This window comes from Arachis hypogaea, chromosome 2 (genome assembly GCF_003086295.3).
Source record: "Arachis hypogaea cultivar Tifrunner chromosome 2, arahy.Tifrunner.gnm2.J5K5, whole genome shotgun sequence".
Lineage (NCBI taxonomy): Eukaryota > Viridiplantae > Streptophyta > Magnoliopsida > Fabales > Fabaceae > Arachis > Arachis hypogaea.
This window is the reverse complement of record NC_092037.1, coordinates 66789203-66861291: the sequence shown is the minus strand read 5'-3', so window position 1 is coordinate 66861291 and position 72089 is coordinate 66789203. Positions and strand designations below refer to the sequence as shown.

The window sequence follows — 72089 nt, the reverse complement described above, 5'->3', positions numbered from 1 at the left end:
ATAATATTGCATCAACACGTCCCTTAAGCCCTTTGGTAATGTATCGTAGTAAGTCTTAAACGGTTCATCAGGTTCAGGTAATCGTGAGTACTGGCATTGTAGTTAATTCCTTTCTCTCAAGTTTCGAAAGCTTCAGCCGCATTCAGGCATCCATATAATCGGTGTATCCTTATGGTCCAATATACAGAAACTAAACTTCACAAGTCCCCATGATTCTGCACATGCTCAAGCTTCATGTTCTGTGTCCACCAATTGTGTTCTAAAGAACTAACGCTCCGAGGATTATATCTAAGAATTGAGTGCGATACAAAATCAAGCTCAAGTTGATATTTGAAAAGATTTCAGCTCAGAGAACAAACGAACAACCCAAACGGTGTTTGTAAGATATTAGAAGGATGCCTTGTGTTCTTATTAAATAAAGTTATAGAAAATTTTATGAAATACACAGGATAAGAATTAAGATGTATCTCATGGAGGGAAGCCAAATCAAACACTCTGATTAGAAAAAAGCAAGGCATATTGAATTAAGTAAGTCTCCGTCAATTTTTGAAGAAACACAAGTTCACAGAGAAAAGCAATTCGATTGCTAGTTTTCAAGGATTCAAGAATCGCTTGGTTGTTTCAAAACAAAACTAGGCTCGTCTCGGAGAGTACAAAGTTCATGCACGATTACGTGTGAGTAAGAAATAGAATTAGGGAGATAATTAAATCTTTTGCAAACAAAGAATCCGAAATAAAACCTTGAGCAAGTTATAAGGGAAAAATAATCGATCAAGTCACAAAGGTTCCATAGATACTAAGTATATCGCCCAATCAATCTTTCTCCATTATAGCTCACCGTCATAGAATTTAAACACTACCTTTCACGACCATCAACTTTTTCAGACCCTTCGGACATAAATCGAATTATATATTCAAAGTAATCTAGCAACACGAGGTATGTTGAAAACCACTCCAATTCTATCAGTGGTAAGCAAGAAGGAACTTCGAGTCTAAGTATTATAAGTTGAGAAATTGGTGTATGCACACTATACTCACAACTAAGTCTTAAAACTTTTAGCTCTAAATCCTCACCTCTGTCACACACTGTGTCTAAACACGGCATTCTCAATATCATATAATGCAATTAGAATTCTATTAACATTTTTCATGATTACCTCCACCTTGTGGTCACGATTGATCAGCGTCCTCAGCCTTTTTGCGGGAGCAATCTCTGAAGATATGACCCGGCGCCCCGCACCTATAACACAGACCTAAACCCTTTCGGCATGGCCTATTCGGATGAAAACTTTTGCACCTTTGGCACCTCACATCCTCTGGGTAAGGCATCACTTGCTTCCCTTTATCACTCCTCTGGCGACTGCCACTCCTCTTGAATTCTTGGCCCCTTGGTGCAAAATTCTGGTTGTAGTCCCTTCAGTGGAACTCCCGGCTTTCACCCCCTGCCATAACAGCCTTCTTTAAACATTCTTCCACGACCCTACTCTTGTTTAACAGATGCAAGAAAACTCTGATTTCCATCGGGCCCACAGGACTCAATATATCACTTTGAAGTCCTTCTTCGTATTTGATGCACTTTCACTCCTCAAAGTCTCCTAGAGTTTCCTGACAAATCCTAGAGAATCGGCACAATTCCTCAAACTTGTTTGTGTATTCAGCGACCGACATCTGACCCTATTTCAATTGCAGCAGTTTAAGCTCCTTAGTCATTCTGACCTAGTTAGAAAAGTATTTCTTGTAAAACTCAGTTCGGAATGCATCCCAGGGTATAGCAACATCACCCTGTTGCAGAAGGCGCGTGTCCCTTGCCACCAATACTGGGCTTCACCCGCTAACTGGTAAGTTGCAAACTCAACACGTTGATCTTCAGGGACTTGCTATGCATGTAAAGCTCGCTCGATCACTTGAAACTAGTTGTCGGCCTCAGTGGCGTTCGTGGTTCCTCCAAAGATCAGTGGATGTATCTTTAGAAAAGTTGCAACCGTCATTGGTCTGTTATCCCTATTAGCACCGTTCCCATTTCAGCTTGATTCCCTATCGCTTCGGTTGTCGCCTGCATAGCTGCAGCCATATTTTCCAGGAAAGCCATAAAGTTCACAGGGTCATTTCCCGTCGTTTCAAGGTTCGTGGTACCTATTCTACCTCTGCCTCACCCGCGACCACGTCCACGAGTCGCCATCTGGTTCCTGTTCACACAAAAAAAGTGATATCAAGGTGATCAATCTCAATATCACAAGTCTTGTGTTTCAAAGTTCCAAATGCATGCTCATGAACATTAATGCCATATTTATCAGTTAGATAACCTAGTTTGGCATGTATGACACCCAAATTATGCCCAGAAACATAGTCAGTCCGTCCCTCAGGCTCTACAGGAACAAACTGCTCTAATCCTATAATGTAACACCCTACCCCACAGAGGTTTGCGTTTAAGTCGTAAAACAGAGGTGCTGAGGTATTACAAACTCTAAGAATAAAATATATACGTAAATATAGTTGAAGAAATTTGTAACTAGAAGCCTCGAAGAAAGGCTTAAGCAAAAACTGCGAAAAAAACGCATTACACTCGTAAACGTAAAACCAAAGAACAGATAAGGGTAAGACGTGAGTATACAAAAAGAGTTGAGTACCAAAATACATTATATCAAGCTCCGATACAACCTGCGAAGCTAAGACTGGCCGGAGTATAAATACATATATAAGCATAAATATATATCCCAAGATAACCCAACATGCATAAAGAAAGCACCTAGTTCTCCACAAAGCCTCTAAGAAGTTTAAACATCATTTATCTATATATACACATAGGAGAATCTATAAACAGAAAATACATAACAGACAATTCCAAAATATAACTTTCCAACTTCGCCTTGCTAGAGAAACCTCCAGATGCTCACCGAGGCATATCTCGACCTGCATCTGAAAACAACAACATAGATATGGAATGAGAACCAGAGGTTCTCAGCATGGTAATGGTGCCTACATACATAATATATAAGGTCTCGGAAAAACCAGAGGCGATCCTAGAACTTCGACACTCAGATTTAAATCTTAAAGTTTATAAATGGAAAACCATAAATAAAGTAGGTTATCTAAGGTTCTTATTTCTAATTTCTTTCTAACTTAAGCCCTAATTTCTGATGTCCTCCATTCCTCCAAAACTCAGGTGCACAGACAAGCAATATAGAAGAAGCAGACACAAATAGGATACAGATACAGCAGGTAGCTAATATAGCAAGTAAGCATAGTAATCACATAAGTAAGCCCAAATAATGAACAATTAAATAAAACACACATATGCATATGATGTATGTCTGCCCTATGGCTGATGAGTCTCATCTGTCGGTTATACAGCTAACCCGACATGTCCAGTTGCTAACCCGGGCACCGTTCTCTTGAAAACTAGTGAGCAGTACAGTATCACAATCCTCATTTGGTGGGCGGTAAATCACCTCAATCCCACCATCTGCGGGCGATAAATAACCTCGATCCCCACAGAAGTTTCCAATTGGAAAACAACACACACGTGGACGGTAAATAACCACGATTCCCACAACAATTTCATATCAAATCTGGTGGGCAGTAAATAACCACAATCCCCATAAAATAATTTTCATATCAAATTCATCCTCTTCATCATTCATTTCATTCAAAAATTATCATCATCACACCTCCCATTCCGTTCATTAATAATTCACACTCAAAACATAATTCTCTTCTTAACTAAGTAAAACTCAAAACATAATACTTTTGTTGATCAATTGAAACTCCAACATAATACTTTCTTAATAAATCAAGTTTAAAAAATAATGCATTTCTTTTCTTTATAAATCAAAGACAAATAATATAATTCTTTTATCCATACTTGTTAAATAATACTTCAAACTAAATTTCCGATTTTTATAAAAATTTCGGTAGCATCTCTTTTAAAATTCGGACTTTGCCACCCTTCTCGGGTCCCAACCAAACCACCTTTCAAACCTTTTTCAAATCATTTCCTATAAGCCAAACCAATTCTATTATCAAAATCATTTCCAACTCTTAATTCATTCATTATTCAACAAACACGTATATATGTATATAACTCAACCAATCCTCATTCTTTCATCATCAATACTCACATTAATCAATAATCATTCATAAACTCCCATCAACAACATTAATTAACACAATTCCTACAACCAACTCAACAAAATCATCATTCATCAACTCATTCGCAATATAGTTCCACATTTCCATTAAGGTTACTAGCATTAACATATTCCCACATTTTCAACCTATCCTATGGTCATCTAACCTATGTTTTTACAAAACATTATATATTATTTACGAGAAACCAAAACCATACCTTGGCCGATCCCTCCCTAAGCTCGGAACACCTCAAAAATCTCTCCTTTTACAAGCTCTAAACTTCCAAACGTCAATTCCTCAAGCTTAATCACCCAGATTTTTTTCCAAATCGCCCAATTGAACTCCAAATCAACAAGAACACAATCTAATTCACACAATATCATTATAATCAACATAGAGTTCACTAAATTAGAAATTCATCAAGAAATAGGAGTTCCTTACCTTACTCACAGCTCAAATTAACAAAACCCAATAGTTTTCCTCAAGCTAAGTCAAGCCTAGAACATCAAAATCACATAATTTATCAAACTCAAAACCTTAAATTTCGAAATTAGGGAATAGTGACTGAGGAATAAATTTTGCTAGATTCTTATGAAATTGATATATGGCTTTTGTAAAGAATTTCGAAACGAACGCGTGGCCGCTGACGGCTCGTTAATCGGAGCTTCAAATTGAAAGTTATGGACGATGAAAATTTACGGTGAATACCGTCTTTGTTTCCCCCCAAGTGGTGCTCCCTCTCTTTTTCCCGCTATCGTGTCCGAATGGTTGAGAAGAATAAGGAAAGGGTTTCCTATATAAGTGGACTTTGGGTTCTTGGGTCCGGTTCGGACCCGGTTCAATCAGTTTGATGTGTTGGTCTGATTTTGGGCCAAAATTTTTAAAATTGGTGTCAAAATTCGTATCTTAATTATTTCTTCTATTCTAAACTATTAAATTTAATTTTTAAATTTCTTTAAATAATATTTAACTTATTGATTAATTATTTATTAATTTTGCGGGTTTTACAATTTATGTATGTGTTGGTTTTACTTTCTATTTTTATTATTTTAACTATTATATATTACTAAATTTATAATTAAAATATATCACATATCATTTTTTTCTATAATTAAAATCAATTTTTTCTTTTTAAAATTAAAGAGTTTTCTTCTCTTCTTTCCCGTTTTTTCTATCTCTCTTATTTCTTCACTCACTCACTGTATCTCGCTCTTATATATCATTATTAATGACTAATTACAAATTTGATAATTAAAATATACATAACATTCTCTAATTGTAATTAAAATTGAAATTGAAATATAACTAGCTATATTATATTAATAATTTAACAATCAAAATGTACCACATGATAATCTCATTAAAATTGAGATGAAATATTTTTCTCTAAAATTAATAAACTCTTTTCGTTCATTCTGTTATCTATCTCTCTCTCCTTTTCTATTTCTCTCTATCCTTCCCACTTTATATATAACTTATATTTTATATTATTAATTTGACAAACTAAAATGTGTCATGAGATATTTTTTCATTACAATTAAAATAATTTTTTTTTCAAAATTAAAAAACTTCCTTTTTCTTTCTTCTCCTTTATCTTTCTCTTTTTTCTTTCATTCTTTATTTCTTTCTACTTTTATGTGTTACAAAAAAATAAAATTAATAAAATAATATAATTCAAATAAATTCATAAAATTATAAAGAATACATTAAATTTATAATTAAATATAATTAAAAAGTAATTAAACAATATTATTCACATAAAAATATATTATTATTATTATATGTATTTTTTATTTTTTTATTTAATTTTAAAATTTCACTGTTTATCTTTCTAAACGATATTTTCACTTCTCTTTTTTCAAATATTTATTACATATAATTTATAGAGAATACTAATATTGTGATTAATATTTAGAATAAAGATTCAATTGTTTCAAAAAATTTACTTTCGAGTTTGTTTTATAACTATCAATATAAAATTTTTTATTCTAATATCTAATTATATTTTATATATATAAGGAGAAAAATATTATTTTTAAATAGTAAGTTATAAAAATTAATTATTTTTATTTATGCAATAGACTTAATATCTAATCAAATATAAAAGTATACATATTAAATTCATTCATAATGAATGTTAAAATTAATTATTAGTAAAAAATTAAACTCTTTCACATAAAAATAATAACTAAAAAGTGTATTATTTACTTTTTTTATCTATAGAAATTATATTCTTCTTAATCCACGGAGACTTTTGTAAAACCCGGTTAATTAACGGCTAATTAACCCATAAATGAGAATTTATTCTAGAAAGCCTAAAATGTGATTTTTATGGCTAAATGTGATAGAGGAGACTGAGACGAGAATTTTGGTACCAATTTTATAGAATTCGGACCAAGATTGGACCGAACGGGCCAAACCGGGCCAATTGGACCCAAAATGGGCCCTTGGCCCAACATAACTTAACCAAAACCCTAGTTTTCAGCACTCTCTCTCCTCATTTGTTACACACACAAGCTGAAATGGTGGAGAGGAAGGGAAGAACATTCTCTCAACTTCTCTCTCTCACTTAATCTTCAAACCACCATAACTTTTGATCTAGAGCTCCGATTGCCGCCCCGTTTGTGGCCACGCGTTCACCGCGGAGAGCTCTACAAAACCCATACCATCAATCTTGAGGTAAGCCACACTTTTCTGTTCGAATCTCAGCCCTTATTTTCGAGTTTCAATGGGTGAAATGTTGAGATTTTGGGTTCTTTGATGTTATAGGACCCAACTCTCTTGAAGGAGAAGGTTAATCTTGTCTCCTTGGACTTTGGGTGTGGTAAGATTCTCAACCCTAGTGTATTTTTGTTGTTTTATGATGTTTGGGTTTTGAGATGTTGTGTATGGGTATGATGGTTGTGGCTTAGGTTGTGTATGTGTGGACATTGGAGCTTGATTGGTGATTTTGAAAAGCTTGGAAAGGGTTTGGTGGTGCAAAATCTGTTCTTGGAAGTGTTGAGGCCTTGAGAGCTTGTGGATAAGTGGTTTAGAAGTGCTCCGGTGGGGCTTGGGAAAATCGGCTGAGGTATGGTTTCGGTTTCCCGTATCTAATATGTAATGTGGTAGGAAATACTTAGGCTAGAGGCCCTAAGATAGGCATTGAATGGTTGATGTTGTTAAATGATTGAGATATATGATGTGGTCATATATGTGATGATGATTAATGATGCCTTGATGGTATGATGTATGAGAAATATGCATGTTGTGATATATGCTTGATGATTGGTTATGGTTGAATTTTGGGTTGAACCATGTTGGTGGTGAGTATGATATTGATTGTGTACAATAATGAATTATTGGGATTGGTGTTGTTGGATTTGGCATGAGGAAGAGTATATGATATGTCAATATGTTTGAGTTTGAGCCACTTGGGTGAAGTGGGCTAAAATGATGAGATAGTGATTTTGTATATTGTGGTTATGTGTCAATGTGTGAGTTGAGGAGGTTTGATGTTGGATTTGATACATTTTGAATTGATTTCAAAGAAAAGGGATGAAATTGGCATGTTTTGATTGATTTTGGAAAGAGTTGAAAATGGTTTGTTTTAAAAATGGCATATTGTGGTTTTGTATGAAAATATGGTTTTTGGGCATACTTTGACGGGACATAACTTGGACTACGGATCCCCGTTTTGTACCAAATCTGTTTAGAAATGAAATTGGATCCGGGATGTTCATGACGTTCGAAGAACGGGTGAAAAACGATTTAAAATGAGGAAGTTATGTCCGTTGGAAGATTGGGGTGAAAATCTGTGAATTCTGCAGCTTTTAACTTAGAAAAATTTTAGCAGAATCACCCCTTGCGCGTGGGCGCACCTGGCGCGTGCGCGCCGATCTTCCGAAAAGTGCCATCCACGCGTACGCGTGATGTGCGCGGGCGCGCCGATTGTGCTGCACCCAATGCCCAGCCATTTTCCAGAGAGTTATGCCAGAACTGTGCCGGTGTTGTGCCTGGGGCACGAGAACACCCGCGCGTACGCGAGGTTGACGCGTGCGCGTCGATGGGCAAGTTTGGAATCCACGCGTTAGCGTGCATGACGCTTACGCGTCGATGAGTTTTTGAGGCCATCCACGCGTGAGCGTGGAGTGCGCGTACGCGCGGCCCTGTTTTCATCCCAAAGTTGATTTTTGAGTTTTAAAAGCCAAATCTCATACTTCTAAGCCTCCGATCTCACCACTTATATCTTGAATCATTATGATATGCCTAGCTATGAGAGAAGGAGCTAGTGGATGTGGTAACTTGCGAGTGAAGCAAGGAAAATGAATAATCAATGAGGATTATTGATGATTATGTGAGATGTGGAGGATGGTGGTGGAAGTGCTTGTTATACCATGGGCCGAAAGGCTATAATTGTTAATGAAATGGCTGGTTATGGATTTAACCGTGAGCCGGAATAGCTGTGTATGCTATGAATATTGGCTGGTTCTGGATTGAACCGTGAGCCGGAATGGCTAATATGGATGTTGATCCATGGATGAGAATTCATGCATGTAGATGCTGAATTATTGATAATTGTGAAATTGCACTTCCACTATCTGAGTACGAGTTTCCTTGGGTAGTAGCAGTGGCTAGCCACCACGTGCTCCAGGTTGAGACTCGAAGCTCTGTTAACCCTATGTTGTAAGTGTGGCCGGGCACTGTGAAAGGCCCGGATGAGCTCGAACCCCCGTAAATATTCACCAGTGAGGGTGATGGATATGGATCATGTTTATGATCAAGTTTATAACGAGTATAACTCGAGTTTGGGGATGCACGACAGAGGGACAGTCCAATGGTTAGCGACCAGGACTTGTCGGGTTGGCTATATAACCGACAAGATGATATCATCAGCCACTAGGGACAGGCATTCATCATATGCATACTATGTGAATTGTTTGAGATTGCCTATTTGACTGCATAATACTTGCTAATTGTCTAAATGTCTTAACTGCTCCTACTTGTATATTCTTTGTCTGATATAACTGTGTTTGCTATAATATACTCCTGCTGGTGGTTGGGAGGTCTGAAGGAATTGGAAAGGGAAGTATTAGTTAGACTGAAGAATCTTTAGTCAGATACCCTTATATGGTTTAGCTTGTTTATAAGCTTTGATATTATTTGGAGGGAGTTCTAGGATTGCCTTCGGCTTTCCTCCATTATTATGTATTATATATGTGGAAGCTGTTACCTGCTGGGAACCTCTGGTTCTCACCCATGCGGATTTTATGGTTTTCAGATGCAGGACGTGAGGTTTCCCGCTGAGGCATGCTGGAGACTTCTTGATTGCGAAGATTCCTTGTTCTTGGGGACCATGTTTTTGGTTTACATGTTTTGTTTAGATACTTATATCTCCATTAAATAATACAAACTGTGATGACCCCTCTTATGGGAGATTTTGGAGAATAGGTTTTCTGTATTTGTGTCCCTTTGGGTTTCCTTTGGGGTTTTCCTTATTTTATCATATGTATATATTGTTATGCTCGGACCGGTTATCTTCGCATCCGGATCTTGAGTCTTGATATTCCTGTTTTTGACACTCTTTTGTACATATATAATCACGCGTTGGATTATCCTTGTTCGTTATGTTATCGATCGGAGTGTTGCGCTTTAAGGTTGCGGTTTTTGTTTGCCCCTTTTTCTACAAAGGCTCCTAGTTATAATCAATTATTCATATTACTATACGTACTAATTTTTGTTTTAGAGGTCGTAATACCTTGCCATCTCTGAATTATGACTTAAGCATAAGACTCTGTATGGTAGGGTGTTACATTATGGTATCAGAGCAGTTCGTTCCTGTAGAGCCTGAGGGATGGACTGATTATGCTTCTGTGCATTCTCTGTATGTGTGTGCTATGTGCTATTAGTATATCTGCTTGATATAATTGGCATAAACGTTCATGAGCATGCATTTGGGACTTTGAAGTACTGGACTTCCGATATTGAGACTGATCAACTTAATATCGATTGTTTGGTATGTATAGGAACCAGATGGCGCCTCGTGGACGCAGTAGAGGTAGTGCGAGAGGTCGTACGAACGCTCGTGCGCCGGAGAATAACCCTAATGACCCGGTGAACTTTATGACTGCATTGGAGAACATGGCTGCTGCTATGCAAGCCACTGCTGAGGCTCTTGGTCAACAGATGAACAACCATGGTAATGATGGAGGTGGAGTTCAGGGCCCGATGACCTTGGCAAACTTTTTGAAGGTGAATCCGCCTAAGTTCAAGGGAACTACTAGTCCGACTGAGGCTGATACATGGTTTCAAGCTATAGAGCGAGCGCTGCAAGCGCAAGTGGTGCCTGAAGGACAGCGTGTTGAGTTTGCTACCTATATGCTTGTCGGTGAAGCGTCACATTGGTGGCAAGGTATCCGACGTCTTCTGCAGCAAGGCGATGACTATATCACTTGGAATGTTTTCCAAGAGGAGTTCTATAAGAAGTACTTTCCGACTTCTGCTAGGACGGCTAAAGAACTTGAATTGTTACAGCTGAAGCAGGGTACTATGTCCATATCAGAGTATACTGACAAGTTTGAGGAGCTGTTCAGGTTCTCTCGTATGTGCCAAGGGACTCCGGTGGACTATGAGGAATGGAAGTGTGTTAAGTATGAAGGAGGACTCCGGAGTGATATTTTCAGTTCAGTGGGACCAATGGAGATTAGGACTTTCTCCGAATTGGTGAACAAGTGTAGGGTTGCTGAAGAGTGTGTGAAAAGGGCAACCGCTGAAAAAGGGAGTCACAAAGGTTCATTTCCACAGAACCGAGGGAAGAGCTTTGCACCTAGAGGTCCGTCTTTCAAGAGGGGAGGCTCTTTCAGGAGGCCCAACAACAACAACTCCCAAGGAAAGAAGTTTGGGAAGCAGACTCAGAATGATCAAGCTTGCACTAGGTGTGGGAGTCACCATCCGGGAGCACCATGCAAGGCCGGATGGGGTTTGTGCTACAATTGTGGAAAAGCGGGGCATAAAGCCGCCAATTGTTTGGAGAGGCAGAAACAAGGTGCTGGAAAGGCACAACAGACTGGTCGGGTGTTCACCACTTCAGCTGTAGGAGCTGAGGGATCAGAGACACTCATTCGAGGTAACTGTGAAATAGCTGGTCAAACTTTAGATGCTTTATTTGATTCGGGAGCATCACATTCATTCATTGCATTTGAGAAAGCCCATGAGTTAGGCTTGAAGATTGTAACTTTAAGTTATGACCTAAGAGTGTACAATGCTACCCATGAAGCCATGGTAACTAGGCTAGGATGTCCGGAAGTTCCCTTTAGGTTCAAGCAGCGTGATTTTGTTCATAATTTAATCTGCCTGCCGATGATTGGTCTTGATCTTATCTTGGGATTGGACTGGTTATCTAAGAACCATGTTCTGCTAGATTGTTCTACAAAGTCGGTGTACTTTATGCCGGAAGATACTGAAGGACCGGTCGTGGTGAATAATTATTACTTGAATTCGATGATGGTGAATTGTTCCGGAACCGAATGTCAGGGTATCATGTTGTTAGCCGCGGGCGTTTCAGGTGATGATCAAAGGTTGGAACAGATTCCGGTTGTGTGTGAGTTTCCGGAAGTGTTTCCTGATGATATTGATGAGTTTCCACCTAACCGAGAGGTTGAGTTCTCTATTGAATTGGTGCCCGGAGCGGGACCAATCTCAAGTGCTCCTTATAGGATGTCACCGTTAGAGATGAACGAGCTAAAGTCTCAGTTAGAGGATTTGTTGGGAAAGAATTTTATACGCCCAAGTGTCTCTCCGTGGGGTGCTCCAGTGTTACTGGTGAAGAAGAAAGATGGGAGTATGCGGCTCTGTGTGGATTACAGGCAGCTGAACAAGGTTACAATAAAGAATAAGTACCCATTGCCGAGGATTGATGATCTTATGGATCAGTTACAAGGAGCTGGAGTTTTTTCCAAGATCGATTTGCGATCCGGTTATCACCAGATAAGGGTGAGGGGTGAGGATATCCCTAAGACCGCTTTCAGGACTCGTTATGGTCATTACGAGTACACTGTAATGTCTTTTGGGTTGACGAATGCTCCTGCAGTGTTTATGGATTACATGAATAGAGTTTTCCGTCCGTTTTTGGATAAATTCGTTGTTGTCTTCATTGATGACATACTGATTTATTCCAAGACTGAAGAAGAGCATGCGGAACACTTGAGGACCGTGTTGCAGATTCTAAAGGAGAAGAAACTCTATGCAAAACTGTCTAAGTGCGAGTTTTGGAAGAGTGAGGTGAAGTTTTTGGGCCATGTGGTGAGTAAGAAGGGAATAGCCGTAGATCCAACTAAGGTGGAGGCCGTGATGGATTGGAAACAACCAACCACCATAACAGAGATAAGGAGTTTTCTGGGTTTAGCTGGCTATTACCGAAGGTTTATCAAAGGCTTTTCACAGATAGCTTTGCCAATGACAAAGTTAACCCGCAAAGACACTCCATTTGTTTGGACTCCTGAGTGCGAGGAGAGCTTTCAGACATTGAAGAAAAAGTTGACCACTGCACCTGTGTTAGTGTTACCCGAGCCGAATGAGCCATTTGAGGTGTATTGTGATGCCTCATTGAAGGGTCTAGGATGCGTGCTGATGCAGCATCGTAATGTGGTGGCGTATGCCTCACGACAGTTGAGACCTCATGAAGTTAGTTACCCTACGCACGATTTGGAACTCGCTGCGGTTGTGTTTGCCTTGAAGGTGTGGAGGCATTACCTCTATGGGGTTAAGTTCCAAGTTTTCTCCGATCATAAGAGCTTGAAGTATCTCTTTGATCAGAAAGAGCTTAATATGAGGCAGAGAAGGTGGATGGAATTGTTGAAAGACTACGACTTTGAGTTGCATTACCATCCGGGAAAGGCGAACGTAGTGGCGGATGCGTTGAGTCGAAAGTCACTATATGCGGCTTGGATGATGCTTCAAGAGGAGAAGTTGCTCAAGGGATTCGAGAGTCTGAAAATCGGTGCCCGAGAAATATCCGGAACCTTGTGTTTGAGCCGATTAGAAATCTCAAGTGACTTTAAGTCCGAACTCCTAAAGGCTCATCAAAATGATGAAGCGTTATGGAAGGTGTTACCGGCTATTGAGCAAGGAAAACGGTGGAGAGTGTCAGAAGAAAAAGATGGGTTATGGAGATTCAAGGGTAGGATCATTGTGCCGGATGTTGGCACTTTGAGGCAAGATATTTTAAAGGAGGCACACAAAAGCGGATTCTCCATTCACCCGGGGAGTACTAAGATGTACCATGATTTAAAGGCGATGTTTTGGTGGCCGGGTATGAAGAATGATGTGGCGGAATACGTTTCAAAGTGTTTAACTTGTCAAAAGGTAAAGATTGAACATCAAAGACCTTCCGGGATGTTGCAACCTTTAGAGATTCCGCAATGGAAGTGGGAAAGTATTGCAATGGACTTTGTGTCTGGACTGCCAAGGACTAGAGCTGGTTTTGATGCTATTTGGGTGATTGTGGACCGACTGACGAAGTCAGCTCACTTTTTGCCCATTCGGATGACTTACACCCTTGAGGAGCTAGCACGGTTGTACATAAAGGAGATTGTGAGACTTCATGGTGTACCTGCTACTATAATCTCTGATAGAGATCCTCGTTTCACTTCAAGGTTTTGGGATGCATTTCAGAAAGCTTTTGGAACCCGATTAAGCTTGAGCACGGCTTACCATCCTCAAACAGATGGTCAATCTGAGAGGACGATCCAAACACTAGAAGATATGTTGAGAGCTTGTGTTTTGGACCAACCGGTGAGTTGGGATCGGTATATGCCATTAGTGGAGTTTGCATACAATAATAGTTATCATGCGAGCATCGGGATGGCTCCGTATGAGGCCTTGTATGGGAGGAAATGTCAATCTCCGCTATGTTGGTATGAAGCTGGAGAGAAAAGCTTGTTGGGGCCGGAAATGATAGCTGAGACTACTGAACAAGTCAAGAAAATCCGTGATAGGATGCTTACGGCGCAGAGTCGTCAAAAGAGTTACGCCGATCAGAGGCGGAAGCCCTTAGAGTTTGAGGAAGGAGACCATGTTTTCCTTAAGGTTACTCCGACTACGGGAGTAGGTAGGGCAATTAAGACAAAGAAGTTGAATCCTCGATACATTGGTCCATTTCAGATCTTGGAGAGGATTGGGCCGGTGGCGTATCGGATGGCTCTACCACCTCATCTTTCGAACTTGCACGACGTGTTTCACGTGTCGCAGCTTCGGAAGTACACCCCTGATGCTAGCCATGTGTTGGAACCTGAATCGGTTCAGTTGAGGGAAGATTTGACGCTTCCAGTGGCTCCGGTCAGAATTGATGATACAAGTATCAAACGGTTGCGTGGAAAAGAGGTTTCATTGGTCAAAGTGGCATGGAGTCGAGGCGGTGTTGAGGAACACACTTGGGAACTTGAGTCGGAGATGCGAACGGATTATCCGCATTTATTCTCAGGTAATTGCATTTGAATTTTGTGGGCAAAATTCCCAATTAGGTGGGTAGAATGTAAAACCCGGTTAATTAACGGCTAATTAACCCATAAATGAGAATTTATTCTAGAAAGCCTAAAATGTGATTTTTATGGCTAAATGTGATAGAGGAGACTGAGACGAGAATTTTGGTACCAATTTTATAGAATTCGGACCAAGATTGGACCGAACGGGCCAAACCGGGCCAATTGGACCCAAAGTGGGCCCTTGGCCCAACATAACTTAACCAAAACCCTAGTTTTCAGCACTCTCTCTCCTCATTTGTTACACACACAAGCTGAAATGGTGGAGAGGAAGGGAAGAACATTCTCTCAACTTCTCTCTCTCACTTAATCTTCAAACCACCATAACTTTTGATCTAGAGCTCCGATTGCCGCCCCGTTTGCGGCCACGCGTTCACCGCGGAGAGCTCTACAAAACCCATACCATCAATCTTGAGGTAAGCCACACTTTTCTGTTCGAATCTCAGCCCTTATTTTCGAGTTTCAATGGGTGAAATGTTGAGATTTTGGGTTCTTTGATGTTATAGGACCCAACTCTCTTGAAGGAGAAGGTTAATCTTGTCTCCTTGGACTTTGGGTGTGGTAAGATTCTCAACCCTAGTGTATTTTTGTTGTTTTATGATGTTTGGGTTTTGAGATGTTGTGTATGGGTATGATGGTTGTGGCTTAGGTTGTGTATGTGTGGACATTGGAGCTTGATTGGTGATTTTGAAAAGCTTGGAAAGGGTTTGGTGGTGCAAAATTTGTTCTTGGAAGTGTTGAGGCCTTGAGAGCTTGTGGATAAGTGGTTTAGAAGTGCTCCGGTGGGGCTTGGGAAAATCGGCTGAGGTATGGTTTCGGTTTCCCGTATCTAATATGTAATGTGGTAGGAAATACTTAGGCTAGAGGCCCTAAGATAGGCAATGAATGGTTGATGTTGTTAAATGATTGAGATATATGATGTGGTCATATATGTGATGATGATTAATGATGCCTTGATGGTATGATGTATGAGAAATATGCATGTTGTGATATATGCTTGATGATTGGTTATGGTTGAATTATGGGTTGAACCATGTTGGTGGTGAGTATGATATTGATTGTGTACAATAATGAATTATTGGGATTGGTGTTGTTGGATTTGGCATGAGGAAGAGTATATGATATGTCAATATGTTTGAGTTTGAGCCACTTGGGTGAAGTGGGCTAAAATGATGAGATAGTGATTTTGTATATTGTGGTTATGTGTCAATGTGTGAGTTGAGGAGGTTTGATGTTGAATTTGATACATTTTGAATTGATTTCAAAGAAAAGGGATGAAATTGGCATGTTTTGATTGATTTTGGAAAGAGTTGAAAATGGTTTGTTTTAAAAATGGCATATTGTGGTTTTGTATGAAAATATGGTTTTTGGGCATACTTTGACGGGACATAACTTGGACTACGGATCCCCGTTTTGTACCAAATCTGTTTAGAAATGAAATTGGATCCGGGATGTTCATGACGTTCGAAGAACGGGTGAAAAACGATTTAAAATGAGGAAGTTATGTCCGTTGGAAGATTGGGGTGAAAATCTGTGAATTCTGCAGCTTTTAACTTAGAAAAATTTTAGCAGAATCACCCCTTGCGCGTGGGCGCACCTGGCGCGTGCGCGCCGATCTTCCGAAAAGTGCCATCCACGCGTACGCGTGATGTGCGCGGGCGCGCCGATTGTGCTGCACCCAATGCCCAGCCATTTTCCAGAGAGTTATGCCAGAACTGTGCCGGTGTTGTGCCTGGGGCACGAGAACACCCGCGCGTACGCGAGGTTGACGCGTGCGCGTCGATGGGCAAGTTTGGAATCCACGCGTTAGCGTGCATGACGCTTACGCGTCGATGAGTTTTTGAGGCCATCCACGCGTAAGCGTGGAGTGCGCATACGCGCGGCCCTGTTTTCATCCCAAAGTTGATTTTTGAGTTTTAAAAGCCAAATCTCATACTTCTAAGCCTCCGATCTCACCACTTATATCTTGAATCATTATGATATGCCTAGCTATGAGAGAAGGAGCTAGTGGATGTGGTAACTTGCGAGTGAAGCAAGGAAAATGAATAATCAATGAGGATTATTGATGATTATGTGAGATGTGGAGGATGGTGGTGGAAGTGCTTGTTATACCATGGGCCGAAAGGCTATAATTGTTAATGAAATGGCTGGTTATGGATTTAACCGTGAGCCGGAATAGCTGTGTATGCTATGAATATTGGCTGGTTCTGGATTGAACCGTGAGCCGGAATGGCTAATATGGATGTTGATCCATGGATGAGAATTCATGCATGTAGATGCTGAATTATTGATAATTGTGAAATTGCACTTCCACTATCTGAGTACGAGTTTCCTTGGGTAGTAGCAGTGGCTAGCCACCACGTGCTCCAGGTTGAGACTCGAAGCTCTGTTAACCCTATGTTGTAAGTGTGGCCGGGCACTGTGAAAGGCCCGGATGAGCTCGAACCCCCGTAAATATTCACCAGTGAGGGTGATGGATATGGATCATGTTTATGATCAAGTTTATAACGAGTATAACTCGAGTTTGGGGATGCACGACAGAGGGACAGTCCAATGGTTAGCGACCAGGACTTGTCGGGTTGGCTATATAACCGACAAGATGATATCATCAGCCACTAGGGACAGGCATTCATCATATGCATACTATGTGAATTGTTTGAGATTGCCTATTTGACTGCATAATACTTGCTAATTGTCTAAATGTCTTAACTGCTCCTACTTGTATATTCTTTGTCTGATATAACTGTGTTTGCTATAATATACTCCTGCTGGTGGTTGGGAGGTCTGAAGGAATTGGAAAGGGAAGTATTAGTTAGACTGAAGAATCTTTAGTCAGATACCCTTATATGGTTTAGCTTGTTTATAAGCTTTGATATTATTTGGAGGGAGTTCTAGGATTGCCTTCGGCTTTCCTCCATTATTATGTATTATATATGTGGAAGCTGTTACCTGCTGGGAACCTCTGGTTCTCACCCATGCGGATTTTGTGGTTTTCAGATGCAGGACGTGAGGTTTCCCGCTGAGGCATGCTGGAGACTTCTTGATTGCGAAGATTCCTTGTTCTTGGGGACCATGTTTTTGGTTTACATGTTTTGTTTAGATACTTATATCTCCATTAAATAATACAAACTGTGATGACCCCTCTTATGGGAGATTTTGGAGAATAGGTTTTCTGTATTTGTGTCCCTTTGGGTTTCCTTTGGGGTTTTCCTTATTTTATCATATGTATATATTGTTATGCTCGGACCGGTTATCTTCGCATCCGGATCTTGAGTCTTGATATTCCTGTTTTTGACACTCTTTTGTACATATATAATCACGCGTTGGATTATCCTTGTTCGTTATGTTATCGATCGGAGTGTTGCGCTTTAAGGTTGCGGTTTTTGTTTGCCCCTTTTTCTACAAAGGCTCCTAGTTATAATCAATTATTCATATTACTATACGTACTAATTTTTGTTTTAGAGGTCGTAATACCTTGCCATCTCTGAATTATGACTTAAGCATAAGACTCTGTATGGTAGGGTGTTACAACTTTTGTTATCTACGACCTTTTTATAAAAGTAGTTTAATTCTATAAATCTTTTGTGATATAATATATAATATTATTACACACAAAAGATTAATTTAAATGATTGAGATTAAATATGATTAATAAATAGTGCAGAAACAATATATTTAATATAGTCATTAAATTTATGAGCGAGAATATATTTAATAATCATTATATTATAGTTGTTATTTCTAATTTTTATTAAAATATAACTTATAAATTAAAATAATTAGATTTCACATCTTATAAAAAATATAACATAATTAAAACAATCATATACAAACAATATTTTTTAGAAAATGGTGCACTCTTATTAAGAAAACAGTGTGTTGGCTTTAAAAAGATCAAGTCAAGGTGAAGGGCATCCAATCCAAAGTGTGACAAGGACCAAGCATAAGGTGTTTTTTTTTTTCATACTTGAATTGGTTTTCTTTGCTTTTTTGTTATTCGGGTTGGGTTAGTATTCCAGTCTATTTTATTGGTTTTAATATATTTTTGTTAGATTTCCTTTTTTTTTTAGTTTGTAAATTTGTGTTAGTGGATTTATATTTCTTTTTTGTTTTGTTTTGGGTTTGATTTTAGTCTTGATGATAATATAAAATAAATACCATCTTTTATAAAATTGCCAAAATATAATATATTATTTCTCGCAAATTTTATTGACGAGATTTAATATTAAAGATAAATAAAACATTTTTTAAAAAAGTTTAAATTTTTTAAGGTTTTATTTCGAATTTAATTATGAACATTAATTAAATTTGATTTTTATAACAAAAATAATAATACCAATAATAATATAAAATAAATATTTTTTGAAATATAATATATTGATTTTCACCAATTGCCTTTATAAGATTTAATTATCAAAATACCAAAGACAAATAAAACCAATTAAATTTGATTTTCATAGCAAAATAATAATATAAATAAATCCTTATTGACGAAATATAATTATGAAAAATAATGAAGATAAATATAATATATAATTTTAGAAGACCAATAAAATTAAATCTACAAATAATAAACTTAAATTCTGGTATCATAAACTTTTCATTGCTAATACTTTTTTCTATTTGTAATCAACCCACAAACTTAAATTCTGGTATCATAAACCTTTTTTTGTTTTGGCATGCAATCACCTATTTTATTTTTATAAAAAAATAGTTAGTGACGACTCTGAATCTTACAACACAAATTCTCTTAAAAAAATTATAGAGTATATACACATTTTGATATTTAAAGAATTTTAAACCAGACACTTTAGTACTCAACTAAAATTAATTATTTGATTGGTCTCTAACAATTAACTCCGTCAGTCGTTTAGGTCCTTTACTCCGTCAACTCTAACGGAGGACAAAATAATCCCTGACAACTTTAACAGGGGACAAAATGGTCTCTGATCTCCTCTGTTCGAAAATGACACCGTTCTCTCCAATTTCCATCATATCTAGTGTAACTTCAAGCTGCACAATGCACACTCTATAACTTTAATGGCTATAAGAAAACAAATACTCAACTTATTCTCAACCAATTCATACTCAGGAAACTAATGATTATGTCTTTCAACTACTTATCGTTTTCGATGGATCCTATGATGAATCTAGACAGCAAGTTTGATTTATTAAGACTCCTAGTCATCGTTGTCATCTCCCTCGTCCTCGACCCTATCATCTCCATGTCACCACATTGTCCACCACTCCGATCACTTCCTTCAACTTCTTCTCCGAACTAATGTTCAGTAATCGCTTCAATTTTCATATGAGCAGTAACGGTGACATTGCTCGTTGTACTAATAGCTTGGATGCAAGGTCGAAACTGTCTGTCAACTTGGACTCCGGGAAAGAAGGAATGAAGCAATCGGTGTCTATTTCAAATGAGAATTTGCATATGATGTCGAAGAAGAATTTTTTCATAATATCCTAATGTCCCACAATCTATATTGCTTGTCGGAGAGTGGAGAAAGGTGTGCCCTTGGGGTAGTTGTGGAACTTGGTATTGAGGATATTGTGGACGTTGTCGGGGTTGGAGGTGATGTTATCGAAGATGTGGAAGTGGATTCTTCTGGTGGGTGAAGTGCAGAGAAGGTGGATGTACCAGTCACAAAGATTTAAGAAGTGTGTGGTCCATGACATGTTGAGGTAGGTGCGGTACGTGTGGCAATTACATCATGGCTTAATCTTAGAGCTAAAGAAGAGGAAGGAAAAGATGGAAAAGAAGACTACGAAGGTGAAGAAAGAGAGTATGAATGTTAGGATTATGCGAGATATGATAAAAATTGGGGAAGAACAGTGTCGTTTTCGAATAAAGCGGTCAGCGATCATTTTGTCCTTTTTTAGAGTTGTAAGGGATCACTTTGTCCTCTGTTAGAGTTTTCAGTAACCATTTTGTCTTCCGTTAGAGTTGACGGAGTCAAGGACCTAAGTGAATATTTATAATTATGTTTTAGATGAAAATTTGGTTTATAATTATGTTTATTAGATATTTATAGTTACAAAGACTTTAATGTTTGTGAATATAAAAAATATTTTTTTATGCCTTTAGAAATTATAAATTTATTAATACGGTTGTGAAAAAAAGAGAAGTTTTGGTAGGCTTAGCCCGCCAGCCCGCTGTTAGGCGGGGCGGGGTGAAATTCTAGGATCGCCTCATTAGGCAAGGCGGGGCGGGCTAGCCCGCCAAAGGACAGGGTTTTGGCGGGACGGGACGGGGCGGGCTTCCCCGCTTGCCACCCCTAACCTTAGGCAACCTCCACGCTCGTGCGTTGCACTCAAGGCTACAACCCTCACTCACTCACACTGCTTTTCTCACACCGTTCTACCTTCTGCATGTGGCCACCTCCTCCGGTCTCAGAACTCACACCATCGCCAGCCTCAGACACCGCATCTGAGGCGACTTCCACCGTCGTGCTTAGCTAGATTTCCCTTGCCTCCTTCTTCTCTCTGTGCGTCCTTTGTCAAGTTCTAATTTTTGTGAGTAGTGATTGTTACTCGGCCAAGTTCATTGTTAATTTGCTTATTTCATTGTTAATTTGATTGTTACTCAACTTTGTTCATTGTTAATTTGGTATCTAATTTTTGTGTGTCTTTTTCCAGCTCGATTTGTGTTTTTTTTTCTTTTTATTTATGCATGATTTTCCTATTTTTAATGTCAATTTATAATATTTCAATCTTTGTTTGCGGGTAACCAAGCAATTCAATGTGTGTATATGTTGAGATTGAGATTGAGAAGATGCATCTATGTAGATTGTGTATCATTCATCAGTTATATAAAACAATAAAAAATAAAGATGTTGCTATATCTAAATATATGGATCAGTGTTTAAATGATGTTGCTGGATATATTGTGCTATTCAATATTCATTTGGTAATTTTTTCGATTCAAGACTGCAATCTAATCTAAATTGATTGGCAATGTTATAGATTGCTAATAAGTTTCTTAAACATTCTTCTAAATAAAAAGCTTAAAAATTGATATAATGTTAATATGTTAGAGTAGTCTCAAAATTGTACCTTCTTTCTTTGAAACAATTAAGATGTTTATACTAAGTTTAGCATGATAAATCTTGTATCCATTAAAATTTTATGATTTTGAAAAAGGAAAAAAAACTAATTAACGGCTTTAATTTGCTATTTTCTTTATAGTCAATGATTTAGTATGGTCTTAGAAGCTTTTATAGGCAATAAATAACAAATAATTAGTAGAAATTGAAGACTGTAGTCCTATTTTTTGTTTTTTTTAGTCATATAGTGTGTGTGGTCCTTTTACAATTTCAAGACTTGTGAATCCCTTTTTTGTATGGCTTCTTTTTAGGAAAGCAGGAGTCAGTAAGAAGCTCTATGCACTATAATTCAAGGCTATTCAGGCAGTTCCTAGAGGCTTAGGACAATTTATAATTATCGAAAAGGTAATAATTTCTCTCGAGGCAACACGCACACATACTTTAGTGGAGACTACGACATAAGCATGCATTCCTATGAAGAAAGGAGTAAAAAGGTATTTATGATTGGAATTTTGTTGCTAAAACACCTAAAGTTGTATTATGTGATTATTTGATGTGATTGAGTTTAGTTTTTTGGCTATGAATTATAAATGTCTTTGATATTATTGTGATTATGATTTAATGGTTAGATTTACTTTGATTGTGGCTGTGTTGCGATTATTGTTTTGGTTGAGTTGAGTGCTTGTGAATGAACCATGTTGATGCCTTCTTATTAAATTGGTAAATTAAAAACTAGGAGGGAATAATTGAGAATTCGGTGCAAATGATGATTGAGGTTGTTATACTTGTTCCGTACACATGGACGCAGGTATGAGGGTCCAAAAAAAATTGTATTTGTATGTACACCTTTGATTGAGTGAGTAATAAGACTTTGTGTTGGAGTATATGGAAAGCAACCGTTTCTTGAAAGGGTATTAGAATGATACAATGAATGAATAAAATTTTCACTAGAATGCATAAGGCAGGGTAACTTTATATTCCTTTCTTGTTTGTGGAGTAAGTGAACAACTATATTACTATATTTTCAACATAAATAAGTGATAAATTAATTACTAGTATTTTTTGTTTCCACCTTTCATATAATCTGTCCCTTTCACACATGGAAGCGTAAAATGAAATATGATGCGGACAACTAGCAATGATGATTATAAAATTAAAACAGTGAATAATAATGGAGTTTCATTTGCTGTTTTATTTAGATGCCTAAAACGAAAAGTGATGAAGGAAAATATATACTCAAATGAAAGAGAACAGAATTTATTAGGACGATCCTGTTTATACATTTTTAACATAAAACATATCATAATGTAATGTCCAGTACTTATAGATTCTTATGCAAATTACTTGGACGCGTAGACGTACCTTTCATTGGCTTTCCGCCCTATATAAGTATTTTTCTAGCTATAAATGATTCAAAATGTTCATATATATATATATATATATATATATATATATATATATATATATATATATATATATATATATATTAGTAGTTTACTGCTAAAGTACAGTAGCACTTTAGTTTACATTCTAATTGATTATTTTGGCAGCTAAATATTATTTTATATTGTTATTATTTTAATTCTTTCGATGATGTATATATTATTGAAATTTATATGCAATGTGTTACTAATCTTATAAATCTTTGTTGTTTTAGATGTCAGGTTCTAAAAAAAATAAAAAAACACTTGTCAAATAAAGTACAAAAATCTGTTAATACAGAGATGATTAGTACACACAAAATTAAGCTTTCACACTCTAAACCTACAAAATTACGAGCTCCAGTTCTTTCACATGTATCTAAAACACCTTCAACATTACCACCCTCTTCTTCGTAGCCAACACAAAAATTCAAGAGAATGATATCATCCCATGCCATTCATACACCATCACCATCACCATCACCAACTGAATCACCATACTATTCACCTATCCAACCTCAATCATTTTATCATGCTCCTAATATTGAATGAAATTTACATCGTGCTTACTCAGCAAATGAAAATCATCAGGATGAATCTCTTACTCAAAAACGTGAACTAGACACTCAAGAAGGGCTCGTGAAAATAGTGCCTTTTAAAAATAAGTAAGTACAACAATCACTTTTGTGTTTTAACATTCTCTCTCTATATTGCTTTTATTGTGAATGCATGTGTAATTACTCCTTATTTGACCTGCTTATAGGTTTAATCCATGTACTACTGTTCGTTATGTAACAACTACCATCAAAAGCAAATTTTTGGAATTCTGCCCTGCATGGGAACATGCTAGTGTTTAAATGTGAGATTTGTGGTTTACTGAATTTAAGGTAAGTATTTATTATCATTTTCTTGCATATTTTGATATTATACATAGTAGGTAATTCATTGTATATGTTTATTTTCTTTTATAGAAATATTGTATGTGGGATCCTTAACACAATACAAGAGTTCGTCAAAATTTTTAGATTAAAGAGAGTGCTTGATTAAGAGGGTTGATGAAACAGGAGAGAGTCAATTATTCAAAATACTATAACTATGTACCAAAATATATTCTTGCACCAGTTTAGCGTCAACTATTGCATTATTGGGCTACAGATATGCATTTTAAGAACTGGTCAGCAGTAAATACTGTGAATTAAGCATCAAATACTGGAAGTTTCATGCACACTGGTGGTTCTATATCTATGGGTGAACATGCACGCAGAATGATAAGATAGAAATAGTTTAATTTTAGTCTTGTTTTTATTATTTGCAATGTTTTTTTATTGGGCAAAATGCATATATAAACCAATTGGAGGCCAATATTACACATAACTACCAAAATAAAAATGTTATAAGGATTTACCAAGTGTTTTTATATAATTCGAAGCAGTGCAATTCGAATTATGCATAGACGAAATGTTGTAGTAATTCGAATGAGGGTGAATCAAACTACATGCACCACTACAAGATTTTTATTTATTTGTGGCAGTTTTTTTTCTTATTTGTGGAGGTTTATAACCCCCACCAAATGGTTTGTGGAGGTTTCTAAAACCCCCAAAATTTGAGGTGCCACGAGGTCTTTTGTGGGAGTTTATAAAAACCTCCACAATCTATTCAGTGGGGGGTTTTGTGTGTGTTTAGTGGGGGTTTTATATTGAACTTTTGTGACAATTTTAAATCACTTTTGTGGCAGTTTAAAACCCCCACAAATTATTTTTAATTTTAAAAATAATTATTTTGTGAGATTTTCAAACCTCCACAAATCCTATAATTATTTATTTATTTTTAATTTCAAATCATTCATTCATCTCATCTCATTTACATCCTTTTAAATTAGAAATTTATTTTTTAATATCAAAAATAGTAAACACACTCAGAGAAGTCTTAAACACTAATAGGATTCAAATCCACGCGAACGCGTGCTGCACGTGATCGCGTGGTTGAGGTGGAAAGGGAATGTCACAAACGCATCATTAACGCGATCGTGTGAGTGAAGTGACGCGTCCGCGTGAAACAGGCGAACGCGTCGCTTGGAATTGTGCTAAACGCACAATTCCAGCGTCGTTTTGGCGTAACTCTCTGTGTCCATTTAGCGGGCAATAATGTTCACGAGACGCGTACGCGTCGCTTACGCTTTCGCATGGTGTGTGTGAAGTGAAAGTGATGCGTTCGCGTCATTGACGCGAACGCGTGGCCCAATTTGTGCCTAATGCGCACCAGCCGCATGATTCCAGCCCAACTTTTTGGGCGTTGGATCTTTATGCCGATTACCATTCGATGCCCACGCGTGGGGTTTATATATATATATATATATGCAGGTTGCAAAATGCAATGCTAATGTGGATGCTATGAATAATTCCAGGTCCAATAAAATAAAATAAAATAAAACTCAAAGACAAACAAAAAAATGAAATAAAATTGAAAATGGAACGATCGTACCACGGTGGGTTGTCTCCCACCTAGCACTTTTGGTTAAAGTCCTTAAGTTGGACATTTGATGAGCTTCCTATTATGGTGGCTTGTGCTTGTATTCATCCAAAAATCTCCACCAGTGTTTGGAATTCCAACAGCCTCCGGGGTCCCAAACAAGGCATGTAAAGCCCTTGAGCAGTTTCAAACAGGTTCTCAGGCTTCCAGGGGTGTTGAATGTCAGAACAGATTCCAGGATCCCAAACCCTGCTTTTGTACCCGTCTTTGTCTCGATTTATATTTTTCCAGCCGGGTGGTTTGGAAGTTGTATTCTCACCAAGATGATCAAACATCTTTCGAGACCCAATTAATCAAACTCTGTACCAATCCTTGCTCCTCAAATTGAAGTGTAAAACCTCATTGAATCTTGCATACCAGCTCTGAGTGTGATTCATTTCCCTTTTACTGTTAAAGCCGCAAAGAGCTCTAAGCTGACCATATGTTTCAAGTAAACCATATTCAAGTGGAAAAGTAAAGATAAAAGCTAAGGATTTTAGCCACTTGAAGTTTGTATTGGGCGGTAATGGCCTTGGGATAAGTGTTTCCAGTGGTTTTGCAAGCTCTACTCCTTTGTAGTCTTCTGTGAATTCTTCCACTTTTTTGCGAATTTCTTCAACTGCAACCACGTCTTGATCAAAGTCTTCGATATCTTCCTTATCACTTGAGTCATAATTGGGAGGTTGAGAAAAATCTATCTCAGCATCATCTTCATATTCACTCGGGGAAGATTCTTCAGTCTCAAAGAATTCACTTGCGGATGCAAGTTCATTACTAGGAGAACTTGACTCGTGACTATCATTCTCAAGGAAACTCGTGCCTTGGGTTATTCTATCCAGTTCTTCATAAGATACCTGCTTTGAGGGTTGTGCACTATCCTCCTTAACATCAATTGCAACGTCTTTGATGGAATTTTCCACAACTCTGGATTCCCATGGAGGTTCATCGTCTCCTAAATCTTCAACTAATTCTTCCTCTGCAACTATTGTGGCTTCCTCCACTTGTTCCAATACAAAGCCATGTTCCTCATTGTCCACCGGAGTTTCTAGTGTCTCTTTCATGCTACGCTCGTCTTTCGATTCTCCACATGTAGCCATGGAAGTACTTTGAGTGCTCAGATGTTGGGAAGCTAATCGATTTACTACCTCGGTTAAGTCGGTCATGAATTCTAGTACATCCTTTTTTATCTTCGCTTGCCCTTGAAGAAGACCACGAAGGATGTTATCCATTTGAGATTGGGGTGGATATGAGGGTTCATTATTTGGGAGGAAGGGTTCATGATACGGAGGTAGTTCTTCTTGACAAGGATATGGAGATGGTGAATATTGAGGTGGTGGTTCTGGGTATGGTTCATATGGTGGTTGGTGTGGTGGATAAGGATTAGGGTCATATGGAGGTGAATGGTTGTAGGTGGCTTGTGAGTATGGTGGTTCAAATGTATGTTGTGGAGGTGATTCATAAGCATAGGGTGGTGCTTGTTGGTAACTACAAGGGGTCCACCATATCTATCATCTTGGTACGCACCTCGGAATGGCTCTTGACCATAGTAATTCGGTGGAGGTTGGTTGTCACGAAAGGGCCCACCATAACTATTGTCCTGGTATGCATCACAGAATGGTTGTTGGTGATAGCGCGTTGGAGGGGGTTGTTGCCAAGAGGATTGATCAAATTCTTATGGCTCCTCCAATCTTTGATTCTTCCAATCTTGATGCCTATTCTCATTGTAGCTTCCATTCCTTACAACAACATTGGAATCAAACTTGAAGCCAGAGAGGTGAGAATTCATAGTAGTTAATAAAAATTAAAAATAAAAACAAATAAACAAGCAAAAGCAAATATTTACAATCACCAATAATAAAGCACACATTTGCAAGTCCCCGGCAACGGCGCCATTTTGACAAACTAAATTCCTGTGCGGTCTAGAATTTTACAAAATAAATCCTCGTTGCAAGTATAGCTTCTAAACCGGCAAGGAATCCCTTTCGTACAAAAGCTTGGTTATCACAAGTAACAAAACCCAATAAAATTTATAACCGAAGTATTTAAACCTCGGGTCGTCTCTCAAGAAATTGTAGGGAGGTATGATTTATTATTGGTTAAAGAAAATAGTGTAATTTTGTGTTTTTAAAATAAGGAACAGGTTATTTAAATGGCAAGGAAAATAAATTAAGAATTATAAAATGTCTTGGCCTGGTATAAGAAATTGAAGGCATATCCTAGTTATCCTTATCAGGTGTGATGAGAAGTGGACTCTGCTCCCACTTTAGTTAGCCCTTACTAAATAAAGGAAAGTCAAGCGGACTAATTAATTTGATCCTCAAGTCCTAGTCAACTTTTATGGAAAGAGTAGAGTTATTGGAGTACAAATTAATCAGCAAAGAATTCCAATTTCAATCAACAGCTGAGTTTGATAACTCAAGTGTTACTAATTACTCAACCAAGGCCAAGGAGTGTAAAAAGCTAAATTAAAGTCATAAATATGAATTACCTCAAATTGCATAAACAAGAGAAATCAAGTCTGACATAAGGGTTCATAAATTAAAATAATAGAATAAATAAGAGTAGAAAATAAATTAAAGGAACATTGAACCTGTGATGAAGAGAAGTAGTCTGAACATAGTAGAAATCCTAAATCCTAATCCTAAGAGAGAGGAGAGAACCTCTCTCTCTAAAAACTACATCTCAAAACCTAAAATTGTGAATTTATATAAATTGTCCTTTGATCAATGGATGGATTCCCCACTTTATAGCCTCTAATCTGTGCTTCTGGACTTGGCTCTGGGCCAAAAGAGGGTTCAGAAATCGCTAGGAGCATTTTCTGCAATTTCTGCACGTGGCGTCTGTCAAGCGTACGCGTGGTCATGTGTTCGCGTCATCTGGAGTTTTGCTCTTCCGCGCGTCCGCGTCAGTCACGCGTCCGCGTCAATTGCTTTCTGCTCAAGGCATGCGTCCGCGTCGTTTGTGTTTTGCGCTAAGCACGCGTCCGCGTCGTCCATGCGTTCGCGTCGCTGCTTTTTCTTCAAAACTCCATTTTTGTACTTTCCTTCCAGTTTTGTATGTCTCCTTTTTTTCCTCTAAGTCATTCCTGCCCTATGAAACCTGAAAATACTTAACACACAAATCACGGCATCAAATGGTAATAAAGGATAATTAAATTTAATATTTTTAAAGCATAGGAAACATGTTTTCACAAATATCATAAAATGAGGAAGGAGTAGTAAAACCATGCAATTTACATGAATAAGTGGGTGAAGATTTGATAAAAACACTCAATTTAAGCATAAGATGACTCATAAAATAGGGGTTTATCACACGCGTTCATAAGTGAGAATGGTGATGAGTGTCACTTGATCATCACATTCATGATGTTCTTGTGTGTGAATAAATATCTTAGAATATGAATAAGCTTGTATTGAATAGAAGAACAATAGTACTTTGCATTAATACTCGAGGAACAGCAGAGCTCCACACCTTAATCTATGGTGTGTAGAAACTCCACCTTTGAAAATACATAAGTGATGAAGGTCCAGGCATGGCCGAATGGCCAGCCCCCCCAAAGTGATCAAAAGATCAAAAGATGATCAAAAGGTCCAAAGATATTCCAAAAGATATCTGAGTACAATAGTAAAAAGTTCTATTTATACTAAACTAGTTATTAGGGTTACAAAAATAGGTAAATGATGCAAAAATCTACTTCCGGGCCCACTTGGTGTGTGCTTGGGCTGAGCATTGAAGCTTTCATATGTAGAGACTTTTCTTGGAGTTAAACGCCTGTTTGGGTGTTTAACTGCAGCTTCTATCCTGTTTCTGCCGTTTAACGCTAGAATAGGGCAAGAAGTTGGCGTTTGAACGCCAGTTTGCATCGTCAAAACTCGAGCAAGGTATGAACTATTATATATTGCTGGAAAGCCCAGAATGTCTACTTTCCAACGCAATTGATAGCACACCATTTGGGTTTCTGTAGCTCCAAAAAATTCATTTCGAGTGAAGGGAGGTCAGAATCCAACAACATCAGCAGTCCTTTTTCAGCCTCTGAATCAGATTTTTGCTAAGGTCCCTCAATTTCAGCCAGAAAATACATGAAATCATAGAAAAATACAAAAACTCATAGTAAAGTCCAGAAATGTGAATTTTTCTTAAAAACTAATAAAAATATACTAAAAAGTAGTTAGATCCTACTAAAATCTATCTAAAAATAATGTCAAAAAGCATATAAATTATCTGCTCATCAAACACCAAACTTAAATTGTTGCTTGTATAAAATGAAGAGAATATATAGGAAAGAAGAGAATATACAATGAATCTCACAGTATCAATGAAACTTAGTCCCAATTAGATGAGCGGGGCTAGTAGCTTTTTGCTTATGAACAGTTTTGGCATCTCACTTTATCCTTTGAAATTCAGAATGATTGGCATCTATAGGAACTCAGAATTTTAGATAGTGTTATTGATTCTCCTAGTTCAGTATGTTGATTCTTAAACACAGCTACTTTATGAGTCTTGGCTGTGGCCCTAAGCACTTTGTTTTTCAGTATTACCACCGGATACATAAATGCCATAGACACATAACTGGGTGAACCTTTTCAGATTGTGACTTAGCTTTGCTAAAGTCCCCAATTAGAGGTGTCCAGAGTTCTTAAGCACACTCTTTTTACTTTGGATCACGACTTTAGCTACTCAGTCTTAAGCTTTTTACTTGGACCTTCATGACACAAGCACATGGTTAGGGACAGCTTGATTTAGCCGCTTAGGCCAGGATTTTATTCCTTTAGGCCCTCCTATCCATTAATGCTCAAAGCCTTGGATTCTTTTTACCCTTGCCTTTTGGTTAAAAGGGCTATTGGCTTTTTCTGCTTGCTTTTTCTTTCTCTTTCTTTCTTTCTTTTCTTCTTTTTTTTCGTTACTTTTTTTTCTTTTTCACTGCTTTTTCTTGCTTCAATAATCAATTTCATGATTTTTCAGATTATCAATAACATTTCTCTTTGTTCATCATTCTTTCAAGAGACAACAATTTTAACATTCATAAACTTCACTATAAAAAATATGCACTGTTCAAGCATTCATTCAGAAAAACAAAAAGTATTGCCACCACATCAAAATAACTAAACTAATTTCAAGATAAAATTTGAAATCCAAGTACTTCTTGTTCTTTTGTAATTAGGCACATTTTTCATTTAAGAGAGGTGAAGGATTCATGGAGTTATTCATAGCTTTAAAGGCATAGACGCTAGACACTAATGATCATGTAATGAAGACACAAACATGGATAACACAAAAGCATAAAAATAAAAAAAATAGAAAAATAAGAACAAGGAAATCAAAGAACGGGTCCACCTTAGTGATGGCGGCTAGTTCTTCCTCTTGAAGATCCACTTGAACGCCTGAGCTCTTCTATGTCTCTTTCCTTGCCTTTGTTGCTCCTCCCTTATAGCTCTTTGATCTTCTTTAATCTCATGGAGAATGATGGAGTGCTCTTGGTGCTCCACCCTTAGTTGGTCCATGTTGTAACTCAAGCCTTCCAAAGAGGTGTTGAGTTGCTCCCAATAGTTGTGTGAAGGAAAATGCATCCCTTGAGGCATCTCAGGGATTTTTTGATGAGGAATTTTCTCATGCTCTTGTTGAGGTCCATGAGTGGGCTCTCTTGTTTGCTCCATCCTTTTCTTAGTGATGGGCTTGTTCTCTTCAATGAGGATGTCTCCTTCTATGTCAATCCTAGCCGAATTGTATAGGTGACAAATGAGATGAGGAAAGGCTAACCTTGCCAAAGTGGAGGACTTGTTAGCCACCTTGTAGAGTTCTAGAGGTATGATCTCATGAACTTCCACTTCCTCCCCAATCATGATACTATGGATCATGATAGCCCGATCCACAGTCACTTCAGATCGGTTGCTAGTAGGAATGATGGAGCATTGGATGAATTCCAACCATCCTCTAGCCACAGGCTTAAGGTCCGGTCTTCTCAATTGAACTGGCTTGCCTCTTGAGTCTCTTTTCCATTGAGCTCCTTCCACACATATGTCCATGAGAAATTGGTCCAACCTTTGATCAAAGTTGACCCTTCTAGTGTAGGGGCGTGCATTTTCTTGCATCATTGGCAAGTTGAACGCCAACCTTATATTTTCCGGACTGAAATCTAAGTATTTCCCCCCGAACCATTGTAAGCCAATTCTTTGGATTCAGGTTTATACTTTGATCATGGTTCCTTGTGATCCATGCATTGGCATATAACTCTTGAACCATTAAGATTCCGACTTATTGAATGGGGTTGGTGAGAACTTCCCAACCTCTTCTTCGGATCTCATGTCGGATCTCCGGATACTCATTCTTCTTGAGCATGAAAGGAACCTCAGGGATCACTTTCTTCTTGGCCACAACTTTATAGAAGTGGTTTTGATGGACCTTTAAGATGAATCTCTCCATCTCCCATGACTTGGAGGTGGAAGCTTTTGTCTTCCCTTTCCTCTTTCTAGAGGTTTTTTCAGCCTTAGTTACCATAAATGATTATGGAAAAACAAAAAGTAATGCTTTTACCACACCAAACTTAAAAGGTTTGCTCATCCTCGAGCTAAAGAAGAAAGAAAGAAGGGGAAGAAGAAGAAAATGGAGGAGATAGAGGGAGAGATAGGTTCGGCCAAGGGGGTGGGAGAGTGGTTGTAATGTGTAAAAATGAAGGAGTGAAGAGGGGTATTTATAGGGAAAGAGAGGGAGAGTGGCCAAATGGAATTGGGTGGGTTTGGGAGGAAAAAGTGTTTGAATTTGAAAAGTGAGGTAGGTGGGGATTTTGGGGAAGAGGGGTAGAAGTGATTGGTGAAGAAAATATAGGGAAGAGGATAAGATTTATAGGTGAGTGGTGTTTTAGGTAGAGATGTGTGAGGGGGAGAGAGAGAGAGATAGGGTAGGTGGGGATCCTGTGGGGTCCACAGATCTTGAGGGTCAAGGACTTCTCATCCCTGCTCCATTTAGGCATGCAAAAATGCCCTTAGAGTGCAATTCTAGTGTTTAACGCCAGACTGCTGCCTGTTTTTGGCGTTAAACGCTAGCTTTTATACCTTTCCTGGCATTTAATGCCAAGCTATTGCTTGTTTCTGGCGTTAAATGCCAGCTTGGTGCTCTATTCTGGCGTTAAACACCAGCCTGATGCCCATTTCTGGCGTTAAACGCCCAGAATGGTGCCAGACTGGGCATTTAATGCCCATTCTGCTACTCTTACTGGCATTTAAACGCCAGTAAACTTATCCTCTAGGGTGTGCTGTTTTTAATGCTGTTTTTGAATTTGCTTTGATTTTTGCAGTTGTTTTTGTGACTCCACATGATCATCAACATAAAGAAAACATGAAATAATAATGGAAAATGGACATTTAACATAGATAAATAAAAATTGGGTTGCCTCCCAATAAGTGCTTCTTTAATGTCAATAGCTTGATAGTGGGCTCTCATGGAGCCTCACAGATAATCAGAGCATGGTTGGGGCCTCTCAACACCAAACTTAGAGTTTGGTTGTAGCCTCCCAACACCAAACTTAGAGTTTAAATGTAGGGGCTTTGTTTGACTCTATATTGAGAGAAATTTTTCATGCTTCTTCTCTATGTGTACAGAAGGATAACCTTGAGTCTTGAATACAAGGTAATCCTTATTTCATTGAAGGACCAACTCTCCTCTATCAACATCAATCACAGCTCTTGCTGTGGCTAGGAAAGGTCTACCAAGGATGATGGATTCATCCTCATCTTTCCCAGGGTCTAGGATTATGAAATCAGTAGGGATGTAAAGACCTTCAACCTTCACTAGCATGTCCTCTACTAGTCCATAAGCTTGTTTCATTGATTTGTCTGCCATCTCTAGTGAGATTCTTGCAGCTTGCTTGTACCTCAAAGATTCCTAATTTTTCCATTACAGAGAGTGGCATAAGGTTAATACCTGACCTTAGGTCACACAGAGCCTTCTCAAAGGTCATGGTACCTATGGTACAGGGTATTAAAAATTTACCAGGATCTTATTTCTTTTGAGGTAAAGTTTGCTGAACCCAGGTATTCAGTTCATTAATGAGCAATGGAGGTTCATCCTCCCAAGTCTCATTACCAAATAGCTTGGCATTCAGCTTCATGATTGCTCCTAAATACTGGGCAACTTGCCCTTCAACAATGTCTTCATCTTCTTCAAAAGATGAATAGTCATCAGAGCTCATGAATGGTAATAGGAAGGTCAAAGGAATCTCTATGGTCTCTGTATGAGTCTCAGATTCCTTTGATTCCTTATTGGGGTACTCCTTAACGGCCAGTGGACGTTCCCTGAGGTCTTCTTCACTGGGCATCACTGTCTTTTCACTCTCTCCAGGTTCGGCCATATTGATCACAGTTATGGCCTTGCACTCTCTTTTGAGATTCTCTTCTGTATTGCTTGGGAAAGTGCTACAAGAAGTTTTAGTAACCCTTTTACTCAGCTGACCCACTTGCTCCAAATTTATGATGGAGGACCTTGTTTAATTCATGAAACTGAGAGTGGTCTTAGATAGATCAGAGACTATATTTGCTAAGCTAGATGGGTTCTGCTCAGAATTCTCTGTCTGTTGCTGAGAAGATGATGGAAAAGGCTTGCCATTGCTAAACCTGTTTCTTCCACCATTATTATTGTTAAAGCCTTGCTGAGGCTTTTGTTGATCCTTCCATGAGAAATTTGGATGATTTCTCCATGATGGATTATAGGTGTTTCCATAGGCTTCACCCATGTAATTCACCTCTACCATTGCAGGGTTCTCAGGATCATAAGCTTCTTCTTCAAAAGATGCTTCTTTAGTACTGTTGGATGCATCTTGCAATCCATTCAGACTCTGAGAAATTATATTGACTTGCTGAGTCAATATTTTGTTCTAAGCCAATATGGCATTCAGAGCATCAATTTCAAGAACTCACTTCCTCTGAGGCATCCCATTATTCACAAGATTCCTTTCAGAGGTATACATGAACTGGTTATTTACAACCATTTTAATGAGTTCCTGAGCTTCTGCAAGTTCTCTTTAGGTGAATAGATCCACATGCAGAATGGTCCAATGACATCTTAGACAATTCAGACAGACCATCATAGAATATATCCAGGATGGTCCATTTTGAGAGCATGTCAGAAGGACACTTTTTGGTCAGTTGCTTGTATCTTTCCCAAGCTTCATAAAGAAATTCACCTTCTTTCTGCCTGAAGGTTTGAACATCCACTATAAGCTTGCTCAGCTTTTGAAGAGGAAAGAATTTGGCTAAGAAAGTCGTGACCAGCTTATCCCAAGAGTTCAGGCTATCTCTAGGTTGAGAGTCCAACCATATTCTAGCTCTGTCTCTTACAGCAAAAGGGAAAAGCATAAGCTTATAGACCTCGGGATCGACTCCATTGGTCTTAACAGTATCACAGATCTGCAAGAATTCAATTAAGAACTGAAAAAGATCTTCTAATGGAAGTCCATGAAACTTGCAATTCTGTTGCATCAGAGAAACTAATTGAGGCTTTAGCTCAAAATTGTTTGCTCCAATGGCAGGGATTGAGATGCTTCTTCCATGGAAGTTGGAATTTGATGCAGTGAAGTCACCAAACATCTTCCTTGCATTGTTGTTGGGTTTGGCCATTACTTCTTTTTCGAGATTCTCTGTAAGGTTTTCTCTAGATTGTTGTGCTTTAGCTTCTCTTAGCTTCTTCTTCAGAGTCCTTTCAGGTTTAGGGTCAGCTTCAATAAGAATGTTCTTGTCCTTGCTCCTGCTCATATGAAAAAGAAGAGAAGAGAACAGAAAAGAAGAGGAATCCTCTATGTCACAGTATAGAGATTCCTTTATGTGAGTAGAAGAAGAAAAACATTGAAGAATAATGTAAAGAGAAGAGATGAAGAATTCGAACACAGAGAGGGAGAGAGGGTTTGAATTATAAGAAGAAGAGAAGAGTGTTAGTGATTAAATAAATAAATAGAAGAAGATATGAGAGAGAGTTTTCGAAAATAATTAAAAGGAAAAGGAAAATATTTTAATTTTTATTTTAAAATTTTGTTAGAATTCAAAAATTAAGAGAAGAAATAGAATAAAATTAAAATTTAAAACAATTAGTTAATTAAAAAGAATTTTGAAAAAGAAGTTAATGATTTTCAAAAATTAGAGAGAGAAAAGTAGTTAGGTGGTTTTAAAAAAGATAAGAATTTTAAAATCAAACAAAAAGTTAAGTAGTTAATTGAAAAAGATTTGAAAATCAATTTTGGAAAGATAAGAAGTTAGAAAAGATTTTGAAAAAGATATGATTTGAAAAAGATATGTTTGAAAAGATATTATTGAAAAGATATGATTGAAATTTATTTTGAAAAAGATTTAATTTTTAAAATCAGAATTAATGACTTGACTCACAAGAAATCAAAAGATATGATTTTAAAATTTAAGTTTGAATCTTTCTTAACAAGAAAGTAACAAACTTGAAATTTTTGAATCAAAAGATTAATTGTTAGTATTAATTTCGAAAAATGAGGTGAAAATAGGAAAAAGATTTTGAAAAGTTTTCAAAAAGATTTTTGAAGATTTTCGAAAAACAAAGGAAAAAAATGAAAAAAAATTGATTTTGAAAAGATAAATTTTTGAAATTAAAATCTTGACTTGACTAACAAGAAACAACTTATTTTAACAAATTTTCACTAAGTCAACCCAAAATTTTGAAATTTATGAGAGAAATAAGGGAAAGATATTTTTTTGCTTTTTGAATTTTTAATGAGAGAGAAAAACACAAAAATGACTCAAAACACGAAAATTTTGGATCAAAACCAATGATGCAAGCAAGAACACTTTGAATGTCAAGATGAACACCAAGAACACTTTGAAGATCATGATGAACATCAAGAACTTATTTTTGAAAAATTTTTAAGAAAAAAAAACATGCAAGACACCAAACTTAGAAATTTTTAATGCTTAGACACTAACAAACTAAAAATGCATATGAAAAACAAGAAAAGATGAAGATCAAACAAGGAGACTCATTAAGAACAACTTGAAGATCAAGAAGAATGCAATGCATGAATTTTCAAAATTTTTTTTAGAAAAATTAAAACATGCAATTGACACCAAACTTAAAAATTGACACTAGACTCAAACAAGAAACAAAATATTTTTTTGCTTTTTATGATTTTATTAAAATTTTTTGGATTTTTCAAAAATTATTTTGGAAAAACGAAAAAGAAGAAAAAAATTTTTTGAAATATTTTTGAAAACTTTTTGAAAATAAAATAAAGGTTGAAAAAAAGAAGAAAATGACCTAATCTAAGCAACAAGATGAATCGTCAGTTGTCCAAACTCGAACAATCCCCGGCAACGGCGCCAAAAACTTGGTAAGCGAAATTGTTATCACCAGGCATGGCTCCAAAAACTTGGTGCACAATACCATGATTCACACGTCTCTTTACAACTTTGCACAGCTGACCAGCAAGTGCACTGGGTCGTCCAAGTAATACCTTACGTGAGTAAGGGTCGATTCCACGAAGATTGTCAGCTTGAAGCAAGCTATAGTCATCTTGTAAATATCAGTCAGGCAAATTCAGATGGTTATAGAGTTTTGATAATTAAAAGATAAATAAACACAAAATAAAGATAGAGATACTTATGTAATTCATTGGTGGGAATTTCAGATAAGCGTATGGAGATGCATTTTTCCTTCTGAATCTCTGCTTTCCTACTGCCTTCATTCAATTATTCATACTCCTTTCCATGGCAAGCTGTACATTGGGGATCATCGTTGTCAATGGCTACCTCCCGTCCTCTCAGTGAAAATGGTCCTCTACGGTTTCTGTACGGCTAATCAACTGTCGGATTTCTCGTCTCGAATGAAAAATACCAGGCACAGCTACCGCATGGCTAATCATGTAATAACCGGTCTAACCGAAATTAATTAAATAACAAGTTAAGTAGGAGCAAATATGGTTGGAAGATTTGGCAATTGGAATTTGATGATTTAAATATGATATTTGGATTCAGTGAATTTTTCCGAGTCGGAAGACATAGTTTTCTGCGTAAAAGCGCGCAGTGGAATTTTGACCAGAAGTACTGACTGAGATCTGTCTGGTACTGCAGCTGAGAAAATTGATTATGAGTAAATAAGATTAAGAAATGAGAAATTATAATTAGGGGAGGTAGAAATATTTGAAGTGCGATTTAGAGCGTTAATCTTAAAGGTTTTGGTCCAAAATTGGGCCAACGGACAAAAATAAGTGAACTGGGCCTAAGTGGGTCCAAGACCCAACATATATAAACATTAGTTATGAGCATTTCAGCTCATTTTTACCCTAAAAGAGGGTTGGGGCGCTGAAATTGAGAAGAGGGAAGAGAAGAGAGAAAACCTAACTCTCTTTGATCTTCAAACTACCATAACTTGAGCTACGGAGATCCGATTGACGAGCCGTTTGCGGCCACGCGTCGCTCTTCTCATCCTCTACATTTCTATCTAAGTTTTGTGGTGAGTATTCCATTCATCTCTGCCCAGTTTTCGAAATTCCCTACTGTTACACGTTTTTGGGAAGTTAGTGTTGAAATCTTGTGATTTTGGGTGTTTAGGGATGCTCCAACATGGATTCTAAGTGGGTTCTATCCCTACTTCATATGGGCTGAGGTAAGAAGTGCTCAAACCCTTGTGATTTATCATCTTTATGAGCCCTAGGTTGATGTATGAATGTGATATTGGTTATGTTAGTGCATTTGATGGTTTTGGTGCACAATTGGGAGATTGGTGTTGCTTGAGGAGCTTTGGTGAGGCTTAGGGCTAAGGTTGGTAGAGACTTCCAAAGAAGAGGCTAAATTGATTTGGCTACAAGAGGTATGGTTTAAGTTTCATTTAAGTACCGTGTGGTGTGATGAGAATTCCTAGGCTAGATGCCCCTAGGATTAAGTTTGGATTGTGTAAATGGTTGGTGCTAATATGCATAGTTGGTATGTAATGTGAATTAATGATTGGGTTGAGAATTGTGTGGCCTTGTATGCTTGGTGTATTGAAAATTTGATGTTTTGGGTAATGAGTATTGATTTGTGATTTATGCATTTAAATTGTGAAATTGGGCCGGAGGCCGTATATTTTGGGCCGGAGGCCGGAAAGAGGTAAGGAAGGTAAGTTGATGTGTGCATTGTATGATGACACAAGTGATTGGATGAATTTCAGATAATGAATATATGAATGATTGAGTTGGCTATTGAATAATGAGGTTTGAGGAGTTGAAGTGTGGAAATTGGTAATTTTGGGTGAAATTGTATAGATGAGGTATGTCTGATTTTGGTTGAGATATATTATGTGGTCATATATGTGAGTATGATTATTGATGCCTTGATGGTATGATAATGCATGAGAGATATGTATGTTGTGATATATGCTTGAGAAATGATTAAGGTTGATTTGGGGGTGAAACCACGTGATAGTGAGTATGATATTGGTTATGTATAATGATGGTTGATTGGAAATAGTATTGTTAGAAATTGGGATGAGGAAGGATGTATGACATGTTGATATGTTTGTAATTTAGCCATTTGTTTGAAATGGGTAAAGATGGTTATATGGCGGTTTTGTGAATCGTGGTAAAGTGTTAATGTGTGAATCGAGGAGACTTGATGTTGAATTTGATATATTTTGATTGATTTCAAAGAAAAGGAATGAAATTGGCATGTTTTGATTGAATTTGAAAAGGGTTGAAAATGGCTTGTTTTGAAAATGGCATATTGTGGTTTTGTATGAAAATATGGTTTTTGGGCATACTTTGGTGGGACATAACTTGGACTACGGATCTCCGTTTTGTGCCAAATCTATTTAGAAATGAAATTGGATCCGGGATGTCCATGCCGTTTGAAGAATGGGTGAAAAACGATTTAAAATGAGAAAGTTATGTCCGTTAGAAGATTGGGGTTTAAATTGGTGAATTCTGCAGCTTTTAACTTAGAAAATTTTTAGCAGAATGACCCCTTGCGCGTGGGCGCACTTGGCGCGTACGCGCCGTTCTTCCAGCAAATGCCATCTACGCGTGCGCGTGATGTGCGCGGGCGCGCCGATGGTGCTGCACCCAATGCCCAGCCATTTTCCAGAGAGTTATGCCAGAACTGTGCTAGTGTTGTGCCTGGGGCACGAAAACACCCACGCGTACGCGTGGTTGACGCGTACGCGTGGTTGACGCGTACGCGTCGATTGGCAAATTTTTAATCCACGCGTTAGCGTGCTTGACACTTGCGCGTCGATGAAGTTTTTGAGGCCATCCACGAGTGCGCGTGGAGTACGCGTACGCGTGGCCCTGTTTTCATCCCAAAGTTGATTTTTGAGTTTTAAAAGCTAAATCTCATACTTCTAAGCCTCCGATCTCACCCCTCATGTATTAGATCATTATGATATGCCTAGCAATGAGAAAGGAGCTAGGGGATGTGGTAACTTGCGAGTGAAGCAAGGGGAAAAGTTATGATCAATGGTGATCAACGATGATTATATGAGATATGGAGGATGACGGTAGAAGTACCGTGTATGCCATGAGCCGAGGGGCTATATTTGTTGATAAATGGCTGGTTCTGGATTGAACCATGAGCCGGATGGCTGAGTTATTGCCGGGTCACGGCAAAGCCATTATTGATTATGGCTGAGAATAAATGCATATATGATTAATGAATGAATGTGTTAAATGGATAATAATGGAAATTGTTGAAATGTGATGTGTAACCCCGGGTAGTAGGCAGTGGCGTTGTCCACTTGCTCCGGGTATGAGATGGAAAAGGATGTTTATGATAAATGAGTTAATTATGGAGTTTTGAATGAATGTAACTCTGATACCTGGGTAATAGTAAGGGTTGGGGTTCGTCCCACTTGCTCCAGGTTAATGTTTGAGATTTGATAACAATGAGGATTGATAATGTGAATTGAGATTGATTGAATATATGCTTAAGATACCTGGGTAGTAGCAAGGGTTGTGGTTCGTCCCGCTTGCTCCGGGTTAATGCTTAAGATACCTGGGCAGTAGCAAGGGTTGTGGTTCGTCCCACTTGCTCCAGGTCAGAGATTGCGACACCTGGGTAGCGGCAGTAGTGGTGAATCCACTCGCTCCAGGTTGAGCTGTTAAACACCCGCCTGGGTAGTAGCCGCAGTAGTGGTTGTTCCACTGGCTCTGGGCTGAGCGGGTAGTAGCAAGGGGGTTGTAGCTCAAACCTACTTGCTCCGCAAGGGGTGTTTCTGTCCAATGGTTAGCTACCAGTACATGTCGGGTTGGCTATATAACCGACAGATGATATCATCAGCCATAGGGCAGGCATACATCATTTGCATATGTTTGAATTGTTTGGGTTTGCCTATTTGTTTTGGATTTCTACATCATATATGCTATGTTACCTGATTATGTGCTACTTGTTCTACTTGTATCTTATTTGTGTATTACTTGTCTGTATTGCTTGTGTTTGTACAACTGAGAGATCCCTCATGTTGGTGTCGGTGGATGTTGAGGGTTGTTCTTGATGAGATGAATTGATGATACGATTGCATGATGATGATGATTTTTGAATGAGATAATTTGAGCCCCCTGGGTAGACGCAGTGATGTGATTTCACTAGCTCCAGGCGAGGGTATGATGTATTGATATAGAGTTGCTGAGGCAGAACAACTGGTGATGGTTTTGCTTATGATTCTGAGTCTGATTCGTGGAAGAATCAGCGAGTTGGGAAACATGTGTAACATGAACTAGACTTAGTATCCCCTTACGTCAGATGCCTATCTATGGATTAGTGAGAATCTAGGCTGGATACTTGGTGAAAAGGAGTTTAGGATGCTTAGTGAGTTTTTATTGCAGTGCATTGTATTTATTTGGCACTTTTACCGTACTGGGAACCCATGGGCCCGGGGTTCTCATTCCGTATACACTCTTGTTTTTCAGATACAGGTCTAGGTGCTCAGAAGTGAGCTGCGGTTCGTCTGAGAGACGGCGAAGATATTTATTTTCTCTACCTTGTGTTTTGCTTAGAATCTCTCCACCTTTGTTTTGAAATAATTATATTATGTAAAACTCCTTTGGAACTTGCCTATAGAGGCTCTTATGTTTCCTTTGAGAGAGATTAGGATATACTGTTGTCAACTACTTTCATATTGTACCCTAGCTGGCCTAAACTTCGCGGGTCGCAACTAGTGGCTATTATTTATGCTATATATATCTATCTGTTATCTATCTCTCAATCTCCTTTATGCCTTGTCCGTATATCGTTTTCGGCCTCACAGTTTAACTTTTCGTTATCGAAACGTGAGTGATACGTCTTCGTGATTTTGTTTCTACTCTTTTCAGGCTTCTCGATTAATACTCCTTTCAAAATTACCTATATTTATATATTAAAAATCCACCTAAGAGTCGTACCACCGTAATATCATTGACTTATGACTCGAGCATAAGGATTTGAATATTAGGGTGTTACAAATCAGCTGTCGGTTCTCGATCGTGTCAGAATAAGATCCAATGATCCTTTTGCGTCTGTCACTACGCCCCACAGTCACGAGTTTGAAGCTCGTCACAGTCATCCCTTCCCAGATCCTACTTGGAATACCACAGAAAAGGTTTAGATTTTTCGGATCTCAGGAATGCTGCCAATTGTTTCTAGCCTATACCACGAAGATTCTAATCTCGGATTCAGATGCCCCATTATCAGAGGGGAAACAATGTGAATCGTTGATTAGAGATCCAAGAGATACACATTCAAGCTTGTTTCCATGTAGAACGGAAGTGTTTGTCAGGCACGCGTTCATAAGTGAAAATGGTGATGAGTGTCACTTGATCATCACATTCATCATATTCTTGTGTGCGAATGAATATCTTAGAATAAGAATAAGCTTTTATTGAATAGAAGAATAATAGTACTTTGCATTAATACTCGAGGAACAGCAGAGCTCGACACTTTAATCTATGGTGTGTAGAAACTCCACCGTTGAAAAAACATAAGTGATGAAGGTCCAGGCATGGCCGAATGGCCAGCCCCCCCCAAAGCGATCAAAAGATCAAAAGATGATCAAAAGGTCCAAAGATGTTCCAAAAGATATCTGAGTACAATAGTAAAAAGTTCTATTTATACTAAACTAGTTACTAGGGTTACAGAAATAGGTAAATGATGCAGAAATCCACTTCCGGGCCCACTTGGTGTGTGCTTGGGCTGAGCATTGAAGCTTTCATGTGTAGAGACATTTCTTGGAGTTAAACGCCAGTTTTTATGCCAGTTTGGGCGTTTAACTGCAGCTTCTATCCTGTTTCTGGCGTTTAACGCCAGAATAGGGCAAGAAGTTGGCGTTTGAACGCCAGTTTGCATCGTCAAAACTCGAGCAAGGTATGAACTATTATATATTGCTGGAAAGCCCAGGATGTCTACTTTGCAAAGCAATTGAGAGTACGCCATTTGGGTTTTTGTAGCTCCAAAAAATATATTTCGAGTGTAGGGAGGTCAGAATCCAACAACATCAGTAGTCCTTTTTCAGCCTCTGAATTAGATTTTTGCTCAGGTCCCTCAATTTCAGCCAGAAAATACCTGAAATCATAGAAAAACACACAAATTCATAGTAAAGTCCAGAAATGTGAATTTTGCTTAAAAACTAATAAAAATATACTAAAAAGTAGCTAGATCCTACTAAATCTACCTAAAAACAATGCCAAAAAGCGTACAAATTATCCGCTCATCATGAACAAAGGATTGAATTTGAGAAATATTGTGAAACGGTGGAGGTCCTTAGAAAAAGAAGGACAGGAGTTGAATACGCTTTGTCAAGATCCTTGGAAGCTTCTTTACCTAGGTTGCCATCTACTCCTTCACTTGAGTGGGTAAAACTCATTTCTATTAGTTTTATTATCCCACTTGAGTATGTCTTGCTTGAAACGGATGGTCAACTTAGGATACTTTACGGGATGAAGCGTAAGAGAAGGATGTTTCGTGGTTGGCGTTACAAATTAAGGCTCATTTTGGTTGACACTTCAAGGATGAGGTACGAAAGTTGGACAAGTGCTCAATTAGATGGGTCTAGGAGGGTTGTTAGGCACTTCATTGAGAATTCATCTTGTCTACCACCCAAGTGGAATCATGATGATCAATTAGAAAATGGGTGTGAAAACAAGGTTTAGGACCCCCGGATCGAACAATGAGGATCAACTTTGGGAGCTCCAAGCTTGTGAAAGACTCCATCAAGACTTGGTGCAACTCATGAGAAATCTTGGAGCACAATGGAGAACCAAGCATTGGTGGGAGTTCCAAGAAGAATTCAAGCCCAAACCACCTTGATGAAAGCTCTCCATAAGTCCAACTTAAGGACAATAAATAAAAGTGCTAGGTAGGAGACACCCCACCATGGTAAAATCTTTTCATTTTTTTTCTTTTGTAAATATTGGTAGAAATTATTTTAATTTCATGTTTTGTGTAGTTTGTTGAGTTCAATTGGTAGTTTGGTATGTTAAATAAGGTTTTATGATGTTTTGGTAGTTATTTGGAGGTTTGAAATGCTTGGTTTGGTGCAAAAACTTAGAAAATTTTTGAAAAATAGCGCGCCAACCCACGCGTACGCGTCCCTCACGCGTACACATGACCCAAGTATTTTTTACCATCCACGCGTACGCATGATCCATGCGTACGCGTGGATACAAAATTTCACACTCCATATATTTTACCCGAGAGTTGTGCGAGTTTTGGGCTGGAATTGTGCCTTCAGCACAAAGTCCACCCATGCGTACACGTCGCCTCTCTGAATAACCCACCACGCGTACGCGTGAACTACACGTACGCGTCGACACCATTTTACTTATCCAATCTTATGTGTCGACACCATTTTATCTATCCATGCTTACACGTCGCACTACGCGTACACGTGGATTGCCTTGTTCACCACACCTTCTTTTCTCATCTTCTTTCCAATTCCTTCGTTCTTTTCTCTTCTTCTCCTCTCTTTCCACCCTTCAACTATCATCCAACACTATCAAACACCATCTATAACCATTTCTTTTAGCTCGTTAGTTAGTTTGCTTGTTTATTTTTCTGTTTTTCATTATAAGTGTTGGATTATAAATCTTGTTTACTGTTAATTGCTGCTGATTACCCATGAGATGTTATGTTAACATCATTGTTGTTAATTTCCATTGTTGGATTCTTGTTTGAGGTTATATATTGGTACTTGATTTTGAGTTCTTCATGTTTAATTTTTTGACTACCAAGTGAATGAGAATTGCCCTCAAGCACTCTAAATCTTTTTGAATTGCATGTTCTGGCCACTATGTGATTTGAATCCTTTCCTTTGATTAGGCAAATCCTTGATATTTGATGTTGTGCATTTACCTTCATGCATTGTGCTTCTTGATCATATACATCAATATGTTGTACATTTGCTTGAATGCTTTCATACATCTTTATTGCTTGTTTGGTTGTCTTAACCTACGAGTTAGAGTATTTCAAGTACACTAGAAGGAGTGAAGTGCATTTTTTCTTTTGTGTAAATTGTGGCAAAGCTTTTTATGCTAGTGTGCGTGTGTTCTTTACCGCGCGCAATTTAGGACTCACACACTCTTGTCTTCAATGTCACACAAATTCACTCACTCAATTCTAGTGATCATTACCTCATTCCAACAATTTAGGCTTCCTTGCTTTTGCATTTACTTCTCTCACTATCCTGCCTTCTATTTTCAGGATAAGCCATTATAAGCAACAACGGAAGCGGGAGAAAGAACATGCAGCAACCAGTTGACCTACCAGCTGAGGGTAGCAACTCGGAAAGTCGCCGTACCCCTTTGCTCATCTTAGAATGCACCGAGGACAGTGCAAACTTTTAAGTGTGGGGAGGTCGTCCGACCAGTCGGCATTTTTGGGTGACAATTTTCTAATCCCAACACTTTTGCATTTCATTTTAGGATTTCTAGTTGCATATATGTAAATAATAAGCTTAGTTAAAATAATGAAATTCTCCAAGAAAAACATTCTTAATAGGGCATTGACATCTCAATTGATTTGAGTGAAAACTTTTCATAGAACTTGCTTGAATAATATATTGCGGAACATGATTTTTGAGCTAAGAACACAAGCTTGTGAGATTTGAGCCTAATTGCGTGGTTACATTATATAACCACTTATTTTCCTTCTTGTGTGCATTGTTCTCTTTCTATGATTGTAGTCCTTGATTTGTTTGATTCTTTATGTCCATTATTTTGTGTATTCATGCATTTATATGATTGAGGCCATTGTTTCACTTAGCCACTTGTCCAAATAGCCTTACCTTTTATCAACCTTTGTTAGCCAACTTTGAGCCTACGATTAACCCACTTTGTTCTTAATTTAGCACAATACAAGCCTTAAAGTGAAAAACAATAAATGTCCTTAATTTGGATCTTTGATTAGCTTAGGCTAGTGAGTGTGTGTATCATTCAAGTGTGGGAAAACTTGGGACGTTGGTTGAGGTAAAAGGGTGTTTTTGTTTTTGTTAAAGTTATTGGGAATTGGGTACATACTCATGTGTTAATTAAATGTTAAACCATATGCATTGATACGTTTGTATATAAGTACATCAAAAAGAAAAAAAAAAGAGAAAAACAAAAGAAAAAGAAAAAAGATATATATATATATATATAAAGAAAAAAATAGAAAAAGAAAAGAAAAAGAAAAAGAAAGAATTAAAAGGGGACAAAATGCCCTAAGTGAAGTTCAATAAAAATCAATGCATATGTGTGGTAATAAAAAGAGAATGCATGAGTATGTGAAAAAGTGAAGAATGGGTAGTTAGGTTATCACTTAATTGTATAGGTTGTCATAGGTTAGGTGGGAAGCTTAAGTTGATCAAAGATTCAAATTTTTAATCCACTTAACCATATACATCCTACCTTAACCCTAGCCCCATTACAACCTATGAATAAAACCTCATGATATTTGTATGCATGCATGAAATAATTGTTGATTGTTAGATGAAAAAAAAATCTTGGAAAGCATGATTAGGGAAGAATTGAGTGAATCAACCCTAAATACTTGAGCGACTAGAGCGGATACACATCCGGTGAGGGTTCGATTGCTCAACTACATGTTTCCACCTATGATCATCTTTTCTTGCAAGTCTGTAAAAATATTTAATAACTCAATCCAATTGTGGATTTGATTTTATTGCTAATACCTTTAGCCCTTATGCTTATATATGTTCTCTTGGAAATTGATTTGTTTTGACCAAGTAGTTGCATTCATATAGATAGTTGCATTTAGATAGGTTTTGCATATAGTTTAGTTGTATTGAATAAATATCATACCCCTTGTTTCCTTCTTGGTTTAGCATGAGGACATGCTATTGTTTAAGTGTGGGGAGGTTGATAAACCCCATTTTTAGGGTCTATATTGTGCTTAATTTAGGGGATTTCATCACCTTTTACCCACATTTATTCAATGAAATGGCATGGTTTCATGATTGTCTCCTAATTTGTGCTTAAGTGTGAAAATATGCTTTTTAGGCCCTTAATTGCTAATTTTAGTTCACATTTGATTCCACTAGATGCCTTGATATGTTTGTTAGTGAATTCAAATTGGAAAGGCTAGGAATGGATCAAAAATATGAAGAGGAAAAGCATGCAAGTGGAGAACTCATGGAAAAATAAGGATTTGGGATGCTGAGATCGACGTGCACGCGCAGCAGACACGCACGTGTGGAAAAGTGAAGTCACATGTCGACGCACACGCGTGATCTACGCGTACGCGTAGATAGCAAATTGTCAGGCGATGCGTACGCGTGACCCATGCGTACGCATCGGTGCTCGCACGTGACCCACTTAAAGTGAATCCGTTGGGGGCGATTTCTGGTCTTCCCAGGCCCAAATCTAATTCACTTCTGATGCTATTAAACCCAAGGATTGAAGGGGGATTAACACATTAGAAACAATTAGCACATAGTTTAGTTTAGATGATGCTTTAGTTAGTTTCTAGAGAGAGAAGCACTCTCTTCTCTCTAGAATTAGGGTTCTTAGTTTAGATCTAGATCTACTTCTTCTCTTTTGCTTTAATTTTCCTTTTTCATCTTTAATTGTTCTTTTATAGTTGTAGCATTCTACTTCTCTTGTAGTTCCTTTGTATTTTTAGTTGTAGTTCATGAATTCTTTGGTAGATCTACATTTCCTTTCAAGGCAATTTATGATTTCCTTGCCTTTTTATGTTTGCTTTAGTTTTCTATTGTTAATCTATTGCTTTTGTTGTTATAGTTTCCTTAAATTCTTGCAATTTATATTGTTTACTCTTATTGCCATTTATGTGTTTGATGAAATGTTTCTTTTAGTTATAAGATAGGTTTTTCTTCTCTTGCCTTTGGTTGAGTAATTGGTGACTCTTGAGTTATCAAACTCTTTTGTTGATTGATAATTAGAAGTTGCTAATTGACTTGAATGCCACTAAAGCTAATCTTTCATTATGATTTGACTAGGACTTGTAGACTCAAGTTGATTATATCCACTTGACTTTCCTTCATAGTTAGAGGTTAACTAAGTGGAGTAATGGACAATTCTCATCACAATTGATGATGATAATAAGGATAAGACTTCTAGTTCTCATATCCTGCCAAGAGCTTTGTTAATTGTTAGTTTATTTCTTTTGAAGTTTACATTTCTTGTTCCTTATTTCCAATAACCCCAAAAAATACTTCCTAACCAATAATAAGAACACTACCCTGCAATTTCTTGAGAGACGACCTGAGGTTTAAATACTTCGGTTTATTTTTATAGGGTTTATTCTTATGACAAACAAATTTTTTATTGAGGAATTGTTTGTTGGTTTAGAACTATACTTTCAACGAGATTTTATTTGTGAAATTCTAAACCACACATACAATTTTCGTTCATCATTAGTATATAGAGGCTCCTCAAATAGATGCAAGGGTGTGGTTCGCTTCACTTACTCCGAGTTATGACAAACTATGTATAACGGTGCAAATATATGATATATAAGTGATGTTACAGCTATAATGAATGATTATGAAATGATTATGAATGAATATGAATGAAATGAGACTTATGCACTTATGTTATCTAAGATACGAGTTTTTCTGGGTAAAGAGTAGTGGCTTTCTATCACGTGCTCTAGTTTGAGACTCGATACTTTGTTGACCCTAAGACATAAGGGTGACCGGGCATTTATAAATTTTCGGAAAGGATATCCCCCAATGAGAAAATTTTATATATATATATATATATATATATGAATGAGAAAAAGTGATGGAACTGATTGAACTTGAGAACGGGGGGTTGAATCAAGTTAGCTCAATATTGAACGTTTCAAGCTTTGTTTTCGCGGAAACTGAAAATGCAGGAGATTTTTTCGTTTTGTCTCATGTGCAGAACATAAACAGAGAAGGGAAGAAGAGAAAGAGGCCAGCATGTATCCTGGTTCGGATTCTAAGTTCTATGAATCTTACGTCTAGTCTCCACCACAACCATGGTGAAATTTTCACTATAATCCACTAATTATAATTACCAATACTATTAAATTACAACCTAATTTAACTAGTATCTACCACTAAGCTTTCTTCACCAAAGCTCAGCTACCCTAAGTGTTGTCCCAACTTAAAAGGGGAATCTAAACAGATTCAAACTCACCAAGTGTTAACCCAAATTGGCAAAGGCAACTACCCCTAGTTTAACAACTCAAGAACACAGAATTTCAGTGGCTCTTTCATGCATCTTTTTGCATTTTCTCTCATGGATTTTTCACTCACATTTTTAGCCTTTTTCTCAATACAAAAGATGACTCAAGATAGCATGACAAATAATTATAAATGAAGCTTTAGTAGAAGAAAAAGAATTCAGCTCTGTGGTTTGAAACGATGCTCTGAATTTTGCTTTCTTTTTCTTGTCTTCAACTGTTGGAAATGAGGTTGGTTTTATATCTTCAGCTTGCTCTCCAATTTGCCTCTTCTATTTCGTTGTCCTAGCTACCTGTTGAAACTATCTTTGCTGGCATGCAGTCTTTTTTCCATCTTGCTCCACTAACCTTGCTAGTAGAGGAACCATTCCACCACCTCTGCTGTCCTTGTATTTGCTTTCTTCCTTGGCATGCATTTTTTATTCCTCTGCTCCATTATTGTTGTTGTCCGAGGAGTTGCTCTATTGCTTCTGCTCTTGTGCAAGTTTATGTTTTTGCTCTTCCACATTCTAAATTGTGCTTTGCTGATGTCCTTGGAGTAGTAGGGTTCTCCTTATTGTGTTGTTTATTTCTTTTTCTTCCAACTGTCCTACTTTCCTCATGATGCAGACAGGTGCCCCTTTTTTCTCTTATCAAATGCATAGCCTTTTATTTTGCTGAATGGTGCTTTGGGCTTTTACATTCACTTGAAATATTAAAGGAATAAACAAGCTGTATTGTATGATTGTGAGATGAATAATGGCACTGTATCATTAAAATACACATTAAACTACAATTGGACTTTTAACTCAAATAATGTTTGTCATTATATATTAGCCCAAAATCAAATTTATGTTTGTCATCATAATGATTCTGTCATGTATTGGCATATTTTGTTGCCGCCTCACACTGTAGATACACCTACTTAACTGCACCATACACGAAAGACATACACAATGTTGTTAAAATTTACATGCAACACGAATAAATCTTAACTACTTAGACTAAATAAATAAATAAATAAATATTACCACACAATGACACAATTAATTAATTAAATTATTATTCAATTATAAATTCAAATTGTTAAGTCTTTGATTCATTGCATACTTCAAAAACCGGTTAAATAAACTTCAAAATCCGGTTTCGAATGGAACATAAAAATAAACACATTTTCAACAAAAATCGATTTCTAGCTAAATACTAGTTTCTTTTAGCAATATTTTAAATCCAATAACTAAAATTGGAATCCTAAAATAAAATTTTCTTTAACTTTTATTCTAGTGTCGTTTAACCTAACATAAATCGATACTACATTCCACATCCTAAGTAACATCTAACACTCAAGTATAAGGTTTAGATTAATATTCTAGTTCTTATACCCTACATTCCATAACCTTTCTAACAAATGTTAATGCTTAGATAAATAAAACAAAGCTAACCTCATTAGCAATGGCACTGGCAATATGGACAATATTGTTTAGTCGGTAGGAGCTCTCTTCGTTTACCATGATCTCCAATTAAAGGTCAGCGTTCAAAAAATTCCAAATATGCTCTCCAAGCAGTAATTCGACTTTAAAGAAAATAAAATTAGCTTGTTTGATTAAATTGATATACTTTCAACTTATGTATATGAGTTTTATGTCCATCTTCATCATTCTTTCAAACTTTTTATTCTATCCTATTTGACATAACAAATAGCATATATTTAAATCAACAACAAGTGACATATCTTTAAATCAATGTTACAAATTAAATATCATTATAGAATTAACACTAAATTATATTTAGCTTCTCATATAGTTGCATGTATTATTTTATTTTTAGAATAATAAAAATTATAATATAACTAGTAGTAATATCAGTTATTAATAAAAAGTTATTATTTTATTTTTAAATCAACTTTACAAATTTAATGTCATTATAGTATAACATTGTTTACATTAATAAATATTTATATTTTTATTTTATTAAAAATTTAAAATTTTATTTTGTTGTATTATATTATTTAATTTGTAATAAAAGTAATAATAAAAATAATTAATCTTGAGACTTTTAAGAAATAAATATTATCGCAAGTAAAATTAATTTTATATAATTTAAATAAAAAATTAATTTTAAAAAATCAGTTTTTAGATAAAAAAATTAGTTTTCTAAATAAAAATAAAATTTTATATGCAGAAATTAATTTTTTTCATCTAATTTTTTTTAAATTAATTTTTTATTTAAAATCAAATTGACTTATTAACTTGAATAAGATTTTTTATTAATCAAAATCAGAATTATTTTTTATTAATCTTAACCATATATAATCCCACATATTAAAAATAAAATAATTATATTTATAAATTTTATTTTAATATAAATATTATTATATAATTTTTTATTAAGATTTCTGATCCCTCCAAAAAAAATTTTCAAGCTCCGCCATTGTCTCCAAGTGCTTCCCCTTCTTTCTAGAATTTTCTCTCTCTAGCCAAACCCAAAAAGCCACACAAATAAAATCTACGGTTGCATGTTACGGTTTATATAGACGCATATTTCACATAAACCGCTATTGTCTTTAGCGGTTTACATTCAAAGCCCCAGTATATAAACCATAACTGCTTGTAGCAATTTATGGCGAGATCATATTTTACAAAAACTGCCTATAGCAATTTTTGATCACCTTTTCATACACGTAAACCGCTGTTGTCAGTAATTATTTACATTATTCTCTAATTCACTACTGTTAGTAGCAGTTTCTACATATTCATAAAAAATTGCATTTGCGCTTTATTTTAAAAAATGTGTAATCAAATAAATTTGATCTTCATTTTATCTATTTAAAAAAATTACGCTTTATCCAATGTTACGTTTATTTTTTTTATAATGTTAAGGATTTTTTATGGATGATAATTTAGTATATTTATATCACTTTTTAAAAAATTTTTATTTCTAATTACTCGATTATAGATATTACGTTGTAGTAGTAAAAGAAAGATAAAAAAATGAAAACAATAGTTCTTGAGTAAGAAATTAAATTGTGCTCATACTATTTTTTTTGAAGGAAAAATAAATTAAATTGTGCTCATACTATTTTTTTTGAAGGAAAAATTTAATAATATAATTAAATTTTAAGGGTTATTTTAGTGATAAAAATACGAGAAAGAATAATATTAATTAAGTAGACTAACTAATTATTAAATCACACAAATGACTAAAATCCCAAAGTGATCCCTGAGATTGGGTGAGTTACCCATACTTGTCCCTGACTTTCAAAATTCACTAAAAGCATCCCTGACATTTTGTTCCGGGAACCATAGTTGCCCTTCAACCCTTTCCGGCGCCAAGTCAGCAAACGGAGGGATGATCTGGCACCTCCCTTGCCACGCTGGAGCCAGCAACGGTTAGCTGATGTGGCAAATCTGAATTTTGTACCCAATGTGGTCCCTGGTCCCAATAAAACCCTAAAACCTAAGAATCATTATTATAACTAGTATCTCTTCTTCTCTCCTTCGTAATATAATTCTGAACCACCATTGAAGCTCTGAAGCAATGTTTGGAGGTGAAGGGCAAGCCAGTGGGAGCTCGATACGGTCAACAAGCAATGGATACAGGGCGAAGACCCAAAGTCGTAGTAGGGCTACGCGTGTACCAGAATGGTGTGGTTGCGGCTGCCGACCTGTGCTCCGGTGGTCTGGAACACATTCCAACCCAAATAAGCCCTTTTTTGGATGCCCAAATTATAATGTTAGCTGTAATTGTTGATTTTTCCTGATTTTTCATTCCTTCTCCAACTTCTAATTTGGTTATTGAAACATTCATTGACTGCAGACAATTGGTAAAAGATAGTGTGGTTTGTTTGTTTGGGCAGATGTTGGGCAAGAGGTTGTCCCTGCAAAATCAGAAAGTCTTAACTATAATGAAGAGCAGAAGATGACAGAAGGTTGGAGGCTGGAAAAATTAGAATCGGATGTTAGGAGTCAAAAGTTTATGATCAAATTATTGTTTATGGTTGTTTCTATAATGATGTTGTTCTTACTAGTGGTATTTTACAAACTTTGATCTCAATGTTGAGTAATGATGCGATTGAGTTCATATGTGTAATATTTGCATGAATGAAAAAAAGTTGTTCAACATGTAACTATGTTAGCCAACCTGTTGGAGATACTAACTATTTTTGTACCACTAAAGAAAATCTGGATATATAGCAATAGCAAAATATAGCAATAGCAAAATATATTAATCATTTTAACATAACAAAGTCATGATTCATAAGTTTTGACTGCCTTACAAAACCATAAAAAGGTGCTGCTAACAAAATAAACATAAGCATATGTCTGGTAACAAAGTAATCCTAACCAAACAAGCATGGTATTGCTATACAAAATTACTTTCAAATTGTCTTATACAAAATACATCCCAATACAACAAGCAAGAGTCTTCAATTTTTCTTTCTTGGTGCCTTGAATCCCAGAGTGGGAATGAACTTGAGGATACTGCCAAGTCTTGCAGCTGTTCCTGAGCTAGCACCTTGCATGGGATTCACTGGCTCATGGGCAGAAGTTGGTGAGAAAGATGACTTTCTCTTTGGTGGGAGCTTATCCGGTCTTGACTTAGTGATGGTACCAACAAATCAAAACCATTAAAACTCACACAATCATATCACACGACTTCAACATCGATTAAAATCCCTATACATTAATATCACAGTCACCACCATGCATTAACCCACTATTGAAAAAACCTCTGTTTTATTGCCAAAAAACAGAGCATATACACATCAAACCAGTTGCCCTAACAAAAATTCTTAAACACAATCCTTTAAGGTAATGCAGCCATGAAACTCTAGGACAACCCAACACATTAACAAGACAATCATACACCTTCATCATAATTTGATTCATGAAATAAATTCAAAAAGTATTTCAACCAACACATACCTTCAACAACGCAGAAGACAGAGAAACCACTTGACTAAGAAATACCAAACTCTTCAAACGACGTGTGACAGTGGAGGAGATGGGGAAGACGAAACTAGGTCGCTGCCATTGATGGGAGAATGAGAAGACGAAGACTGAGCGTGGAGGAGAGGAGAGGAAGTGTGAGAGTGTTCAAACAAATATGGGACTGAAGGCAAACCGTTTTCAAGGGATGGAGCTTATGAACGACGTCGTTTACTTTTTCATTGGGCGCCAAATCGATACTGCATCGTTTCGCTTGGCTCCAGCGTGGCAAGAGAGGTGCCAGATCATCCCTCCGTTTGCTGACTTGGCGCCGGAAAGAGTTGAAGGGCAACTATGGGTCTCGGAGCAAAATGTCAGGGATACTTTTAGTGAATTTTAAAAGTCAGGAACAAGTATGGGTAACTCTCCCAATCTCAGTACCACTTTGGGGTTTTAGTCACTTTTATAATTAGCAGATACAATTAATATTTTTTAACCTAGAACTCTATAAGTTAAAGGATAGCAAAACCCTATTTATAAAACGGTTACAGTCTTTACTCTCTTAATCTTCTCTATATAAAGCTTAACACTCATTTCTAAGTCCTGACACTCAACTAAACTTACATACAAGGACATTTTGATCGCATTATCTTCTTTTGGTCGTTGTTGCCGTGTAACCGCCGCCGTCGCAATTCACAACTGCTCGAGGCCGCCATTCCCAGTCGATCGTCTCCGATGGTGCTCGAAGCCGCCGTCCCCACTGCAACTAGTGTGGTTTAGGATTGTTGGTGCTGTTCTTGATTCTGTTATGCTTACTCTTGAATCTCCATGTAGTTCCTGTCTTTCTGAACAATAAAATCGTGTCAGTTTGACCTTTTTTTTTTGTTTTAAATCACTGCTCTTCATTTTGAGTTCAAATGAATAGTGCTCAGCTGCAATTTATGAACATTTGCTAATCAATACTAAGTTGAGATTTTGTGCATCTTTCTTGAATTAAAATGTCTGCAGACTCTTATACATGCTTTCATTACATTTTACTTTGTTGAATTGCAGTGACAGGAACTCTTAAAGGGTATGATCAGTTGCTTAACCTTGTCCTAGATGAAGCTGTAGAGTTTCTAAGAGGTAACTAATAGGTGGACCTCGTTTCTTTATTTATGAATTTAACGATTTATCGTCTATGTACTTCTGAAGCTTTGACTTCCATGCAAATATTGAGTTTACTGTAACTATGTTTTAGTGTGTTTATTTATAATTTATTTATTATTTTATTATAAAACAGTTATTTCAGTTGAATTAGAAAATTAATGAACCAATAGTTAGAGCGGTTTGATGATCAGTTTGGTTTTTAGAACCTTGTCAAAAACACTCAGATTATTTGGGCTGATTTTAGACAGACCCTGTGATGGAAATTTGTATACTTACTAAGGATCCCATAATGACTGTATTAGATAGTTTCCCTTTCTTTTATATATCAATCTGTTCGATTGGTAGTTTGAATAGTGTATTATTATGAAAACTAAATAAATAAAATATTTGATATATGTAAAAAAAGTTGTAATATATAGTATTCTAATTTCATGTCCGTGGCTCTAAGATTTTATCTTCAATCAAATAAAATTCAAAATTTGTATCCTTTTTAAACTTTAAAATATTTGTAAAACAGTTACAGTCCTTACTCTCCTAAACTTCTGTATATAAAGCTAACCTGGTGATTGTTATTAACATTCATTTCTAAGTCCTACACTCAAAACTCAGAACCTTGATCTCAAAACTTACATACACGGACCTTTTGATCCCATTATCTTCTTTTGATTGTTGTTGCCTGGCACGGAATCACCGATCTTGCTAGGTTTATTTTCTCTCTCTTTTATTTCAATGTCTTATATTTAGAGTTTAAAATTTAGGGTCTAGGATTTAGAATTTAGTGTTTAGATTTTAGAGATCAAGGTTTAGGGTTTAAAGTCTAGGTGTTAGAATTTAGAATTCGAAAAGCCATACTATACTCCTTGCTTTTTCGAGAGCACATTAGAATTCACTTTGTTTTTGAAGTCGAGAAAGCATAATAATTTTGAATTTTTTAAAGAAACTACGTGTAATTATCGATTTGATTTATCTATTTGTTATGGTTGTGAGCATTTTATCAAATTTATTATGACAAAACTCATCCTTTTCTGGTTTCCGCTTTTATATGTTTAGATGCTTAATTTTATTATTTCCTCATTTTGTTCCACTTTTTTCAGAAAAGGTTATACTTCACAAAAGAAAATAATTAGAAACTAAAACAACAACATTGAGAAACTTATAATTTCATGTCAGACTTGGATTGATTCATAGGGTTTGCTAATATATTGGAATTTTTTTCACAGCTTATTTGACAAGCTCTCTGTCACAATTGTAGCTGAGAGAGAAAAAAAATGGACCGACTTTCTGGTCTACCAAAAACTATACTTCATGACATACTTGCAAAGCTTCCCAATGAAGATGCTGTTAAGACCAGTGTTTTGTCAAAGGCATGGAGAGAAACATGGTCTACGTTTCCTAGGTTACATATTTGCAGCAGCTATTTTATCAATGTGCATGATTTATCAACAGCAAATTCTGTTTGGCATTGCAGCAAAGACATACTAGCTGATTATGTCATGAAAAGACTGTTGAGGTTCCATGAACAAGGCTTAATAATCAAAGAATTTAGGCTCTGTATGGACTATATTGGAGACTTTAATTACATGTCTTGCCATCTTGATATTTGGATGAAGATGATTTGTGAGTGTGGTATCAAAGGACTAGAACTTCATTTCCCTGCAGATGGAGACTTCTTTCCAACAAGCGAGTACTGTCCTGACAAATGGTATAACCTTCCACTTTGTGTCACTGAAGCGAAATCACTTACTGAGTTGAATTTGAAGGGACCGATCAGAATTTGCAGAGCATTATTCCTGAACCATTCTTCTACTATCAAGTTGAACTCTTTGAGAATGTTATGCTTATGTTCTGTTCTTTTTGAAGATGAAGGAGTTATCAAGCATTTGCTTTCTTCTTGTCCTCTGATTGAACATTTTGCTATGGAAGATTGTTGTGTATATAACCCTCTAAGCAGAGAAAATCCTTTACTGTCCAGTCCGGTGAAATCATTAAGCTTGCGTGGTCTACAAAAGCTCAAGCGAGTTTATGTTAGTGGAATACAGGAGGTGTATATTGATGCTCCAAATCTTAAGAGTTTCTATTATGTTCATTGTGATTTTGATGATATGGATGTGCCTTGGAAGCTGAATTTAGATAGTTGCATAAATTTGAGATGGTTGCGCCTATGCTCAATGAAAAACACTGCCATTGCGCATAAATGGTTTCTCGAACTGTTTGATAAGTTTCCTTACCTTGAGACTCTGCAAATACATCGGTGCTCTATGTCCGAGAGGATTAATATTTCAAGTTCTCAACTCAAGTTCTTAGATTTTTTGTGGTGCTCAAACTTGAAGGAGCTCAACATTGATGCCCCAAATTTATTATCATGTGACTTTAGGGGAAATGACACACCTGTTATAACTTTTCTGAGCAGTTCTAATAAACTAAAAGTGAATGTTTTTACTGACATGGATTTTCAACACTATAACTTGAGGGAATTTATCCAAAACATTAAACCACACCAGGTTTTGACATCACTCTCCCTCTTTGTGGATTTCCCACTTGATGTAAGAGTATACTCTGGCTAGCTGTTTGATTGGTTGAATTTGCCAATTTTATTTATTTATTTATTTGTTTGTTTGTTTGTCATCATGTAGATTGAACTGGGTGTGTTGCAATCAGTTTCATCCACTCCTCCGCATATTAGACATTTGGAATTTCGTCGTGCTCCAAACAGGGAAGCTCTTTACTTTCCCTATCTGAATTGGTTGCTTTCAAGTTGCTGCCCAGAAACCATTTCATTCCTTTGGCAATCCTCTTCTTATTATATCGATATTAGACCATTCATTGTGGTAATTTCTATTTGGTTCTCCTATTTACATCTTTGCTTCCATTCCAGCACAGCAAATTCAACATATTAGAAATAAACATTTGCATTTATCCCTTTGATGGTAATAACTATATTTGCTATTTGAAAACAGTTTATCTACGAGATGTTGATGGGCAGAATAGGCTGTTGCAGATCGGATCATGGTAATAAATGTTGGTGGTATGCCTTGAAGAATGTTAAGGTCACATGTTCATTCATAACTGGGGACATAGTGAACATTAAGACCATGTTAGATGCATGGCCAGATTCTGATGCCGAGGAAAATGTTAGGTTCATCTTAGAACTGTAATAATCTTGATGTTAGTTATCCATCGATAGACATTCTAAAAGATTGGTGAATTCTATGATGCTTGTTCATCTGAGTTCCAAAAGTGCCAAAAATTTAACCATGTAATAGGGGCTTAGATGTGTGGGATATTGAGAGAGAGGCTAGGAGAGTTAGAGCTTTAGAGGTTCAAAAGTTTAAAAATTCTATTGAAGTTCGATTGGAGTTAGACCGGATATAATAAAATAATATATTTATGTCTAAAATATATTTATGCATTGTGGGACAAGACTTAATTGTTGTATCATTCTGGCATATGCTGCTCTTCTTCCATATTGCTGTCATATTTAATTATGAAATGGTTTGCAGATAACAGATGCATACCTCAAAGAAAATGTGAAATTTGGGTGCATAATATAAATTCTTTGAATAACCGATGAGCTAGCACACATTAAAATAGCTGCTACGTTTATTGACTGTTGCGTTCATTTTTTATTTTAGGATTCTATAACTTCATGTGCTGCTTTTATTTTCATGTTAGACTTTCAAGTGATCACCCCCTTTAAAAATGAATGGCTTTATATCTCTCATATACTCATCATATACTTCATTCCCTTTAGCACATGCTTTTATATCAAAATCGAATGAAACAGCAGGTTACAGATACTTGGTTGTAACATTTGGCCATTATTATACTGATGTAAAATTGTGAGTAAATTTTCTTAGCATAGTAGTTTTGTATTAAATTTTTTCTAAGCATATATTGTACAAATAAGTGCTCGTATCTTGTTATTTTTGGTGTAAGAATTTGATCAATGATAATGCTTAATATGATTTTAATTTTGATGTATTTTATACTGTTATCCATCGCATCTGTTTTTTTTTTTTTTTTTTTTTTTTTTTTTTTTTTGGGGATAATCATTAACACAATCAATATATAAAATAGTTATTTTTGCTAACATAGTATTAATGGTATTAGTAATTAGATGCATAAAATAATTTTACATTTACAGTGTATCATAATTAAATTCTGGTTAATATTTTAAAATTATATATGAACTTAGACTGATTATTGAGAGTGTTCTCCTATGAAAATATCTCAACTTTGATCAATCATAAGGTAAAACAATAGGATATAATAAAGAAAAAGAGTATAAACTACTATCATCTTTGGATAAAAAATTTTGTTATGAAAACTTTTTGGTGTTATACGGCCAAACTGGGGCTTGAAAGGGAAACACCAGAATATGGCCATGGATTTCTCGCATAGTGCGAGAAGCAATTGAGTTTTTTGTTTTTGTCTTTTAATTTTCTTTGAAGTATCTCGCACGGAGTGAGAAAGTAAGAATTTTTTTTTTTATATTTTTTTAGCATCTCACATGGTGCGAGAAATGTGGGCTGGAAATTTCAGTTGTCTAATGACGCACGTTGCTGTACTAGCGGAGCAGAGAAATGAGTCTGCGGAAACTGACGGTGCTAAAAAGATTGAAGAAGATAAATTGATGAAAGGGCATCTTTGAGTGTTTAAAAAAATAGATCATGATCACTATGGTTCATTTGTCATATTGGACTTCGAACAATATTGTTGGTTCTAACAAGCATTATGCAATTTGAAAAACCGTGGTTGTGCTTAATTATCATGTAATTAACAATGTCTTTTATTCCTGCAAAACTTGAAATCCATAACAGTGACTAATGAGCATCCTGATCCGACTTCCTTTAATTTCATATATAATATTGACTTTGGTATTATATTTCAGCCTCAGGACAAAGATCAAGTAGTACGCCATTGTTAAAGATCATGGAAATATGCTCCATACTCCCTATTAGCTAAAACTTAAGCTTGATTAATTAATTACAATACATTGTATATACATCATGATTTAATTAATTATTTGATGAAAAACAAGAATTTTATTTGTGCTCCCAAATTGCACATTAGAAGCTAGAACTATCATGGCATACTCGAAAATTAATCGGTTAGACCAAACCGAAAATCGATCGATTTTAAAATTTCTCTTTTCTTTATAGCTCTTGTGTGCGTGTCTCTGTAATGGGTAATTTAAATCCTTTATTTGTTATATAATAAATTATCCTTATCTATAATATTATTACATTAATAATATAAAAAATACAATACATTTAATTTAAATTAAATATATATTAAAATTAAAAGATATATAATACACTGTTCAAACAAAAAAATTTACAAATTGAGATATAACTAAACTAATTATTTTTTTTAGTTTTTTTTATTATTCTATAATATAAAATATATAATATCATGAATGTTATAATACATAGATATTGAGATTTGACTATTTTCTTTTATTTAATTCTTATGTTATACTTATATGAAATTATAAAGTTTTAGTTGATTTTGTGTACTTCTAATGTATTTTATTAAATTTATATTAGGACACATTTATGTTTTTGTGTATTTATTTATAGTTTTATATATTATTTTACTATAATTTAATCTTTTCAGTTAAACCACAATTAAATCGATTGAATTTTTAAATCGGTAATTCAGTAACTAAAATAATTTGATAATTTAATTATTCGATTTTTATAACCTTGTAATTTCTTTCTCATTGTGTGACATTGAGACAGATAAAAATATGTGCACCACTGTACCAAAGTAGATATTAGATATTCATTTTAGATAGTTAGTGACAAGCAATCACCTCTTATGTAAGAGATTTTTTGAGTTTGTCTAAATTTTTTTCATAAATTTTTTGGTTTTTTTTTTATTTGTCTCTTGTTAAAAATATTTTTTGGGAGTCATCAAAAATCAAACTTTAAATTTTTAGGTTATAAAAAATATAATACTATGAGATGAAATCAATTCTCCTAAAAATTTAAATCGCCAAAAAATAAGATATAAATAATTATATTTTTAATTATTAACAGCAAAAAAATAAATATTTATAAAATATTTTAGCTATGGTGATATATTTTATATTGTTTGATGAAATTAGGACTTGATTAAAAAACATTCGCAATAATATGGACCTCCTTAAAAATATTTTGAAATTATAGTAATTTATAAAAGTAATTAAATTTTATCTGCTGTGGATATTAGTTCTTGATCTGTTAAATTAGGAGATACTCTGGATAATAAAAAAAACTTATCACCAAAACAAAAAGTAATTAAATTTAAAGGGCAAGCTAATTAGAGTCGAATCTTACAAATGATAAGAAAAAAAATTAACTATATGTATTATAAATGAAACACAAAAATTCTTAATGTGGTATCCTTTTTTCCAAAAGGAAAAAAGAAATAGAGTATGGTCTTAAAGAGAATTGACTTTACCAAAAAAGATTTAAAAAAGAAAAGGAACAGGCAGTAGTGTGGTTTCATTTTCCTTCCTGAATCGCACGCAATTTATATTTTGCTATGACATTATATGCACACATATATCACCCATTCGAATCTACGAATAACTAGCATATACAATCTTATAGAGTTTTGTAATTGGGCCATGAATTCTAGACTAATCTTTTTTTATTAATATTAAGTTAATATTTTATTTTATATTATTAAAATTTAGTACTAAGTATTTACAGTATTAATTAAATATTGGCTAAAAATGATAACATAGCATTGCTCTTCTCGTTAATTGTGCTCAGCGGAAAACAATGTTTGTGTCTAGAAGAAGATGGGAAACACATCATGGAATACGTAAACAGAATAATCGTAGGTTTGGGAATAAGGCAGGGGAATTGCATTTTATTAGATGCTTGCTCTTTTAAGTTTTATGAGGGGACGGTGCAAATTGACATGGTCACCCGCCCACCCCAATGGCGATTGTCGAGTTCGTAAGGTAGGATCACATTACTGGATATTCTGAGGATCATTTAAGCCCTTTGCAAAGGTGTCAACCCATAGAAAGAAAAAAAAAATTCATATATATAGATTTTAGTATTAGTCATTCTCCTATTATATATTATTCTCAAATTATTTTCACAACAAAAAAACTTTTGTTATTATAGAAAATAAAATAATGAGAATGGAAAAAAATTTAAGAAATAGTAAAATATACTTTTAGTCTCTTAACGTTTAATTTTGTTTAAATTATTCAAATAATTAATTTGATTTAATTTTACTCGCAGCATTTGAATTAGATCTTAATTTTATCCATATATGTTGTTTGGGATAAATAAAAAAGTTAAAAATATTATTTATTATATTAAATATATATATAAAAGACCTAAAATATTTTCACTTTATATTCTTAAGGATAAAGTATATTTTTTGTTTTTAATGTTTATATTTTTTTTCAAAAATACCTCTAACATTTAATTTTATTATTCAATTTTGTCTCTATATTAACATTTTCGATTAATTTAATTTTGTCCTTAATATTTTCAATTTATTTCATAACTACCGCTGAACATTTTTTATTTTGTCCTTAAAATTTTAGATGGAGTTAACGTTCATGGATAATTTTGATGCAAATTAAAAATGTTAAGGACAAAATTGAATACCATTAAACTTGTGAATATTTAAAAAAATTACAAATATTAGAGACAAAAAATATATTTTATCCAATCCTTAAATATTGTTCCAAAATACTTACATGTATTAATAAAATTCTTATTCGTAATAGAACAAAATAAATAAAAAAAATGCTTCAGAATTCTGCGATTTAGTTGCCAGCATTCTGTTGGGAATAAGACACCATTCCCCCTTGAGAAAACACCTTTGATAGAGAAATAAAATAGACACAATCACAACACAAGAATTTAACGTGGAAACTCCAATTACCGGAGAAAAAAACCACGGCCGTTGTCAAATGACAACCAGAGAATATCACTATGTGAAAATTGTTACAACACATAGACTTCTTTCTCTCACCGGCACCCCAGTACACCCACACTCTCTCAAAGCAAATATCTAACTACACCTCACAACACTCTCTAATCAAAGAGTACAGAGGAAAAGAAAAATCAGATACAAGCTTAAAGTGTTTCTGACTGGTGCAAAAACAAATGGAGAACTTAGCCTCATATTTATAGCCTAGGCCACCCACTCCATTTACTATTCTAAGCAATGTGGGACTAATTCAACCAAATCCTAACAATCTCCACCTTGATTGAAATAGTCACACATCTTCAGCTTCCATTGTCAACACCGACAATTCTTTGCTGCCATTGTCTATACCGACAATCATAGTTCAAAGAACTATCATACTCCACCATGAAAGTATACTCACTTGGAATTAGACCACTCCAAGCATTTCGCCTTGGTACAGATCGAAACCTTGCTGAAAATTCATGGTGCAACTTCCAAATTGGCTTTTCCTGGAAGTTCTTCAGCCATCGACCTAACTCCGCCACACACCTTGCATCTCAACGCCAACCAATGCCCGTGTGCAATTGTGGACCCGATTGCCACAACTTATCCTTATCCATGGCAGTGCGGTAATACCATGAGGATACTTCTTATCTTCTAGAGAACATCATCTTCTCTCATAGAGAGAGCAACCAGAGATCTTCTCCTTCAACGCCTTGTGCAAATCTGATTGTATCAACACATCCTTGACTTGTATTTGCCACAAGCCAAAATTGATTCTTCCATCAAATTTCTCTATTTCAAGCTTCACAGCACTTGAATATCCTGACATTATTGCAACCGTATACTGGAATAGTATAACTTAACTGTAGACCGTGCACTAGGAAGAGTCCCCAGGAAAGAGAGGTGGGTCACAATGGACACACTTAAATACCAAGTCTTTCCTTAGCCAGAACCTTTCCAAACTGCACTCTCACAGTGTCACACTACCTTCCAGCAACAACAACAGCAACCAAAGATCAACCTCAAGCTACAGGACAAAATTCTTTTCTGATGTGGAAGGTCAGACTAGACTGCAACCACAGAGCATACTAAGAATAAATCCCACCGAACCGAAGCTCTGATACCACTTGTTGGGAATAAGACACCATTCCCCCTTGAGAAAACACCTTTGACAGAGAAATAAAATAGACACAATCACAACACAAGAATTTAACGTGGAAACTCCAATTACCGGAGAAAAAAACCACGGCCGTTGTCAAATGACAACCAGAGAATATCACTATGAGAAAATTGTTACAACACATAGACTTCTTTCTCTCACCGGCACCCCACTACACCCACACTCTCTCAAAGCAAATATCTAACTACACCTCACAACACTCTCTAATCAAAGAGTACAGAGGAAAAGAAAAATCAGATACAAGCTTAAAGTGTTTCTGACTGGTGCAAAAACAAATGGAGAACTTAGCCTCATATTTATAGCCTAGGCCACCCACTCCATTTGCTATTCTAAGCAATGTGGGACTAATTCAACCAAATCCTAACACATTCGTGTCTAGGAGTCTTATTCCGTTGCTCTTCATCAGTCGTCACGGTCGTTGTCAGGTCACCATCGTCCGTCGTGTTTAATTTTTCTTCCTCATATTCTATTCAATGTCCTCACCGAAGATAATGGTTGCTCTGCTCAATACTCATTCTCGTTTTTGGTTGATTAACTTTTCTCTGTCACTACTTGATGATAATTAATAACTCTGTCATTGTACATTGCTCACTACTTCTTGCTTAAATCAAAAATCGTGTTAGTCTTGTTAATTAAATTAATGATTGATGACTCTGTTACTGTTACTGCTCATTGCTTACTACTTCCTTATTAAATTAAAAGTCTTGTAATCTTGTTAACTAAATTGAAACTTTTGTTGAAAATCTTGTTATTAATTTTGTTAAAAGTTTTGTGCTTATTTTTTTCTTAAATTGTATTTTAGATTTAATTGTGCTTAAATTGTTAAATGCTGGTTAACTCAATATAGGCTTTTAATATTTTCTTTTGTTATTTAACTTTTAAATTTATACTTTCATAACTTCATAGCACTTTAGTTAATGTAGTGTTTTAAGTGTGAATCACATTTTAAAATTTATATTATACTATAATTATGTTCACTACAATATTTTTAGAATTTTAGTCTATAATCATAGTATAGTCGGTAAAAAATGTGACCATAAATCTATGACCACCATTTTTTACTTTAGGTCATGATTTTTCAACTGTAATCTATTCTAGCGTTATCATAGATTTTTGGTCACACTTTTTTTATTTATAGTCATGGTTGTAACTCTTTTTATTTAACACTTTAAGCCATAATTTAAAATTTAAGCATAGCTTATTCTATAATTATAATTTTAAACCGTGATCATATATAGAATAAGAAGCTATGATCACTGTCTTTTAAAAACGTGATTATAGAATGAGTTATCGGCACAATTTAAAAAAAAAAAATATGACCGTAGTCTAAATATTTTTTTTCATAGCTACATTTAAAAGGAAAGCTAGATATTTCTTTTTAATAATCTTACATAAAAGAATAAAGTTAAGACAAGCTAAAAAAGTATCGAATTATATAAAAATCATTAATCATTAAATTATAAATCATATAAATATTATTCTAATACAAAAGATCACAAGTAATTACTCTCAGGGGCCTGCTACACATACAAGTAAAAAGACCGTACAAGTTTTACAAGTTATCAGTTCAAACTTTATTAACACGCGCACTAACTCATTTTGAATGGAGCGTAACTACACGCGCCCCACTCAAACGGTTCCTCTTCGTCTTCGTCTTCTTCTTTTTCTTCTTCCTCTTCCTCTTCCTCTTCCTCTTCCTCTTCCTCTTCTTCTTCTTCTTCTTCTTCTTCTTCTTCTTCTTCTTCTTCTTCTTCTTCTTCTTCTTCTTCTTCTTCGTTTTTTTCGATTTTCATGGTTTCTGAAATTCTTCTTCTTCTTGCTGCACGTTCTTCTTCCTCTTACTCTTCTTCTTCTCATTTTCTTTCGTTTCTGCACGTTCTTCTTCCTCGTTTTCTTTTTCTTCTTCTTCATTTACGTCTTTTCTCTCTGTTTTCTCGTTTTTTTCAATTTTTCATGGTAAAATCGTTTTTGAAGAAGAAGAAGCAGCAGAAGATGAGGAGGAGAAAGAGAAAGAGTTCTGAATTATGCATAAGATGTACTTCAACGAATTTTGGGTGTATTTTCTTAAATCCTTTGGGTGTATTTTCTGTAACCCTTTGGGTGTATTCTATAATCGTTTGGGTGAATTCTTGTAACCGTTTGGGTGTATTTTCTGTAATCCTTTGGGTGTATTTCTGTAATCATTTGGGTGTATTTGAGTGATATCTGACTGATATCTATGGGTGTATCTGACTCATATCTATGGGTGTATCTTACTGATATCTATGGGTGTATTTTTCATTTCAGAAAAAATAGCAGACATTACAGAAATACACCCAAACGATTACATAAAATACACCCAAGAGATTACAGAAATACACCCAAACGATTACATAAAATACACCCAAGAGATTACAGAAATACACCCAAACGGTTACAGGAATTCACCCAAACGATTATAGAAATACACCCAAAAGATTACAGAAAATACACCCAAAGGATTTAAGAAAATACACCCAAAATCATGCATAATTCAGAACTCTTTCTCTTTCTCCTCCTCATCTTCTGCTACTTCTTCTTCTTCAAAAACGATTTCAGAGCTTGATGTCAAAAAACAATAGAAATCGAGAATAACGAAAAAAGAAAACAGAGAGAAAAGCACGTAAATGAAGAAGAAGAACAGAAAGAGTAAGAAGAACGTGTAGCAAGAAGAAGAAGAAGAAGAAGAAGGAGAAAGAGAAGGCAAGAAACGTACCTTGAATAATATTTCTTCGTTTTTTCTAGTGATTTTGATGAAGGAGAAAGAGAAAACGAAAAGAGGAGAAGAAATTTCAATAAAAAAAAGAGGGAGGAAGAGAAAAAAAAGGGACACAGAGAAAGAAGAGGAAGAGAAAGAGGAAGAGGAAGAGGAAGAAGAAGAGGAAGCACGGAGAAAAAAGAAGAAGAAAAAGAGGTAAAAAAAAACGTGAAACGGCATGAATAAAGCGCGTGTAAGTGACGTAGGAGTTGCAACACGTTTTGGTGGATTAGGCATTAATAAACTTGTAATAGTTACAAGCCCTAATCGCTTGTATACCGAGCTTTTTCCTTACTCTCAAATCTTCTAAAAATTACACCAAACAAGCCTTTTAAAAGACAACTAAGTTTCACATAAGGAAAGTAAGATTCCATCACCAAGCAAGCAGTGACAATCAGATAATGATAGCCTTCCAAATCAATTGTACATCAACTATAAATAAAAGGTCAAGTTAATATAAAGTTGGGTTATTGTGTAATAATAAAGCAAAAGAGTAAGGAAAAGAAAACCTCCATGCATGCATTGATGGTAATTGGGTTAAGGTATGGAAAATCATTTTAAACTTTAATATAACTAGAATGCAGCTAATTATATAAGTCATCTATTTTCCTTTGTCCCTCTTCAAGTAATAGGTTCAAAAAGTAGCCATCACAATGGATTATAATCCTCAAATTATAATTATTCAAATTAAATTATTTAATCTTCATTAGTTTTTAAATAGTTCAAAATCTTAATTATGTAAATGTCTCATTATTATAAAATTATAAAAAAAAACTCAAATTAATTTAAATTCTCAAATTTTTAGGTCATTCTTTAAAATCGAGACCATAAATTTTTAAAATTATGACCACAAATTTTTTTGGGTCACTTATTAAAACCGTAACAATAGATCATTTTAAATCACACTTCAAAACCTTGACCATATAGTCTTTTAAGTTATCCTTTAAAACTGTAATCATTTTAGGTCACTTTTTAAAATTGTGACAATATATTTCTTAAGTCACTTTTCAAAACTATGACCAAAAACTCTTTAAGGTCATGATCTTATAAAAGTGTGACTATAGATCTTATGTCATTCTTTAAAACTATGACTATTTTTAGGTCACACTTCAAAACCGTGACCACAGATCTGTTTAGGTCACAATTTAAAACTATCACCATAGACCTTTTTAGGTCACATTTTAAAACTGTGACTACAGACCCTTCAAGGTCATGATTTTATAAACGTGTGACTATAGACCTTTTTAGGTCACTCTTTAAAACCATAACCATAAAATCTTTTAGGTTACGCTTTAAAATCGTGATCATAGACTCTTTTAGGTCACTCTTTAAAACTATGACTATAAATCCTTTTAGGTCACGCTTCAAAACTATGACCACAGATCCTTTAAGCTCACGGATTTATAAAAATGTGACTATAGACCAGTATTATCAAAATCGGATCGGACCGGCTGGTTCAACCGGAAAATCGATGAACTGGACTCTCTACCAGTCCGATCCGCTATTTGAACCGTATGAGATATAAAACCGCTGCGAACCGGTGAAAACCGATCGAACTCGGTAAAGTTCGGTCCAACCGAACCGATTAGAAATTAAATTTTAACAAAATGTTACATATAGGGCTTGAACCCCTCCCCTCTGGAAAAGTGACCCTATTGACAGGCACAAGGCTGTGATGATTTTCATTAAAACTTATGCAAATTATAATATATATACATATCTTTTATCAAATAATTTACTTCTATCCAATTTATCTTAAATTTAGTTATAAATTCAGTTATTCTTAAATTAATTCTATTTTCGTTTAACAATAATTATAAACTCATTTATTTTTTTATAATTATATAATATCTATTAGCATTATTTTTCAATAAATACTTGTAGTATATAATAATATCATAGATATAAACTAATTAATAAATTATTGAAAACTTGAAATTTAAAAATAATAGTTATTCTAATATAGAAACAAAATAAAAATATTTATGATAGAGTAAAAATAATAAAATACTTATTATTTCTGGTCCATATTATTTTAAAATAGCTTGATATTCTTAAAATATTAGTAAAAATATTTATTTTAAATTATAATTTTAAATTTTTTACTATTTTTATTTTTTATTTACATAGTACCGAACCAACCGATTCAACCAGTAATCTACCAGTTGAACCAATGACCCAGTAACCCAGTAACTTGACCGGTTCGAACACCAGTTCGGTTCTGACAACTATACTATAGACCTTTTTATGTCACTCTTTAAAATTGTTACCATAGATCTTTTTAGGTCACACTTTAAAACCGTGACAACAGATCTTTTTAGGTCATAATTTTAAACTGTAACCATAGAAACTTTAAAGTAACAGTTTAAAACTGTGACCATATAGACTCCTTTAGGTCACGGTTTCTATAAAACTATAACTATAGGCACTTTTAAGTCACGATTTTATACGTGACATAAAAAAGTGTGGCCTAAAACTTAAAATAATTAGGGGTGATCGCCGATCAGATCAGATCGGATATGGCCAAAATTTTGATCCGATCTGCACTAAAATCATCGGATCAAATTTCTACAGTTTTTAAGTTTAGATCCGATCCACACACTTACGGATCGGATTGGATCGGATATATCCGCAAACCATAAAAATATTTTAAAAAGCTTATTTTTAAAAAAATATTAATAAAATTCTTTTTTTCACTCTTTTAAATATTTTTACTCTTGAAATATTATTAAACATACTTTTCTTAAATAATAAAATAAATAATATAATATATATGATTATTATTAGTTGAAATAAAAAATAAAAAATATTTACTTATTATTTAATTTTGCGAATCCGTGGATATGTGGTTCGGATATGTGGATAGCTACCTAAAATTCGCAATCCGATTCTATTAGTGTGCAAATTAGATCAATATCTGAAATTTTTGGATCAAATTCGGATAAACGCCGCGAATATGTACATTGGATCTAATCTATAAACACCTCTAAAAATAATTTTATTAATAGGTCATTCTTCAAAACCGTGACCATAGTCATCAATGGTCATAGTTTATAAATAAACAATAACCAAAAAATATTTTTAAGCCATGATAAAAAAAAATGTGACTATAGAACGTTTTAGGTTATGGTTTTTAAATGTGACAAAAGATTTTGGTTGAATTACAGTTGAACCTGTTAGACTAATAAATCAGTAATTAAAGCAGTTCAATGATTGATTTGATTTTTTAAAACCTTGATAATAGGTATTTCGATGGTTACCTAAAACTGGTGATTTGGGCCTAAATGTGAGGTTGAGACTCTTTCTAAGGAAGCGTTCGACTTGTGCCGGTGTTGAGGTGCCGCCGTCTGAGTTCCTCGTGAGGAGGTGGGAGTGGTACCTACAAGAGACTCCGATGCTAAAGTTAGCAAAGGCTTTAGGCAGGTTTTTAGTAGATTGTGTCTGAAATATACTTGAGAGTGTTAGTGTATTTATAGTAGAATATTGAACTACCTTTTAAAGTAGTTCCACCTTTAGTGGTGGATAACTGTTCCCTTTTCATAGGTAAGTTGTTGAGATTCTCCCTTTAAAAGGTGGAACTACTTTAAAAGGTGGTTCAACATTCTATGATAAGTGGAAGATATCTTAGGAGGTAGTTACTTATTCAGATAAGTGAGGTTAACCTACCTTCATCGTGCCTAACCTTTATGAGGTTGGGCAAGGATATAAGAGGCCACCTTCGCCGGGTGGGATCTTGTTCCTTTTGGGCCTAGCTTTATTCTGGGTCAGGGTATGAACAGTGCCCCTGCTTAAGGTAGAGATTTTATGAGGTCAGGCTCGAGCATTGGTGAATTGTTCCTTCACGTCAAGTTAACCACCTTTCTGGGTAAATCGGACACTTGACGTATTTTTGAAACATCACATCTTTTCATAAAGTCTCCCATGTTCTTTTTCAATTACATTGGTAACTTAGCACGACTTTAATGAGGAGTGTGAAATGACACTTTTTCCCCTAGTGTCTTATAAATACTCCATTTTCCTTCTTTCTTTCTTTTTCCAATTTCTAAAACGTTTGTGCCGTTTCTTCTTTCCCTTCAATTTTTCTCCATGCATTTGTTCCAGTATTTAAGATTTCTTTATCTTGAAGCCTAGAGGATTTTGCTTGCACTTTTAGAGATAATCGTTCATGTTTTGCAGTTTGAAGTGTCTCCTTTCAACTTCGCGCTTCTTCAAGGTTGGTTTTTTAATTCTTTGAACCTCTTTGTATATCCTGAGTGATGCATGCGCTGCTGCTTTTGTTTTTTGTTTTTCCATCTTATTTTTTATTTTGGGAATTTGTATTCTGAAATTTTCTTTTTTAAATGTTGGTATGGTTTTGAAATTGTGTAGTTTTTCTTGGTCTTTGTTGTCATTGTGAACCAAGAAGGGTTTTTCTGTTGTGTTGCTCCCAAATGGTGCCACTTTACGTGTTTGAAAATGGTGTCATTTCTGTATCTGGCAATGTGGTGGTAGTGTGTGTGTATGAAAAAATCTTAATAATTGTGATTGTTGATGTTTGTTGATGTCGACCCGACTTCTTGTTGTGACGGTTTCTTTGTTTGTTGCATTGTAGGTGTAGTTTTTTATGTCTCGTTCAGTAGTTCACAGAACATCTTCTAAGGTTCCGTCCGACTTGACTTGAGTAGATTTATCTGTTCTTACTCCTGTTCTCGTTATTGATAGTGAATATGCAAAAGCATTTCGTAGATATCATAGGTTATGTTTGAGTCGGGAGGATGAGAGAAATTATGAAATTGTAGTTGCTAACCTTAAGGAGAGGGTTTGCTTTCCCCTACTTGATAGGTTGGAACATCATTTCATATATGTGTATGATTACTTCTTTACAAAATTAGGAGTTACCTTTCCTTTCTCTGATTTTGAGTTTGAAG

At 35.7% G+C, this 72089-nt stretch overlaps 1 protein-coding gene across 3 annotated transcripts; it reads left to right on the top strand.

Moving 5' to 3' along the window:
- Positions 1-54664: 54664 nt before the first annotated feature.
- On the top strand, positions 54665-58727 carry LOC112746767 (F-box/FBD/LRR-repeat protein At2g04230). Of its 3 annotated transcripts, none has more exons than XM_025794967.3 (5): positions 54665-54933; positions 55199-55270; positions 56515-57837; positions 57928-58122; positions 58252-58727. In XM_025794967.3, exons 3-5 carry the CDS (start codon positions 56563-56565, stop codon positions 58447-58449), a joined length of 1668 nt encoding a protein of 555 aa, XP_025650752.1. In that variant the 5' UTR covers positions 54665-54933; positions 55199-55270; positions 56515-56562; the 3' UTR covers positions 58450-58727. The 3 variants fall into 3 exon arrangements, with proteins under 3 accessions (XP_025650752.1, XP_025650753.1, XP_029148180.1); XM_025794968.3 differs by having other exon boundaries at positions 54689-54975; XM_029292347.2 differs by lacking the exons at positions 54665-54933; positions 55199-55270 and adding an exon at positions 55882-55997.
- Positions 58728-72089: the final 13362 nt, after the last annotated feature.

Excerpts from the sequence above, each read along its gene's own strand:
- LOC112746767 (XM_025794967.3), top strand. The coding sequence starts at position 56,563 with ATGGACCGACTTTCTGGTCTACCAAAAACTATACTTCATGACATACTT. Across the intron at positions 57,838-57,927 it reads TTGTGGATTTCCCACTTGAT|ATTGAACTGGGTGTGTTGCA; the intron begins GTAAGAGTATAC and ends GTCATCATGTAG. Across the intron at positions 58,123-58,251 it reads ATATTAGACCATTCATTGTG|TTTATCTACGAGATGTTGAT; the intron begins GTAATTTCTATT and ends ATTTGAAAACAG.